The 72089-nt window shown below is 35.3% G+C and overlaps 5 protein-coding genes and 1 long non-coding RNA gene across 6 annotated transcripts; 4 read left to right on the forward strand and 2 right to left on the reverse strand.

Moving 5' to 3' along the window:
* Positions 1–15985: 15985 nt before the first annotated feature.
* LOC105782917 (UDP-glycosyltransferase 73C25) lies at positions 15986–19225 on the reverse strand. The gene has a single exon (XM_012608012.2). The coding sequence runs from the start codon at positions 17644–17646 to the stop codon at positions 16159–16161; it is 1488 nt and encodes a 495-aa protein (XP_012463466.1). The 5' UTR covers positions 17647–19225; the 3' UTR covers positions 15986–16158.
* A 1791-nt stretch (positions 19226–21016) lies between these two features.
* LOC105782918 (NADH dehydrogenase [ubiquinone] iron-sulfur protein 6, mitochondrial) lies at positions 21017–23016 on the forward strand. Its single transcript, XM_012608014.2, has 3 exons — positions 21017–21226; positions 22252–22336; positions 22682–23016. The coding sequence occupies exons 1-3, from the start codon at positions 21110–21112 to the stop codon at positions 22789–22791; spliced, it is 312 nt and encodes a 103-aa protein (XP_012463468.1). The 5' UTR covers positions 21017–21109; the 3' UTR covers positions 22792–23016.
* A 3517-nt stretch (positions 23017–26533) lies between these two features.
* On the reverse strand, positions 26534–27513 carry LOC128035944 (uncharacterized). The gene is made up of 2 exons (XR_008192618.1): positions 27226–27513; positions 26534–27049 (listed from the first exon to the last, which is right to left on the reverse strand). It is a non-coding gene; the product is annotated as an uncharacterized LOC128035944 (long non-coding RNA).
* A 3414-nt stretch (positions 27514–30927) lies between these two features.
* LOC128036208 (uncharacterized) lies at positions 30928–32514 on the forward strand. The gene is made up of 2 exons (XM_052627126.1): positions 30928–31134; positions 31819–32514. The coding sequence occupies exons 1-2, from the start codon at positions 30928–30930 to the stop codon at positions 32512–32514; spliced, it is 903 nt and encodes a 300-aa protein (XP_052483086.1).
* A 168-nt stretch (positions 32515–32682) lies between these two features.
* On the forward strand, positions 32683–33673 carry LOC128036209 (uncharacterized). The gene is made up of 2 exons (XM_052627127.1): positions 32683–32857; positions 33189–33673. The coding sequence occupies exons 1-2, from the start codon at positions 32683–32685 to the stop codon at positions 33671–33673; spliced, it is 660 nt and encodes a 219-aa protein (XP_052483087.1).
* Positions 33674–44877: 11204 nt separating this feature from the next.
* Positions 44878–48591, forward strand: LOC128036210 (uncharacterized). The gene is made up of 4 exons (XM_052627128.1): positions 44878–45294; positions 45797–45866; positions 45962–46209; positions 46582–48591. The coding sequence occupies exons 1-4, from the start codon at positions 44878–44880 to the stop codon at positions 48589–48591; spliced, it is 2745 nt and encodes a 914-aa protein (XP_052483088.1).
* Positions 48592–72089: the final 23498 nt, after the last annotated feature.

Here is a 72089-nt window from a genome sequence, read left to right on the forward strand (position 1 = left end):
AAGAAGAGTCCATGTTCTTCAAGCAATAAAGGCAAGAAGAAATGGAATGAAAGAAAAGACAGACCAAAAAGAGATAGTGAGAAGAAAAAGTATCCACCATGCAGTCATTACAAAAAGACAAGTCCCTCAGAAAATTTTTGTTGGTTTAGACCTGGTGTGCAGTGTAAAAACTGTAAACAATTCGGTCATGTTCAGAAAGTTTGTAAAAATAGAGAGCGACAACAATAGCAGCACACTAATCACACTCAAGCTACTGATGAAAATCAAGCTCAAGAGGAGCTCACATTCACTGCCTCATGCTTCACAACCAACAACCATGTGAAGAAAATTTGGTTGATTGACAGTGATTGTACGAACCACATGGTTTCAGATGAAAGCATGTTCAAAAGAATTGACAAGTCCTTCAGTTCGAGAATCAGAGTTGGAAATAGCCAAATTATTGATGCAGAGGGAAAGGAATATGTTTAGGTTAACACTCCAACAGGTATAAAAGTTATTACTGATGTTCTCTTTGTACCTAATATTGATCAGAACTTGCTCAGTGTAGGTCAGCTTGTTTAGAAAAATTCTTTTGTTTTTTTTTATAGCAGAATGTGTGTTATATCTGATTCAAATGGTCATGAGCTTATGTTAGTAAAAATGAGTGATAGGAGCTTTATTCTAAAATGGAACTTAGTAACCTTGAAATCTTACTCTAGTTCTACAGATGATTTTGACTTGTGGCACAAAAGATTGGGGCATGTCAATTTCAGGTCATATGATCTTTTGTGTAAGCATGGTTTGGTTAAGAACATGTCTGAAGTTGTTGAGTGAACTGCAGTGTATGAAGTATGTCAATTTGGGAAGCAAACAAGACTTCCATTTTCTGTTAACAAGGCATCGCGAGCTACTGAGAAGCTACACCTAGTTCACACTGATGTATTAGACTGATGAAGACTGTTTCACTTAGCAATAGCAAGCACTTCATTTTGTTTATTGAGGACTACACTAGATATTGTTGGGTGTATTTTTTGAGGACCAAGTATAAAGTTGTTAAGGTATTTTGGAAGTTTCAAGCTTCTATTGAGAATCAAGCTTGTTGCAAGGTAGGAATACTTAGGTTAGACAATAGGATTAAGTACACTTCTAAAATGTTTCAAGAGTTTTGTGAAGATGCTGGGATTGAGCATCAATTGCAAACACATACACTCCTAAAAAAATTGGTGTATGTGAAAAAAAAGAATAGAATAGTTATGTATATGTTAAGATGTTTGTTGTTCAAGAAGAAGCTACCAAACAAGCTGCGGGCTGAAGCTACAAAAACCTTTGTTTATCTACTCAACAGATTGACAACAAGAGCTGTGAAAGATAAGACACCGTTAGAAGGATGGTTTGGGTTCAAAACATTAGTGTCACACCTGAAGATCTTTGGTTGCTTGTGTTATGCACTCATTCCTATTGTTCAGAGAATAAGTTGGAAAGAAGAGCACAACTAGGTATCTTTGTTGGTTATAGCAGTTGCAAGAAAGGGTATAGGATTTTTTATCCCTTTACCAGTAAAGTGTTTGAAAGTAGATATGTTAAGTCTAATGAGGAAGCTTTATAGAATTGGTAAGCTACAGAAGCTGATTTGGTTGAACAAAGCCAAATTGAGTTCAATGTGGGAACTGATGAAGTTCAACACCAAGATGGTCATAGTGTTGATGATCTACCAGTCAGAGGCACCAGGCCTATCTATGATATTTATGAAAGGTGTGATGTTGTTGTGCTAGAGCCTGCGAGATATTAAGAGGCAGCAAATGAAAATGGCTGGAAAGAAGCTATGGAAGCTGAGTTAGCCATGATAAAAAAAAAAGAATAAGACTTGGGAGCTAGTTGAAAGACCAGTTTGCAAGAAGGTTATTGGAGTAAAATGGGTTTATAGGACCAAGTTAGATGTTGATGGTTCAGTGAACAAACTTAAAGGCAGGCTGGTCACAAATGGTTATAGTCAACAATATGGGGTAGACTATATTGAAACCTTCACATCATAGCTAGATTGGACACCATCAAGCTGCTACTGACTATGGTAGCTTAGAAAGGGTGGAATATACATCAGCTTTACGTAAAGTCCACATTCCTCAATTATATTTTGAAAGAAAAAGTTTATGTTAAACAGCCACAGGGAATTGTAGTCGATGGCAAAAAGCATATGGTATGCAAGTTTAAGAAGGTTTTGTATGGCCTCAAACAGGCTCCACGATCCTAGTATGAAATAATTTATATGCACCTGGTGAGGTTGGGATTCGATAGGAGCATCAGTGAACCCACCTTATATGTGAAGAAAGAAGGAAAAGAGACCTCGCTGACAGTATCTTTATATGTTGATGACTCGTTGGTAATTGGAGGTTATAAAAGACAATTGATGGAGTTCAAGAATCAGATGTGAGCTGAATTTGAGAAGTCTGATTTAGGAGACATGACTTATTTCCTTGGTTTGGAAGTGTTTCAGTTTGAACGAGGAATCTTTATCAGCCAAAAAAGCTTTGTTTTAAAGATCTTGATCAGGTTTGTATGGAAAACTACAAGCCAGCAAGCACTCTCATTACTCAAGGAGAAAAGCTCGCAAGCCAAGATGACCTTGAAAAAGTTGATGAAGGCACCTATAGAAGTCTTATAGGATGTTTACTCTATTTAACAACGTCAAGGCCAAATATCATTTTCGTTGTTAGCTTGCTTTCAAGATACATCCATTTTTGCAATGTAGTTCACTTGAAAGTTGAGAAGAGGATTCTAAGAAATGTCAAAGGGACCCTAAGTTACAAAGTTGAGTATGTGAAAGAAAAGGAGTTGAAGTTGACTGGGTTCATAGATAGTGATTGGGCTGGTTCTGTTGAAGATATAAAGAGAACTTTGGGATCAAGTGTATTCGTTTAGAGCTCAAGGAAGCAAGAGGCTGTTGTACAACCAACCACTAAAGCTGAATACATTGTTGTAGTAAGCAAAGCATTTTGGCTAAGAAAATTGATGAATGATCTAAATATGAAGGAAGTGGAAGCAACAGAGATATATTGTGACAACCAATCTATTGTTTCAATTGCAAAGAACCTCATCTTTCATGGCAAGACAAAACATTTCAAGATAAAATATCACTTTGTTAGAGAGGTCGAGCAATCAAATGAAGTGAACATGGTTCATTGCAGGTCAGATGTTCAACTTGCTGATATTCTTACAAAACCTCTTAGAAAGATAAGGTTTGAGAAGCTAATACATGATATAGGAGTTCGAAACATTATAGCCAATGAGGAGTGTTGCAAAGTGGCCATTCATGCAGTTGCGAACTTATCTGCGAGCTTTATAGTTGTAAGCTTACCTGAAGCTGCGAGCTCATCCAAAGACGCGAGCTCATCAAAGTTGCGAGCTCGACCTAAGTTGTGAGCACATCAAGTGTGAGCTATTAAATTTTTTGGTGAACCCCCAATTGAAGTGCAAGCAAGGTTCACGTATGCTGACAACAATATTTTGTTTAGTTTGCTTGATTGAGATTAGTTGTTAAAGCAAGCAGAGTTAGTATTGATTGGATGTTTTTAAGTATTGATTTACCTATCCATTTGAGTACAAGTTTTATTTTTACTTTTCCTAGAAATTTTGGTAAGATTAGTTGATTACTTGTAACCACCCCACTTATATATTGTAATCTGTTGGATGAAAATTAAAAAAAAAAGCAACTAGAAATTTTGCTAAGTATTTTTTTTTTGTTATCTTAACTCTAAAAACACCAACAAAAACTAAGTAATTGTTTACTCAACTTCTAAACACTAACTACAAACAGCAACAGTTATTCATCTAATCGTATAACTATTTTCTACACTCCCCCTCAAGTTGAAGGGTGATAAATGTCTTTCACCCCCAACTTGGATACCAAATGTTCATGTTGTTGCACACCTAGACCTTTTGTAAAGATGTCTGCAAGTTGTTTCTTCGTCGAAACATGCCTAGTTTGTACCAAACCTTGCTGGTTTTTCTCTCTAATGAAATGACAATAAATTTCTATATGTTTTGATCTCTCATGGTTTATAAACTACTTGACTGTCACAAAACAATGAAATTGGCTCATTATTTGAATATTTGAGTTCTTTTTAATACTCAAGTAAGCCACACCAACTCTGCAATCATGGAGGCCATGCTTTTATATTCAACCTCTACTGAAGATCTTGATACTATACTCTGCTTTTTGACTTTCAAGAAATTAAGGAACCTCCTAACTTGGCACAAAAACATGTTACTAATCTTCTTGTCATTGGACATGTAGCCTGGTCCAAATCACAATATGCTTCAAGCTATTCTGAACCAACTGCAGCAAAAAACAATCCTCTCCCTGGATTCTTTTTAAGAGATCAAACAATTCTAATGACTACTTCATAATGAAATCTTTTTTATTGTTGCATAAATTGACTCAAATGTTGAACAACAAAAGAGATATTTAGCCTTGTACGAGTTAAATACAAAAGCCTCCCAGTAAGCTATTGATACAAACATCTATCATTGCCTCATCATCATGATGCATCATCATACTCTAGAGAAGTTAGCTTTTGATTTTGTTCTAAAGGTGTGACAGCCACATTTCCTCCTTCTAGCTTCATGTCTACAATCAACTCAAGAGCATATTTATATTGATCCAACACAATACCAGACTTTGATCTCATAATCTTAATACTAAGAAAGTACTTGAGATCTCCTAGATCATTCATCTTAAAATTTATGATGCAAAATGCCCTTAATTTCCTATCTAATGTCATCATATTTCCTAATAATCATCAAATTATCTACATAGATCAACATTACAATCGACTTATCTCCTTGTACCTTGGTAAAAAGAGATTAATCATGTTTTCCTTGAGAATATTCACTTTGTAAAAAAGCCCCAATCAGCTTTAAATTCTACTACCTAGAAGCTTGCTTCAAACCATTAAGAGATTTGAGTAATCGACACACTCTGGTCTCCCCCTGATTGTGAAAACTATTTGGAAGAGTCATATAAACCTCTTCATGTAAACCCCCTTAAAGGAAAGCATTATACACAAAGCCTAAGCAAAATGAGCTAAAGTGCGATAATCATTCAGAGTGTCTTGTTTGGCAATAAGAGAAAAAGTATCAAAGAAGTTAATGCAAGCTTGTTATGTATAACCTTTCCTAACCAGTCGAGTCTTAAACCTCTCAACAGAGCCATTAGAATTATATTTCACCTTATAGACCCACTTATAGCCAATAAGAAATTTTCCAGGACGAAGAAGAACCACTTCCAATGTGACATTAGACTCTAATGCTTAAATTTCTTGCTCAATGGCCTTAATCCATCTTTTATCTTTAATTGTTTCATGGTATGTGTTGGATATTTGATAAAAAATGATTAAGACAAAAAGCAAAAATAGATAAAAATAAAGCAATCAAGTTATGATCTTATGTTTCATTGATTCACTTTAGTTTACATGTAAATCATTCTTCAATAAGCTAAAAATAATATTAAATAATTACAACTTGGCAAGTCTTGGAACTTATACAGTTCAACTTTCCCCTCTATTGATTGATTTTAGTCTAATTAACAACCAAAACATCTTGTCAAAAAATTTATCATTTCAGAGCAAGTTGGCAACTTGTAGAGAAAGGGCTCGCATGTATAAGCTCGCCTAGTAAAGCTTGCATTATAGGTGACTTCGTAGCTTTTTTGAGCTCACACATTTGATGAACTTGCACTTTTGGTGAGCCCGCAAATTTTTTGAGATTGCACTATGTGGATAGCTCACAGGTGAGTTGAGTTCACAATGTGGGTTAATCACTGCATGGTTGGTCATCTCGCAATACTCCTTCTTAGCCTCCATGCTGCGAACCCCAATATCATAACGCAACTTCTCAAACTTCATCATCCTAAGAGATTTTGTTACTAATTGATTTTGCGAACTGTAGTGAACTAGAGTTACTTCCTTAGCTTGTTCCATCTCTCTCACAAAATGATATTTGGTTTTAAAGTGTTTTTTTCTTCCATAGAACACTGGGTTTTTTGCAATTGTAACAGCAAACTAATTATCTCACTTTATCTATATTGCTTCCTCTTGGTATAGATTCAAATCATTCAGCAACTTTCTTAACCAAATGGCTTCGTTTACAATTGTTGCAGTTGCAACATACTCTACTTTGTGGTATTATTTCCTACTTCTTTGAGCTCCAACAAAAAACACTCGATCCTAGAGTGAAAAAATAGCTTGAGGTACTCTTCATATCTTCATTATACCCAGCCTAATCATTGTCTGAATATCCAAGTAACTTGAGTTTCACTCCATGGCTTAGAGTTCCTTTTACATATCGCAGAACTCTTTTAGTTGCTCTATAGTGGTTCGCATTACAACAATTCATGTACCTCGACAACAGACTTACAGTGAACATTATGTCAAGTCTGGATGCAGTAAAAAAAAGCAGGCACCCAACCAAGCATCTATAACTTGTTTCATCAACTCTTTCAACATCTTCATTGCTGGCGAACTTCTCTCCTTGAACAATGGGGGTGTTCGTCAGCTTGCAATTTTCCATACAGTATCTTTGTAAAATCTTAATCACGAACACCTTTATAAAAATTATATCACAAGCTTGAATTACTTCCAGACCGAGGAAGTATGTCATTTATCCCAAGTTTGACATTTTAAACTTCACTTGCATCTGCTCTTTAAAGTCAACAACCAGTTCGCTGTTGGTTCCAATCACAAGTAAATCATCAACATATAATGATATAATAAGAAGTGTTTTATTACCAGCTTTCTTCACATATAGTGTGGGTTCACTGATACTTCTTTCAAAGCTTTAAACTTGAAGAAGATTTCAGCCACTTCGAACATGTTCTTCATGAAGTACACCTAATAAAACCTTGTACAGTCATTAATAAACAACACAAAGTACCTACTTCTATTTAGCGAACTTTTTTTCATGGGTCTGCAAATTTCAATATGTACTAAGTGTATCTTTTCAATGGCACACCATGTTTTTTTCATAGGAAATGGAAGCCTCGTCTGCTTCCCAAGTTGGTACACTTCGCATACATCTTTATGATCAACCATACTTGATAAATTTTCAACCAAACTATTCCTGGACATTTGACTTAAGGATCTATATTCGACATGCCTCATTCTCTTGTGCCATAATTTGGTTTCATCTAGCGAACTGGTATAAGCTACAAAAGTTGCCATGTTCCAATTAACGGTCGTGTGGCCATACACGATTGCATGGCACGACCATGTGGCCTATTAAATTTTGGTGCAGGTTTGTCCACACAGTCACAGTAAGTTGCACGGCTGTGTGACCCTGGAGTACACGATTTAAATTTTATAACATGGTTTGGCATATGGCCATGTTATAGGACCACACGACTGTGTGACCCCTGTTTTCACTTTTTACCTGAATTTTTGTAAAAGTTTCAATTTAATTTAGAATTTTTCTCAGTTTATTTTTAAAGCTTCGTATGCTTGATTGAGTTCTAGATATGATCGAATAACATGGAAACGATTGTAATTTAATTATGATACAAATTATTTGGTTATTTATGACAGAATAGTAAACAATGTTAATGTTTTACAGTTGTAATAACTAATTGCTCGAGTCGGGTGACTGAACCTGGTATAAGGTGTTACACAATCTACAGGGAAAGGGAAAACAACGAGGTAAGCATATACAATTTTTAGTAAGTTCATAGGCATTAAACCAAGTAACTTAGCTCAAGTTATAATTAAACACTACATGCTACTTAGCTTAGTAATTTTTGTCTATCACGGCAAATCAAATATAAAAAAGGTGAGTTCAATATTTTTCATACCATTCACAAACAATCTATTTATGACATTTCAATTCACTTATTCAACATTTCATTACCATTCACAAACAAATAATCATTTAGTCAATTCATTATCTTAATCATATCATACAATCTATTTATTTGCAATACATCCCATTTCAAATTAATGTCAAAATTATTTTCATCTCATAATTTGAATTCTCAATTCATTTCATATTAAACCATATGAACTTCATTCTGATATTATATCAATTCATCTCTATATCAAATATACATCAAATGTCAATTTAGTGTCAATCACTACTTCGTTTCATAATACGAATTCTGAATCATGTTCATCAATTTGTCATGTCTCCATATTGGCCCTATGGGCTTGTATAACTAATTCACAATATGTATATGTATCATCCGATCATCATATCAACTCAATCTGAATACCATTTATTCCATTTACATTATATATGTCCTTATTAACCTGACGCTGACTCGGACTCGGATGGATACACGGATCCAACCAGTCACACTAATTTGGCACTCAGTTCCTATCGAATAAATTTGAAATATTAAGTTGCACCTAGTGCTAGTCGATAAAACCGACAAATGGGTGTGCTCAGTACTCCCTAACACATAGTTGTATAACCTTGAACTCTTCTTATCCTATGTCATGCCAACTATATCCGACTCTGCTTGGGCAGTTGATAGGGTACCAATTTTTCAATTTCATTACATAATTTCATCAACCATTCACCAATTCTTAAATATGGTAGCATATCACATAACAATAATGATTCAATTTCACATTTATAACATTATATCATATTTTTCACTTATATTCAATCCTTATCAATATCCATCAATCTAAATCGAATCAATTCAACTCATTTCATAAAATCATCACTTTATCGCATAACATATTCTATTTAAATCCAATTTAGGGCCAATTCCTTAATTATTTCACAATTCATCATACTCAATTTAATTCTCTATATCACTTTTTTGTACCAAATCATAACAATTAAAATTTCAATTAAACATATTTAATATTATAATTCTAAATGCATAACAATTTAATACAATCATACCGTATGAACTTACCTAGACAAACAGATAACAAACAATTCTCTAAGGACTAATTAGCAATTTTGCCTTTTCTATGATTGCTTCTAGATTGTTCCAATTCCCGATCTATACAATTATTAAATTAAATTATCAACTTTGACCCTATTATTTCACCTTATTATAAAATATATCATCTCAATTTCATTATTCAAATGCCCTAAAGTTTTACATTTTATTCAATTTAGTCCTTAAAACCTAAACTATCATAATTTTCATATTTAAGTCACGATTTTCAATCCGATTTTAATCTTATCCTTATACATCCCTATATAATCAATATTTACAGAAATCTCATGTAATATTTGAAATATTTTCATTTTAGTCCTTAAATTAAAACTAGCAAAATTTCTTTTACAATTTAGCCCTATTTCATTTCTAAGCTTCAAAATCTACCATTAACCTTCAAAAAATTCAATTAACATCAGTGGAAACTTTTGTAAATTTTAAAAGTATTAAAAACGAAGATACGTTTTAGCTAGATTAATTTACAACGATTTTAAAAACATAAAAATTACGAAAAATGAGCTTCAAAAGGACTTACATGCAAGATTCAAAAGCTTGGTTGATTCACTATTTGCCTAACAATGAAGGATTCAGGTGGAGAAGAACAATTAAAAGATATGATGGCTTTCTTTCTTTTATTCATGTTTTAATAGTTATTCAATTGTCATTTTAACATTATTTCTACTTTATAATTTCACTAATTTATCAAGCATTAACCGTCTCATTTATTAAAAATGGTTAAATACTGCATAAAACTTTTCACATTAACTAATTAAGTCTTTTAGCTAATAAAATTAGTAGAGATTAAGTTTATATTTTTACGATTTAGTCCTTTTTCTTTAATTAGTCATCCAAACTCTAAAATTTTCGGACTAAACTTCAATTTACTAATATAATAACTCCATAAATATTCAATAATATAATTCACGGACTCATTTTGTGGAAATAAGGTCTCGATACCTCATTTTTCAAAACTACTGATTTTCTGTACAAACTACTTGTACATTGACTAACTGACCAATTAATAAAATCTATAAAATCAAAATTCACAATATTATATTTAAATCGTAAATATTATTATAATAATAAATAATAATATTTACAGACTCACTCGTTAGAACTATGGTCCCAAAATCATTGTTTTCGACACCATTAAAAAATGGGTTGCTACAACATCAATAGTAAAAAAAACAAGATACAACACTCAGATTTTTAATGGAATCATAAATATTGAACATAGTTACCTCACCATCAAATTTCATAGTCATTGTACCTTTATGCATGTCAATTTTAGTTCTAGATGTTTTCAAAATAGGACTTCCTAATAAAATTTGTGACGGATGAAGGGTAAAATCAATTTTCATATCAAGTACATAAAAATCGGTGGGAAAGACAACCCATTAAATTGCACAAAAATATTTTCTAACACCTCTTCAGGGTAAACCACAGATCTATCAACTAACTGAATTATCACACATGTTCCTTTTAATGGTCAAAAATTTAGAGATGAATAAATAGATGAATGCATGATATTTATTGAAACACCGAGGTCACATATAGCACAATTAATTTTCACCTTACCTATTATGCAATAAATAGTGAACATATCTGGATCTTCATACTTATAAGGTAATTTATTTTGGAGAATGACAGATACATTCTCCCCCCACATTTATTTTCTCGTTACCTCTAAACTTTTTCTTGTTGGTAAACAATTCTTTGAGAAATTTAGCATATTAAGGTATTCATTTAATAACACCAAGTAAATGGATATTTACCAAGACTTTGCGAAACATCTCAAGTATTTCTTCCTCTTCCTTTGCCTTGTTAGTCTTAATTAATCTCTCCAAAAATGGAGGTTGAATCATGCACCACTTAGATTCATCTATGCTCGATTAATCAATTGATTCTTTGGAAGTAACAACCTCTTTTTCAGTTTCTTCATCCATGGCGCGATTAGGTTCAACCTTGCTAGGCTCTTTCAATTTTTTACCAATTCTCAAGATAATTTGCACTAACATTATGGATTGGATTGACAATAGTTTGTGAAGGCAACTTACCTTGGGATTCTAGTCTACTTACTGAGGTTACAAGTTGACTAACTTGTTTCTTAAAGTTTTGAATGCTAAAATTTATCTCTTATTGGAAATGTTGAACATTAGTAGCAAGAGTTTTGACCATATCCTCAAAAGACATACCTAATTAGAAGAACTTGGTTAAGAATTTTAGAAATTTTTTGCTCTTAGTTCAAAGCTAAAATTTGGATTGTCTCTTCATCTAGGATTATAAGAGTTCGAATAGGGATCTTATCTCTTCTGAGGGGGTTCGGGAAACCCTTCAACTATATTACCATCTTCGTTTGTATCCTTAAAAAGTATAAGGCACGAATCGGTTAAGTGGCCATAATTAGCATAAATGTCACATGCTTTGGCTTGTTGGGCCCCTTCTAGTGCCATTTGTTCAACCATAGTAGTTTAGTCTATCAGCTTGTTGTTCAAGAGTAGAAGAATTTACCTCATTCACTCTTCATAGTATATGTAACAACCCATTTTTCAGTAGTGACGAAACAGTGATTCAGGACCACAAATTTTAGTCGAGTCAACTCATAAATATTATTTATATAATATTGATGGAGTCATTAAAGTCATAGTAAAATTTGATTAGGAAATTTTATCGTTTAGATAGCTAATTTAAGAAAAATGACTAAATTATAAAAAGTGCAAAACTTGCTAATTAACGCATTTATGCTATCAAATGACTCAATTAGTAATTGAGGGAGGATCTATGTAGTAATTAAGCCAAAATTAATGTGTGGGACGATAATTAGAATTAAAAATGATAGAATATTACATGTTAACGGCATAATAGTAAAGAAATCAAAATTAAACAAAACAAATTGAAAAGTTAGAAATTTCCTATTCATTTTTCTTCAACCTTGTCAAAACCACCATTTGAGAGAACTTCAAGCTTCAGTTTCTTCATCCTTGTGCGTATCAAGATTCAGTTGATACTTATGAAAAAGGAAAAATTATGGAATAGTCCCTAAACTTCTACAACTACTATAATTCAGTCCAGGTAAGTTCGTACGATTTAAAGTTTAGTATCTATATGAAATGTTGGATGATATGAAATGGTATAGTAGATATATATATTTGATTATAGATAATGTAAGGTTATTTGAGGATTGTTATTAAATTTGAATATTTAGACTAAATTGAATGCGAGGTAGAGTACAATCGAGATATGGTGTGTTATGGGGGATTGAGATTCAGTATTTGTTGCAAACCCTCGTGTTATACTATCTATTATGGTGTGTTTTCAATTGGACTAGCTTTTTGGAGCCATTAATGTGTTTCAAATGTATTAGCTCTTATGAGCATCTAGTTTGTTTCGGATGGATTAGCTCTTACGAGCATCTTGTGTGTTTTGGTTGGATTATCGATGTACTCTTATCCGTAAGTCGTTTATCATATTGTAAATCTTGATAAGGTAACTTGCTTAGTGATTTTGATGGATTTGTCATATATTTGCGTTTTGAATTAAATTTTACGATTCACCGGTTGAGATTGTGGATGATAATGAACACATATTGTTATATTATTATTTGATTTGTTGTATTTATTTCAGTAAGATTTATCGTTTTAATACATCGAACTTACTAAGCTTCAATGAGCTTACTTGTGTTATTCTTTGTTCTGTAGATACTTTGAAGGTTGGACGGTCAAATCGACACTCAAGTCACACTATCCATAAATTTCGGTAGTTTTTGGAATGTTCATTTTGGATTATATGGCATGTAATAGGCTTGTAAGTCATTACTAATGTTTTGAATATGTAAAATGTTAAGTATGATTTTAAGTGTAAAGAGTTAACTTATATGATACATGTGTATGAGGTAAGATGTCTTAATACAGAAAAAAAATATGGTATGTGTTAATGGAATGTTGTGTTTGAGGTGCTTATGATAGGCACATTGATTAGGTGTTAAACTTGTGAATTGATAAGTTGTGATTGATTATTCATTTTGATGTATAATTGTATATTCTTGTGGTATCAATGAGGATACATTGGTTAGGCACTTAAGATGGTTGTTTTAACATGTTTTCAACTTATTTAATGTCACTTTGAATAGGTCTTTTGGTTGGCACATGGATTACTTAGAGTCCAAGTAAGCTTGAATTGGCAAACTTGTTGTTTAATATTCAGTTTGGGTCTACACAACCTGAGACACGAGCGTGTGACTCAGCCGTGTGAGGCACACAGCCGTGTGACCCCTGTTTTGCAAATTTTGTAACTTTTTCTTAAACTTTCCAAATTATTTCAAATTGGTTCGATTTGCTTCTAGGCTATTTTTAAGGCCTCGAAGGCTCAATTTAGGGTCAATATGCATGTGTATGAATGATTTATGATATGATTTAAATTATTGAATGTTTAAATATTTCCTATTGTACGGTAATGTTTCGTAACCCTAATCCAACGACGGAGATAGGTTAAGGGTGTTATAATACATCCTGTCAGAAACCAAATTGTTCCAAATAGTAGCCATGACTGAAATTAGTTCTCAAGCCTCGTAAGGAGTTTTGTTCACTAAAGCACCACCGCTTATAGCTTCCATCCATCATCCATCATCTTTTTCTCCATCGATAGAAGTCCTTCATAGAAATAATGGATAAGCAATTGTTTAGAAATTCCATGTTGTGGGCAACTTACACACAATTGTTTAAATCGCTGATATTCATAAAGGTTTTCCATGTCTTTTTGTTTGATTCTGCAAATCTCTTTCCTGATAGAAGTAGCACGTGAAGCATGAAAAAAATTATATTACCTTCTCTTCCACGTGTAAACAATTCCGGAAGGTAAATAATAGAGTTAATCATTTACTTTATCCGCTAGTGAAAAAGGAAAAATTCCAACTTGATTTGCTCTTTGATTACGCCTTGCGATCTTATAATGGAACAAACCAAATGGAACTCTTTTAAATGCTTATAAGGATCTTCGTTCTGAAAACCATGAAAAGTAGGAATTAAGTAAATTAAATCAGATTTCAGTTCAAAAGGTACCTCAAGTTCAGGATATTGAATGTAGAGTGGTTGTTGATTTGCTATCGATGCAGTTAATTCTCTTAAAGTTCTATTATTCATAACTTCTTGATTTCAATGATACCAGTTTCGTTAGATGGTAAAAATGACTTATTATCAATATCTAATTCAGTAGCAACAAACAATGGGTTTCGCTTAATTCTTGTTTCCCTTCTCATCCTTCTTGGTGTTCTCTCAATCTTTGGATCGTAAACGAGTTTACCTGTACAAAAATCTCGAGACATAAAGAGAAATAAAAACTAAATTGAAGAAAAAGAACTAAAACTAAAACTAAAATAAAGTTAAAGTAAAACGAGAAATAAAAAGGAAATAAAATTATTGACATCGACCCCTAACAACGGCGCCAAAGTTTTTTAGGTTATCAAGACCTACAAAAATAAAACTTATTTGAAAAATATAAATTAGTAGATAGCATCAAGTAGGATTTTATCGCAAAGACCAGTGGTTATTTTATTTCTTTGATAAAAAGAAAATTAAAAGGGGGTTTAAAATTAAAACAAAGTAAAAAAGAGATCATAAAATAAAGGAAAATAAAATCAATGAGAATAAACTCTAACCAAAGGTAAAATCTTCGTTTGATTCGTAGATTTGATCATCGACGCAAGGGTGTCTTAAATGCCTTTAGTAAATTAGTTCTAGTTGTCGACTTAGCACTGAGCAATAAATCTCTCCTTACATGTTTAGTAACCAAGAGGCAGCTCGTTTGAAATTACTTGTCTAATTGATAAATAAGCTTGTAACTCAACACTCAAGATTAACTTACCGGCAACATTAAGAACAAGAGAGACCTAATTCTAACCAACAAACTCACCTCAATGGGGTTAATTAAAGCTAGATCACACATCCACACCGCATAAACGTAAACTACCACATAAACGAGTTATGCAATTTTTCACTAGTATTAAAATGAATTAAACAATTATAGATTTAATTATTCTAATTGACAAAACAACTATTCTACGCTATCAAATATCAGTTGAATATTTATCAAACCTAAGCAATTGTAATTAAAACAGAAGATGCACGAATACCAAAGAACAAAGAAGAACAAAAGCATAAATAAATCTCATGAATTTATGAAATCAAACTTCGATTAACCTTCGACTAAAAAAGAGGCTTTAGAAACTTAGAAAGAAAATAAAATGCAAAAACAAAATAAAACAAAGGTGGCTATGTCTGGTGGCTATGTCCGGTCTCTCTATCTTAACCTAATAATGTTTATTTATAGGGCAAAAATAATATAATGGAAAAAATACAAAAGTCCCATTAATTTAATAAAGCAAATTTTTTTTCAAGATATTTTGGCAATTTTTGCATTAAACTTTCAGGCCGTTTTCATCAATACAATTTCTTATTTCAAGGCGAAATGAAATGCCTAGAAAAAAGGAAAAATCGTGGTCGGGACGGTTAGAGTAGCAAAAGCCATTGGAATTTTTATTTTATACATTGGAAGAATCCGTTTTGTTATTAATAGACTAGAAAAGAATAATTGAAAGAAAGAATTAGTTATTCATCAAAATTTCTTTTACTCAATGACCAGAATTAAACGGGGATATATAGCTCGTAGATGTCAAAAAGACGTCTTCCTGACATTTTTTAGCTTCAATCCATAAAATAACTTTAGCTAGATCTTTCAATTCCCTTCGAATCAAAATATGGACCCAAAATGGAGGTTTGTAGCTCAAATTATAGCCAAAACACTAAAACCGCACTGTGTTGAAAGTCCAAACCGTAAAATCTTCAAAAATAAAATTTAAGCTCTTCTTCTCTAATTATTCCATAAATCAATAACAAATAAAATATAAATAATATAATTACCAATATAAATAGTATAATTCAATGGGAGAAATATTATAAATAAATAGATAAATTATGCACTTATGGGGAAGTTGATATAAGTGATACTATGAAGTTCACATGGTGGTGGTGTTGCTTTTTAAGTTGTCTTATAGGGAGGAAGTTCACATGGTGGATGAAGTTCATACTGTGATTTGTATTCCGTTCAATTTTCTTGAGGTTGGGCCATTTGCATTTTACAATTATATTTCTCAGGTAAAGCATACATAGGGATTCATATAAGTGACCATGACGTAACTCCCCAAGCTCTTTTGGACTATGGAGATATGAGGTTGCCGCTTCATTTCAGGTGCTAAGTTGCTTCCTCTCATTAGCCCTTTGCCTGATATCTTGGATTAACCCTGAAATGTGGAGGTGAGAAGATCCCCCTATCTCAACAGCCTTATTTGCCATCTCTCCAAGTCTCTTAGCTCTTTTTCTTCTCTCTTCTCCTTCCTCTCCTTCATCCATCAGCTTTTCAATAGCCGCTTTAACATCTTCTTTCTTCACTAATACTCCAATTTTCTCTTCTTCTCCCCACCTCATTGGCTCCTCTACTCCCACCCTCACTCCGATTTCAACTATTTGTACAGCCAGTTTCTCATTGGCAAACTGATCTGCAAAAAGCGGCCAAGTTATCAATGGAACACCGGCAGAGATGCCTTCGATTGTTGAGTTCCAACCGCAATGAGTTAAGAACCCTCCGATGGCCTGATGCGACAGTATTAGTACTTGCGGTGCCCAACCCCGGATTACAAGCGCTCTTCCTTTCGTTCTTTCCTCGAAACCATCCTCTGAAATCCAGGTGTCTACATCATTCGATGCATCACTTCCTCTTACAACCCAAATAAACGGCCTATTCGACGCCTCCAGGCCTAAACCGAGTTGTATCAATTGTGAGGGCGTCAAGTTCGATATGCTTCCCAGACAGGCATAGATTACGGTACCTGGTTTTTGAGAATCAAGCCATCCCAAGAGCTGTTGTTCATCAACCGGGGCCTTGTTGCCTCTCTGAGCTTTATCCATGGCATCCTTGTTACATAGAGAAACCGGACCAATGCACCATACTTTGTCCTCCCTTGTCTTCTTGTATTCCTTAACATATTCAGGCTCCATTTCTTCGAAAGAGTTTACGATGACACCGTAAGACTCAAGATCCGCCTTCTTCCGTTCCTCCGAAAATTGTTTGAGGTTTTCAGCCATAACTTGTGTGATCTGGCATTTAGTGAACTCAACTTTGTGGGGCATGTTAGGCACGACGAAGTACTCCGTCTCTGAGAAAACGTGGTCAAGAACGTTGGAGATGCGTAAATTATGGAGACAAACAAGACGAAAGCAACAAACTCCATGGAACACGATCCTTGGAATCTGAAACTGGTTGGCAATGTCAAGGGTGAACGGAAACAACACATCAGAAAGGATACAGGTGGGGCTTGGCGTTAGCTCAGGGAACAGTTTTTTAACTGGCGTTTCAAGCGCGTCGGCAGCTTGGTAGAAATTCAAGGCTAAGCTAAAGGAAGGCAGCATATCGAAGCTCTCGCACCCTTCTGGCAATCCAAATTCAGCACATGGAAACTGTAACTCAAGTAGACGGATGAAGAGCCCCGATTCCACGGCACGATCGAGGGTTGCCTTGAACCTAGCTGCGTTTTGAGGCGTTGTAATGATGGTTACGATCACGCCTCGCTGTGCCAGCAATCTAGCAATGTCAATCATAGGGGTCATATGGCCTTGAGACATGAAGGGAAACACCACAAAGTGAAGCTGCTGCTCCTCTTGAGTAGGAGTCGCCATCGAAACTGTAAAAAACTAAACCATAAATCTGATTTTATATACTGATATAAATTTTGATGTTTAAGATATTTTGATTTATTTATATTGTATGTAAAAAAGAAAAGAAAAAGGCAAGCAAATAAAGGATTGAGCAGGTGACATATGGGCATACATAAGCATTTTTGTCTATTTATGTAGAAAAAGTGAATGAGGCTTTTTCTTAGTTGTAAGTGAACTGCTGGGTGGCTAATTTCGTATGAAAAATAGGGAACGTGGCAGACCAAGACTGGCATATTGATTTGTAAGTAGTCATCAAATGTCCTACACGAAATCAACTTTGATGGAAATTTTAATATTGTGTAATTAATCTTATATAAAACATTATTCAATTTGTGTATTTGTGTAATTGAGTCATGTTTCTTTTTCTCGGTAAATTAATAATATTATTAATAAATTAGAAATTTCAAAGCTACAGAAGATTGCCTAAAAAAAAAACACCATAGAAACACTAAGCTACGAAAATTAAGCAACAAATAATACTGAGAAGCCAAAGCCTCAACTAAGCTAGATATCACCATCACTTCCAAGGCTGATTCTCATTTAAAAAAATCATCAAGTTCCTAATCAATTTCAATACCATCTTCGCCTAAAAATAAGGAAAACAAGCACTTCAAGCATGAATAAACCAATAATAGGATCAGTCCTCGCCTCAAACAGAAAAAGCATCATAGCCAAAATCACCACAGATTCCCAATAAACGCCTCACATAAAAGGTGTAGCAACATTTTGGTGCAATTCTGTCATCACTCTCTCTAAAGCTTCAAAGGCTGACCCTTCCATATACAACTTCATTGGCATAAAAACGTATCAGTCGAGAGGACTTCAACACATAATCGGAGGAGAATATATAATATCTCTGCTAAAAAGACCCTTAATGAGAGTCAACCACTGCAAGTCAATTTCCATTCGTTGGTAAAACCATTAAAACTGTTCGGCTCATCAAATAAGAAGAAGAAGAAAAAAGTCTTCACCCCAAAGCACAACATGATACCAACGCTGACATTCATATTCACAACATAAATCAAATACCTTTTTGCTCCTCAATCTCACAAGGACAAAAATTTGACCAGTACACAATCAAAATTTTGATCGACCCTTCCATTAAAGAACAATGCACGACACCTCTTTCAAACCCGAACCTTCAAGTTCCCCCAACGTCCTACATCAAGGCTGGCCTGTCTGCAATAGCAAAACAACTCTCTCACAACCTCTTCTTCAATTCCCCTTACTTGAAGCCCCAAGAGTTTACCAAAATCCCTTACTCTACAAGTCCCTCGCTTCTTCTAGCCTTATGAATTCTGAAATAACGACCTCATCGCTGCAGCTAGCCCTCAGGCCCAAGATTTTTCCCATTTCCCAAGCTTCCTCAGCTTCTTTACGGATGACTCTCCTTCGATCGATGAAATCTGAGTCGGAGAGGGAGTCGTTCACCACTTTGGATTGTTTTGGCCACTTCCCAGACCCTTTCTTCTTATTCTTAGGCGGTCTCCCTCTTCCTCTCTTTGTAATTATCTTGGCCACACAAATACCCAGTTGTTGACCGAATCTTCCTCACCTTAGTTTCGGTTATGGCTGACAATAGAGCCTCATCCAAGCCATCATGCTCATGACCCACTCAACAGTCATTATCCAGATCCGTAACTCACCAGATGGGCCTTCAAAAAGTTAAGGCCCACATTTACATTGTCCATTCTAGAGTCTCCTTCCATCCCCTTATTGGGCTCAATTGCAATGGCATCTTTGGATTGCAACCCATCTTTGAACTTTTCCCTTGCATTCTCCAAGTTCTTACCAGGAATTAAAATCTTGTCACTTCTGTTAATGTGAGTGTCGGCTAGAGCAGTCAAGTTGTCTTCTCGAAACGAATTTCCCAAGGACTCATGGCCACTGCCTCCTCAGAGATCCCCACTTTTTCTGTATTTTGTAATTTACACAAAATATTAAACACTTCTAATAATTTGCGTAAAAGAGTAATGTTTTATGTGATTGAGTAATAATTTGGGTAAGATTTTTTATCTAAACCCAATTTAAATAACATTAAGTTTTATTTAATTTAATTCAAATAACATTAATTTTTACATTATTAGGTCTCATGAATAGCTTATTTTAAAAATCCCACCTTAAAACTCGTCAATAGTTTATTAATTAAGAAAACTTTTAATAAAAATGAAAAGGAAGAAGATAAAGTTCAAAATCATATCTAAAGACCAAATTTGTAATTATATACATAAATTTTAATTTTTATAATTTTATATATAAAATATTAATTTGATTCAATTTTCATAAATCATAACATCATTATCGATGTAATATCATTTTATGTCTAAATATTGCATGCAAAAATAAATATATTTATCCAATATAAAAATAAATTAATATATATTTTTAAAATACGTATGATTGAATTAAAATCAAAATTCAATTCAGATAATCTTTCCAAACCAAAATTCATACATCAAATTGCATTTTGAATTAAAATTTATGTATAATTTTAATATTTAACCCTAAAACAAATAAAGTGACATGGGGACGCTCCTTTCTATGAAACTTTCAAATTTTATAAGTTAGATAGATATAGTTGCAATAGATTTCAAAGTATTAATCTTATATCAATCAAGTCATTTTGTCAATCTAGTCAACAATTTATATTTAACATGCATACTTGCTATATAAACAACTTGAATATGTAATAAAAATAAAAAATATATAGTCTTCTTACATCAAATACAAATTTACATTTAATTCTTAAATCCTACCTCGAATGGGACACGTGAAAATATGAGAAGCGACTGGAGAAACACCTATGAACGACCCTGAACCTTATATTGTCTGGATGGTCACTCAATGATCGACTACCCACATGCTTTGTATCATCCATGGGAAGGACCATCTGCCCTTAGCCAATTAGTTGGACCCTTTGTTGGGCCACCCGCTACAAATAGGTACACTCTCCTCGATAAGAGACCATATGGGAACCACCAGTTCTATAAATACTCCTAGCATCTCTCAAAACTCTAATATGCTAAGTTATTAACCACCTTCGCCTAGCCTCCTTACTTTTCCAACTCTCGGCCCCAACAAGAGCGAATCGGGCTTCCTTGACACTAACCCCCTCTCCATCTTCGTTGATATCATGCATCAATAAATACATTTACAATGGAGTCGCACACAAGTTGATATAATATCTTTTGAAATATAATTAGGAAATATAAACTGTGCTTTGTTTTCATTTTGCTAATTTGATGTTTAGAATGGGCTTAGCATCCATCCACAAAGACCGAGCCCAACAATCTTCATTTGATGGCCCTTTAACCAATATTTTAGCTCTTTCGAATCTCCAACCCCCCCCCCCTCCGGGAGCTTCGAATTTCATTACCCAGAAAAAAGAAAAGAAGAAAGTTTCTCCTTTTTTTTTAAAAAAAAAATGGCGTATTCGGGTGTTCTGAAAACCCTAATCAGGTCATCGTATTTGGGATCTACTACTCGTAATTTCAGCCTTGTTAGCAGTCAAATCAGTAATCACACTGCGAAATGGATGCAGGTACTTAATCGCAGATTTTCACTCTCTTTTTTTTATCCATTTTCTGCTGAAATTTATGGAAGATTGGGGTTATGCTTTAGGCCTTTATGGGCTTTACTTGAAACTATTATAAAAAAAAAATGAATATAGGAACTTTAATTGATATTTCATTCTGGGTTTTTAACATTCTTGTAGAATCTAAATCTGAATTCCGTTATCAGGTTCTTGACGTAATAATATGTTTGATTTCGTTGATTTTAGCTGACAAGCATAAATTTTAGCTATCGGAAAAGAAAAATAAGTAATTTTACTTTCTTAAAAGAAAGTTTTACTAAAAATTGGAAATTATTGTCTTTGACGGATTATCTAGTTATTTATCCAGCAATTTCCTTGTATTTTTATTGTTTTGGTGCTTAACTCTGTAAATTGAGTACGCTGAAGGCTTGAAGCCCTTTTGAAAACTTTTAATTTTTCGAGTCTACTTGTGGTTGTTTGTTAAGTGTTCTACATCCTGTTGGGTAATTTGAATTATTGAAGATGCTGGCAGATTATAGTTAAATACGTTTTGAAGCACATGAAGTGGCTTTTAAGCGTTGATTAGTTTTTGTTTATGAACAAAGTAGAATATTCTGCAGATGTTTTCTGCTTTTATATATGGAATCTTTGTTTCTCACTAATTTAGTACTTCGATTTTGGAGAAAGCTTTAAAGTGTTAAATAGCCTTGATTATTCTGCTTTTTACATTAATCATATGCGTGAATACCTTGGTTCATAGACATGGATTTGGCGTAAGAATAGGTGTGTCTCAACATGGTTACCTTGTAACTTTCGTTAATTTGTCATGCCTATAAGTGCTTAAGAAAAATGGTTAATGTTAGGGTAAAGTCCAGTCCAATAACTTAGTAAGTTAGTATGTTTCTGATCATGCATAAAATGATCATTAATCGATTGGCCTTTGCCTCCCAAAATACAAGAGGGCAATGAAATGAAGAAATTAAGCTTTCTTATTTATTTTATTTTGTTGTTTTCTTTTACCAAATTTGCAGGATTCAAGCAAGAAATCTCCTATGGAGTTGATCAATGAAGTCCCTCCGATCAAGGTTGAAGGCCGGATTGTAGCTTGTGAAGGAGGTTAGTCCTGACCCCTATTTTCCTTCGTACTCGGGGAACAAGCTTATTAGTAGTTAAATTATGTACAGGCACAATAGGTAACCTAAAGTCATATTTTATAAAAGAGAAAATGGCTAAGATGTGTTACTGAAATGTAGTTTCAAATCAAGTGAAGTCATCCATTTTGTTATTCTCTAAAGATAAATATTTAATTTTAACTCGTCAAAACTTTGCTCACTGACAGGTAAAACTAAGAAAAATCCAAGGCATAAATAAACACATAAGATCATAAACCCTACATAATGTTGCATGAATCTTTTAGCTGATACACAAGTTTTCCTGGTCTTTGTTGGTATTTGGTTTTAGATAATAATCCTGCTTTGGGACACCCAATTGAATTCATATGCCTTGACTTGAAAGAGCCTGCTGTATGCAAGTATTGCGGCCTACGCTACGTTCAAGAGCACCATCACTAGAAACTACTTGTTATGTTCTTCTCAGGCTGTTGGGACAATTGTTATTTCGCTGTACCCATGGGGCACTTTTCTCTGTTTCAGCTTGTTGGTAACAAATTTGATGAACCCATTTTAGTGTGATGTTTTTTTTTTCTTTTTCACATAATAAGTGTTTGAAGTTCTCATTTGAGAAGATATTTCGAAAGTAAATTTGAACACCTATGGTCTAATCCTCCATTTGCATAATTGAGTTAATATCATATATTTCCAAGCTTGATTTATTTTCTTACTTCTTCCTTCTTATCAGTAATCATAGTGAGATCGAGGAGACATGAAAGCCCTTTCACATTTTCATGTGAAGACTATACCTATATTGTTCATCTGACAAGTGCAAGAGAGTGCATGCTTGATATTTTGGGAATTTACTTTCAAGTTATACTGATAAAAGATTTCCTCCCACCCAGGATACTACACCACGCCCCTTTTAAGTTCTTTGGTAGAAACTGATGACTATCGGTGTAGCTCAGAGTTTTGCTAGACTTGGCAATATTTAACACAAGTAAACTCAATTACTTGCACTAGGATTGAATTGTTGGTACAAATTTGTCCTAAGCTTATAAAACAAAGACCCGCTAAGTAGTTAGAATCTAAATCAAGGCGGGCATTGGGTTTCTGAAAGCTCATTTCATGTTGCATTGGAATTGCATTCTGGTAGGGTCAGTTAACCCCATCGACCCCTCAGTTCAGAAACAATTTAAACAAATAATAAACCTACGACCAACTTCAGTACAGAATATGTTAAAGCACAATAGGAAAGTGCTAAGACTCTTCCCTGGTATGCCAATACCGACTTGAAAATAGTGACTATTAATTGGATCACACGATTTGGTCGACAGCAGCCAGTTTTCTTCTCTTTTGATGTTCTGCAACCTTATAATCCACCACTTCACAAAATAGGGTGGGGTCAAGCACACATTTCTCACTCCCATAAACACCTTCAACCCTAACCACAAGTTTGGCTATTTCCCTTCCCCAAAATCCTTTAGTTTTAGATGCGGCTTTTCTTAAGATATCATCACAGTGTGCTACTGCTTTTTGAAAATATTCAGAAGCACGCCAGGTTTTCCCGACGCAGCCTGAGCCCTGAGCTATGTACTTGTCTAGGTACAGCTTTAGCAGTTTGAAGCGTACACCTTCCCCGGGCAAAGGGAATTATCTTTAGGTTCAAATAGTGTATTTTTCTACTTTTCTATAGTATATATATATATATATATATATATAAACACAATTGATTGGTAATGTAAATTCAATCAGACACTTACGATATGTATGGTTCGCTGAAATAAAATAGAGCTGTAGTGGAATTTATTCTGTAGGAATGCAATTTGATTCGCTGGAATAAAATAGAGCTGTAGTGGAATTTGTTCTGTAGGAATGAAATAAAAGTGTTATGGGATGTAATAACTATAACAATAGTTTGCTAAGATGGAATGAAATAAACATGTAATAACATTACTTTGTTTGGTTGAGTAAACTAATATGGCATAATGTCAAATTTAGCTCTTAATGTTTACATCTTTTATCAATTTGACTCTTATTCTTTTATTTAGCTAAATTTGGCCTTCAACTTTTAAAAGAATCAAATTTGACTATCAACATTTTGAAAAGAGTCGAAATGATTTTTTAACAAAATTACTAACTAAAATATTAAATTTTTAAACACAGATCGCACCATTTTTCAAAATTTTTATGAACTTTTATATATTTTAATATTAATTTTATAATTTTGAATTATTTATTGATGTGACATATAAGACAAATGATGTTTTATTAGCATGACGTGTACATGAATTGTCATGCAAGTTGTCCACCAATAACATTAAAATTAATGTTTGTTATAATTTCCGTTAAAAAATACAATTTGACTTTTTTTAAAAGGTTAAGGGTTAAATTTAACTAAAAAAAAAGAATAAGGGTCAAGGCGATAAAAATGTAAACGTTGAGGGTTAAATTTATCATTATGCTTAATAACATTGCGAATAGATAAGGAATATGTTAAAATGGCAATTTTATCCTTAAACTTAAAAAAACAATTTATTTATATTGGGGAGGGATCCATTTACACCAATATAAAACTTGTGGTTTTACACCCTTCCATAATTTTTTTATACTATTAATACTTTAACAATATAACCTTTGAATTTATCAATACATTTGTACTTGTCATGCATATAAATTTTTGAATCAATCTAACATCTCTATCATATTGATCTAAAATATTGTTTATATTAATATATATTTTATGGTCGATTTTTTTACATAAAACTAATAGTTAGAAATATTTAATTTATACCAAACTTGACATGCATAATTTACATGAATGAAGAGTAGAATATGACAATTGGATTGTTAAATTATTAATCATAAAAAAATTACGATGAGTGAAACCAATTAAGTTTTACTCCGATAAGTGAATCCATTAGTTTAAGTAAATATTATTTTATGTTTAAAAAGTAAATAATATTTTAATAATTTTTGAAATTATAATAATTAATAACATTAAAAATAGGGTTTAGTACCAATAAAAGCCCATTTTCGAAGTTTTCATCTTCACCACAATTTCTGAGCTTTCCTACTAAACACAATAATTTCTCTCTTTTCTTTTTTCCCAGTTCAACTGTTACAAGAATGCTTAAGGGTGTGCATTCGGTTAACCGACCCGAAATAGCTATAACCGAATTAACCGACCTTTAAAATTTTTTAACCGTTAACCGAACCGAATTTAAAAAAAAAACATTAACCGAACCGAATTTGTTTCGCTTAAACCGATCGGTTAACCGAATTAACCAAAAATCATATGATTTTTATTTTTGGTTAAAAATTAACCGATTTAACCGAATTGAATCACTACATAATTAAAAAAAATTACATAAGTCTTTGAATCACTACATAATTAAAAACATTACATAAGTCCTTGAATCACTACATAATTAAAAACATTACATAAGTCTTTGAATCACTACCTAATTTAAAAACATTACATAAGTCTTGAAATTAACACATAATTGAAATGTAAGTCTTTAATATTCTCCATTTATATCCATCTCTTCTCTCCAAAAATCTCCATTTGCATTAAACCTACAAAAAAACATGTATAATCTATATAAAACCATCTGAACCCAAACATAAATGTCAAATTTTGTTATTAGTCCCTATACTATGTATAATCTGTAAACTTTTAAATTTTATAATTTAAGTATTATGCGAAAATAACATAGTTTAATTTAATAAATCTAATGGCTGTGATTAAAATTGAAATTTCAATTTTTTTAAAAAGATAATAAAACTAAAATTGATTTAATTAAAGTAAAGGGACTAAATACATAAGTTGTGTATAGTAGAAAGACTTGTAAGAAAATTCAATCAAAAATAAAAGAGAGAAATTACCAGTGCTTAAGATCCTCCTACTTTAATGTTTTGAGTCCATATCAATATATTCTCTAGATGTGAACTGTGATGTCTCTAAGGATCTTTTTCTACATACAAGCATTCTTCCTGTTTTTTCTCAAGAATTTAACATTACACTTTTACCTAAATGCAGATACTCTTTTACCTATTGCTTGAAGGTTGTTTTCCAGATTGTTGCGGGTTAGTATATGCAAATTAGGAGCATGAGCAGCAAGCAAAGCAAGAGTGATGAAGTAATTGAAACAATTATATCTTACTATAATGCCAGTATCTTTGAAAATTGAAATGGAAGCAATTTTCAAAACAAATTCAGTATCTTTCAAATTGAAGGCGATGACAACAGTGCCACTAATACGCGAAAAAGGTAAGTCAATAATGAACCCTAAATGTACATACATACATACGAGAAAATTAGTCTGTTATGGCTTCAGTTTCTTAAGTAATTACTGTAATCACTGAATTTTGTCTGGCTCGATTTCGTGTTTTAAAAAAAAAAATTCAAAAAAAAATACAAAAAATAGAAAATTACATTTTGGCTCCTAAACTTTTTGAAATTTCATTTTGACCCCTAAATTTTCCTAAAATTATATTTTGACCCCTAAACTTTTCCGAAATTACATTTTGACCCATAAACTTTTTTAAATTACATTATGACCCCTAAATTTTCTCGAAATTATGTTTTGGCCTCAGAAGTGTTGCTACGTTTGCAATCTGGTCCTTCTAGCAGCCAAACGCGATTTGCGCACCTACTCCCCGATTTTCCGGCCGCCGGCCTAAGGCATGGCCTCCCTCCTCCCTAGCCACCTGCTCCCTGCAAAAAGAAGAGGAAAAACATCTGTAAAAAGGGGTTTTAACCCCAAAAATCGGGACACCCCCCGACGAAGCAAAAAATTTTCAAGAAAAAAATAAAAAAAGAGAGAGCATTTCAAAAAAAAAAAAGAAAAGAGGGGGAAAGAGAAAGAGAAGGAGAAAAGAGGGAGCTCCGACGGTGGCGGTACGAACGGCGGCAAGTGGCGGCGGTGCAACTAAGGCGTGAAGAGGAAGGAGGAAGAAGAAGAGGAAGAAGAAAGGAAAGAAAAAAAAAAAGATTTTTAACACAATCAGGTCGACCCGACCCGACACGATCCGACCCGCGACTCGCGACCCAAGAAACCCAGCAGCAGCCCCAGCCCCCCAAAAAAATTAAGCAAAAAAAAGAAAGAAAAGAGCAGAAAAAAAAGGAAGAAGCAGGCCCATTTCCAGCAGCCCAACAGCAGGCCCCAGTCCAACAGCCAGCCTGTCCAGCAGCAGCCCAGCAGTGCAGCGGCCCAAACCAGCGCAGCCCAACAGCAGCCCACAGCAGGCAGGCCAGCAGAAAAAAAAAGAAAAAGAAAAGAAAAAAGAGAAAAAAGAAAAAGGAAAAAAAGGAGGAGCTCGAGCCGTGTAGCCCTTTCGATTAAGCTCGTATTTTTGAGCTTTTTGGTAATTTCTTTTTTACTTATTTTTAATTTAATTCGTGTATTTGAATGATATTTTTAATATTGTTGGTAATTTTTTAGGCATTTTTATGTTTTGTATTTATGTTTTTTAATTTTATTTTAAATAATTTTAATAAATAAGGCAACGAATCGATTTGACACTAATTCGTTGATTTCATCGCTATGTTGGGTGAAAATCATCGGTTCGTGTTAAATACGATACACCCTTCTAAAAATGAAAAATAAAAAATTTTCTCGGGTTTTAAAATAAAATATTTATTTTTGTAGTTATTTTAAATTACCAAAATTTTTTATTTTAAAATGTATATAACACGATAACATGTAATTTATCAAAATTTTCGAGTTTCAAAATTTCTCGTGTTTCAAAATTTCTCGTGTTTTCAAAAATTTTCGTGTTTCAATAAATTCACGGTTTTTTTTAAAAAATATCGTGTTTCAATTAGATCACGATTAAATATTAAATTGAACTTGTATTTTTGAAAATTAAGACAACGCGCGTTTAACAAGATACCAATTTTGGGCGACGCGAGGGTGCTAATACCTTCCTCGCGCGTAACTGACTCCCGAACCCTAATTTTCTCTGGAATTTGACGTGGACCTAAAATTGACTTTTTTTTAGAAAATTTGAAAAATAATTTTTCCTTTAAAAAAGAGAATTTATTAGGTGTCTGATCACACCTAGAAAAAAAGATCGGTGGCGACTCCTTTTTAAAATAAAATCGAGATTCTGTTTTCAAATTTGCAACAATTACTCCGACTAGCGCCCGTGCCCAATTTTTAGGTCGCTACAGATGGGACTCCGCTGGGGACTTTTTTTTGAGAGTCGAGTCTGATGTTAAACGCGTGTTGTCAAAAATTTTAAAATTCTTTGTGCAAATTAATTTTTAATCATGATCCTTGAATTTATTTTTGAAAAGCCATGCATCTGCATTCGGTTTTAAATTAATATTTTTCTAACTTGTTTTATTTTTCTGTTTTTTTTTCAGCTCTAAGTTTTACGATTTTTTTTAGTTTGATTTTTTTAGAAAAATAAAAAAAAAAAGGTTTGTGAGTTTCTCCCCACACACCGTGCACTTGCATTCTTGTATAACATGAGCTCTCTACCCGGTCTCCGTCTGTTTAAGTGGAAGTAAACGCTACGCCTTCGTGAGTTAACTCGTCCCTCCTCACAGGCTAGTGAAATACTTCCGGGTTACATATGACTTATGCTTTCGTGAGTAACTCGTCCCTCTGCATAGGCATAAGTAAATGTAATCCCTCGAATTGAGCTCGTGAGCCTGTGATGGGTGGTGACCAAGGCTCCGTACTAACCTTAGTAGGTGACAGTATGGACAATTCGAGTACCTATCTAGAACCGAAACCACATATAGTAAACCGTACGAGCCACCCAATTAGAGCCATGCCGAACCTCCGTCCGTTGAATAATCACCAAAATAAGTACACGGGAGAAGCGCCTCTTACCTTTTATTTCTTTTACATTCACCCTTATCTGTAAATGAATCGGGTATGTTTAATAAATTGGGTCGGATAGAATGTCTGAAGACATGTGGGGTAGGTTTTTGTAAAGCATGTTGAGGCCAAAAAAAATATAAAATCAAATAAAAATAAAAGCGTGTGGGTTTGTTCCACCAAATTGCATGATTGAATAGCTTAATTTGTTAAACTTTCCATAGTTTTTACTTTTCTTTTTTCCTCTGTTTATATCTATTGTAATCACTAACCGAGGTTATCCGTTCTTTATTCTATTTATCATCATGCATCATAGGCATCTCATTAGGAAGGTGTTGATTAGAGATTGGTTGCCAAAAAACGGGTTTCTGATAGAGGAGTCAATTACACAAGTAACCGAGAAGAATGCCGTAGTTAGAGACTGGTTTTTGAAGACCTAGAAAGCAAAAGAGACAGTTTAAAGGAAAGATATATCTCTAATCTTTCCGGGAAGGTGACTTCGAATGCTCGTCAGAATAACCCTGAAGATTTGACTAGGATCTGGAAACAATGAGACTCAGGCACTAGGGGCATCTTTATTGGCAAAATATCTTGTAATGGACTCTTTTGATAAACGACACGCCAAAATATGGGACTATCTTGAAATCAACACCATTTTTTTTCATATTCATGCATGGCTAACATTCATTAGTCATTCATTCATTCATTCATTGCATGTACATATCACCCTTACCATTCACAAAGGCTAAGACCGCATAATCCACAGATGCGACACTACAAGTCTGGAATCACGTCATTCTTATAGAACTCATCTAAGAGGTAGAGCTATGGATGCTGAACTCAACGAGAGTGATGCAATTAAGGATGTTTCAATGATACACCCCTGTCCCCCAAGATATTTTTTGAACAATTGGACTGCTGTGGACCTTCTTGTAGTTTCTAAGTCCTCTCTAGAATAATGCTCAATGTTAATTCTCTATTTTTTGTGTCCCTAAATAGTGAGATTCCTTTTGTAAGAGCTTATGTTTGCTCTTTATCATTTCAATGAACATTAATGAAGATGCATTTTGTTTTATATTGGCATGTTCTTTTCATTTCCATTAACTTCGCAACTACTCCTTCTATTCATATCCTTTTCCGGCATATGTCTCATATCATCCCATATCATTGTGTGTTGATTCCAATACCTCAATGCTCTTCTATAGCTTTTTTCCATTCACCTTTCAGGTGCTCAGATATCAATGGCATGAATAATCCCGTTATGAATCCTGAAATCAATTTTGAGAATGCTGTTTGTTTAGGAAAATTTGAAGCTGACGAAAATGTTGAAGATTGTGTCTCTTCTCCAGACTTACTGAGAATGGTAGAAAAAGAAGAGAAACAGATCCTACCCCATCAAGAATCTGTTGAGGTAGTGAACTTGGGGAATGAAGAAAAGAAACAAGAAGTGAAGATTGAGACTTTCATTTCAGAAAACACCAGGCGGAATTTGATCGCCTTACTCCATGAGTACAAGGATGTGTTTGCCTGGTCTTATCAGGATATGCCAGGGTTGAACACAGATATTGTGGTCCATAAGCTCCCACTGAAACCAGAATGCAAGCCCGTTCAGCAGAAATTAAGAAAGATGAGACCCGAAATGCTGTTAAAGATAAAAGAAGAAGTCAAGAAATAATTTGACGGTGGCTTCCTACAAGTCTCCAAGTATCCAGAATGGGTAGCTAATATAGTCCCAGTGCCGAAGAAAGATGGCAAGGTGCGAATGTGCGTGGATTATCATGATCTGAATCAAGCAAGCCCTAAGGATAACTTTCCTTTACCACACATCGACACTTTGGTGGATAATACGGCAAAGCATTCTCAGTTTTCTTTCATGGATGGCTTCTCAGGTTATAATCAGATAAAGATGGTTCCCGAGGACACGGAGACAACTACATTCATAACAATGTGGGGAAGCTTTTGCTATAAGGTAATGCCGTTGGACTAAAGAATGCTGGGGCAACATATCAGAGAGCTATGGTGACGTTATTCCATGATATGATGCACAAAGAAATAGAAGTTTATGTCGATGATATGATTGCCAAATCTCAAGAAGAAAAAGAGCATGTTGGGAATCTCAAGAAGCTGTTCAAAAGGCTAAGAAAGTTCTAGTTGAAGCTTAACCCGGCCAAATGTACGTTTGGGGCTACATCTGGAAAATTGCTAGGTTTCATTGTCAGTGAGAGAGGTATCGAGGTTGATCCAGACAAGATAAAAGTTATACAAGAACTGCCTCCCCTTTTACGTAAAGAAGTCGAGGATTTTAGGAAGGTTGAATTACATTGCTCGATTCATTGCTCAACTTACCAATCAGTGCGACCCAATTTTTCGACTCCTTAAAAAACATAACCCGGGAGAATGGAACGAGGAGTGCCAAGTGGCCTTCGATAAGATAAAACAGTATCTATCTAATCCTCCGGTACTAGTACCGCCGACCCCTGGAAAACCATTAATATTGTACCTGGCCGTGTTTGAAAACTCAATGGGTTGCGTTTTGGGACAACATGATGAGTCGGGGAAAAGAGAAAAGGCAATTTACTACCTCAGCAAGAAGTTCACAGGGTATGAAGCGAAATACCCTTCAATTGAAAAATTTTGTTGTGCATTAATTTAGACGGTTCGAAGGCTCAGACAATACATGTTGTATCATACGACATGGTTAATTTTGAAACTGGACCCAATAAAGTACATGATGGAGTCACCTGCACTCTCAGGGAGAATGACACGATGGCAGATCCTATTGACTGAGTATGACATTATATATGTGAGCCAAAAGTCGATAAAGGGAAGTGTAATATCTGACTTCTTGGCAATTCGAACAACAGAGGAATACGAGCCTTTGAGATTTGATTTCCCAGATGAATGTTTGATGTGCATTTCAGAAAAAGAGGGCGAGTCATCAAAAGAGAAGTCATGGAAGATGAGCTTTGATGGTGCATCAAATGCATTGGGGCGTGGGATCGGAGCAGTCTTAGTGTCACCTAAAGGGGACCATTACCCGCTTACTGCCAGATTGAATTTCTTCTGTACCAATAATATAGTAGAGTATGAGGCTTGCATCTTGGGACTCCGTGCAGCTATCAGGAGGAAAATTGAAATTTTAGAGGTACACGAGGACTCAGCATTAGTCATTTATCAAATTCGTGGAGATTGGGAAGTGAGAGATCCAAAATTAGTCAGGTTTCACGATCTCATTGCGAAATTGGTCAAAGAATTCAAAGAAGTGACTTTTAACTACTTTCCACGAGAGGAGAACCAATTGGCTGACACGCTGGCCACCTTGGCTTCAATGTTCAAAGCAAACAAATAAACAGAAATAATGCCTCTCCAAATGAGCATATATGAGGTCCCCGTACACTATTTTAGCATTGAGAAAGAGTCAGAGGGACGACCGTGGTTTCATGACATCTTGGAATTCATTAAGAATCAGAGGTATCCTGAGTAAGCAAATGAGAATGACAAGAGAACAATCAGGAGAATGGCGGCTAGGTTTGTTCTTGACGGGGATATCCTATACAAAAGAGGAAAGGATCAAATGCTCCTGAGATGCGTAGACGCTGTTAAAGCTAGAAGAATACTTGAAGATATCCACGAAGAAATTTGTGGAACGCATGCCAATGGGTTTACTATGGCTCGGCAGATTATGAAACTTGGTTATTTTTGGCTGACGATGGAAAGGGATTGCATTAGCTACGCACGAAAATGCCACAAGTGTCAAATTTACAGTGATAAAATTCATGTAGCTCATTCGCCCCTTCATGTCATAACTTCTCCGTGGCCTTTTTCTATGTGGGGCATGGATGTCATAGGGTCGATTTCCCCAAAGGCTTCTAATGGACACCGGTTCATCTTTGTGGTTATAGATTACTTCACAAAATGGGTAGAAGCTAGTTCGTTTGCTAATGTGACGAAGACCACAGTCTGCAGGTTCCTAAAAACAGGAGATCATATGTCGATATGGTTTGCCTAAGAGAATCATTTCAGATAATGCTTTGAATTTGAGCAACAAGATGATGAAAGAAGTATGTGAGCAATTTCAAATAAAGCATCATAATTCTCCGCCCTATCGCCCGAAGATGAACGGAGCAGTAGAAGCGGCTAATAAGAACATTAAGAGGATTCTCAGGAAGATGACTGAGACATATAAGGACTGGCACGAGAAGCTACCATTTACTTTGTACGCATACCGCACCTTTGTGCGAACATCTACGGGGGCAACTCCTTTTTCTCTAATCTACGGAATGGAAGCTGTTCTGCCCATCGAAGTGGAGATCCCATCCCTACGTGTCTTGATGGAATCAAAACTAGAAGAATCAGAGTGGGTTCGAGCTCGATATGATCAACTAAACCTTATTGAAGGGAAACGCTTGAAGGCAATTTGTCATGGACAGATGTACCAGAAGAGAATGATCACGGCCCATGATAAAAGGTGCGGCCAAGAGAATTTCGTGAAGGGGAGCTTGTTTTAAGAAAGATCCTCCCGATACAAAAGGACTTTCGAGGAAAATGGTCACCAAATTGGGAAGGGCCATACGTTGTAAAAAAGGCATTCTCAGGAGGGGCTCTAATTCTCACTAAGATGGACGGGAAAGAATTACCTAATCCAGTGAACTCAGATGCTGTGAAGAAATATTATGCCTAAAAAAAAACAAAACAAAAACAAAAAAACAAAAAATAAAAAAAATAAAATAAAAAGAACAATCAAGATGAAAACCCGAAAAGGGCGTCTTGATAAACAAAAAGGATTAGGATGAAAACCCAAAAGGGAGTCCTAATAAGGTGGGCTCAGGCTTAAAAGAGCAAAGTGACTTGAATGACGAAGTCGCAATATTTGAAGCATTCTCAGAAGTTCGAAATCTTCTACACAAGAAGCCGTGCTCGAAAGGATCCAGGATGAAGAAATGCAGAGAAGTTCATGCATTGGATATCTAAAGCATTTCTGGCCATTGAATTCACTTTCTTTTCTTTATGACGATTCATTTGTTAAACTTTCCTTGTCAACTTTTTGCCTGTTGCTTTTGAAAAAAATGAATGTGAGGTCTTTCTTTCATGCCTACTTTGTCATTTTTCATGCATCTCGTGTTTGATTCATTTAAATGATAAATAGTAAGATGGCATACTCTAAACAAAAGGAATGTTGATCATTACTTGGATGAGAATTTGATAAATACAAGGACCCCGAAGCAAGAAAAAAGTTCAACAATGGGGCAGGAAGGTGGTATACGAAGATGTAGATTACTCACAGAACTTGAGGATGAGTACAAAACTGGAGAGAAAAGTCAAGAATTGAGGAGATGAATGCGGACCCTTACGAAAATCAAAAGTGGGGCATGTGACAAACAGCCCAGGGTGCATGGCATGATCATGTAGACAAGAAAGCATTTAGGACAAACATGTGCATATCATAATAACATCATACATGACATATACATGTATACCAGTAGAGGAAGGAATACTGGGAGAACACTGCACAGAATCAATGAAGAAGAAGGCTTTTAGTTTCACCTGATGTTTTTTGACCTTATTTCTTTTAAGAAATATTTTTCAATTTCTGTTTTTTTTTAAATCAACTCATAATGCGAGAGGTGAGTTGAGCCTCGGGTCATGCTGAGATATTTCTTTTAAATTTTGGTTTTTCAAAAATCAACTCATATTGCGAGAAGTGAGTTGAGCCTCGGTCGCATGCTGAGGTATTTCTTCTATATTTCTGTTTTTCAAAAATCAACTCATATTGCGAGATGTGAGTTGAGCCTCGGACACATGCTGAGGTATTTCTTTTAAATTTTTATTTTTTTAAAATCAACTCATAATACGAGAGGTGAGTTGAGCCTCGGGTCATACTGAGGTATTTCTTTTAAATTTCTGTTTTTCAAAAATCAACTCATATTGCGAGAAGTGAGTTGAGCCTCGGTCACATGCCAAGGTATTTCTTTTATATTTCTATTTTTCAAAAATTAACTCATATTGCGAGAGGTGAGTTGAGCCTCGGGTCATGCCGAGGTATTTATTTTCAATTTCTGTTTTTTAAAAATCAACTCATATTACGAGAGGTGAGTTGAGCCTCGGGTCATGCTGAGGTATTTCTTTTCAATTTCTATTTTTTCAAAAATCAACTCATATTGCGAGAGGTGAGTTGAGCCTCGGACACATGCCGATGCATTTCTTTTAAATTTTTGTTTTTCAAAAATCAACTCATATTGCTAGAGGTGAGTTGAGCCTCGGACACATGCCGAGGTATTTCTTTTAAATTTCTGTTTTTCATAAAAAAAAAATCAAATCATATTGCGAGAGGTGAGTTGAGCCTCGGACACATGCCGAGGTATTTCTTTTAAATTTCTGTTTTTCATAAAAAAAAATCAACTCATATTGCGAGAGGTGAGTTGAGCCTGAGACACATGTCGAGGTATTTCTTTTAAATTTCTGTTTTTTTTAAATCAACTCAGATTGCGAGAGGTGAGTTGAGCCTCGGACACATGCCGAGGTATTTCTTTTAAATTTCTGTTTTTTAAAATCAACTTATAATGCGAGAGGTGAGTTGAGCCTCGGGTCACATACCGAGGTATCTTTTAAATTTATGTTTTTCAAAAATCAAATCATAATGCTAAAGGTGAGTTGAGCCTCGGGCCACACGCCAAGGTATTTTCAATTTTTGTTTTTCAAATAAAAAGAAAATTTTTGAATAGTCAAACAAAATTAAGTGCTTTTAAGTCTTTGCTCTATCCCTGTTTCGCAACGATGAGCAAAGAGAAGCAGCTGTAATCACTAAATTTTGTCCGGCTCGATTTCGTGTTTTTTTAAAAAAATTCAAAAAATACAAAAAATAAAAAATTACATTTTGGCCCCTAAACTTTTTGAAATTACATTTTGACCCTTAAATTTTCCTAAAATTATATTTTGACCCCTAAACTTTTTTGAAATTACATTTTGACCCATAAACTTTTTAAAATTACATTATGACCCCTAAATTTTCTCGAAATTATGTTTTGGCCTCAGAAGTGTTGAGCCTCGGGTCATGCCGAGGTATTTCTTTTCAATTTCTGTTTTTTCAAAAATCAACTCATATTGCGAGAGGTGAGTTGAGCCTCGGACACATGCTGAGGTATTTCTTTTAAATTTTTGTTTTTCAAAAATCAACTCATATTGCTAGAGGTGAGTTGAGCCTCAGACACATGCCGAGATATTTCTTTTAAATTTCTGTTTTTCATAAAAAAAATCAACTCATATTGCGAGAGGTGAGTTGAGCCTCGGACACATGCCGATGTATTTCTTTTAAATTTATGTTTTTCATAAAAAAAATCAACTCATATTGCGAGAGGTGAGTTGAGCCTCGGACACATGTCGAGGTATTTCTTTTAAATTTCTGTTTTTTTTCAAATCAACTCATATTGCGAGAGGTGAGTTAAGCCTCGGACACATGCTGAGGTATTTCTTTTAAATTTCTGTTTTTTAAAATCAACTTATAATGCAAGAGGTGAGTTGAGCCTCGGGTCACATACCGAGGTATCTTTTAAATTTATGTTTTTCAAAAATCAACTCATAATGCTAAAGGTGAGTTAAACCTCGGGTCACACGCCAAGGTATTTTCAATTTCTGTTTTTCAAATAAAAAGAAAATTTTTGAATAGTCGAACAAAATTCAGTGCTTTTAAGTCTTTGCTCTATCTCTGTTTCGCAGCGATGAGCAAATAGGGGCAGTTGTAATCACTGAATTTTGTCCGGCTCGATTTCGTGTTTTTTTTAAAAAAATACAAAAAAATACAAAAAATATAAAATTACATTTTGGCCCCTAAACTTTTTGAAATTACATTTTGACCCTTAAATTTTCCTAAAATTATATTTTGACCCCTAAACTTTTTTGAAATTACATTTTGACCCATAAACTTTTTGAAATTACATTATGACCCCTAAATTTTCTCGAAATTATGTTTTGGCCTCAGAAGTGTTGCTACGTTTGCAATCTGGTCCTTCTAGCGACCAAACGCGATTCTTGACCTACTCCCGATTTTAGGCCACGGCCTAGGGCATGGCCTTCCTCCTCCCTAGCCACCTGCTCCCTGCAAAAAGAAGAGGAAAAACATCTATAAAAAGGGGTTTTAACCCCAAAAATCGGAACACCCCCCGACGAAGCAAAAAATTTCCAAGAAAAAAAATCAAAAAAGAGAGAGCATTTCAAAAAAAAAAGAAAAGAGGGGGAAAGAGAATGAGAATGAGAAAAGAGGGAGTTCCGACGGTGGCGGTACGAACGGCGACAAGTGGCGGCGATGCAACTAAGGCGTGAAGAGGAAGGAGGAGGAAAAAGAAGAGGAAGAAGGAAGGAAAGAAAAAGAAAAAAAAGATTTTTAACACAATCAGGTCGACCCGACCGACACGGTCGACCATGACCCAAGAAACCCAAAGAAGAAATTTCCCAAAAAAATTAAGCAAAAAAAAAAAAAAAGCGGAAAAAAAGGAAGAAGCGGGCCCATCTCCAAGAAATTTCAACAAGAAGCCCCAAACCAACAACCACTGTCAAAGAAGATGACCAAAGAAGGTGTATTCAAACCAGTAACCCAACAATTTCAACAATGATGACAAAGAAAAAAAAGAAAAGAAAAAAAGAAAAAAGAGAAAAAAAGAAAGAGAAAAAAGAAAAAGGAAAAAAAGGAGGAGCTCGAGTCGTGTAGCCCTTTCGATCAAGCTCGTATTTTTGAGCTTTTTGGTAATTTCTTTTTTACTTATTTTTAATTTAATTCGTGTATTTGAATGATATTTTTAATATTGTTGGTATGTTTTTTTTAGGCATTTTAATGTTTTGTATTTATGTTTTTAATTTTATTTTAAATAATTTTAATAAATAAGGCAACTAATCGATTTGACACTAATTCATTGATTTCATCACTATGTTGGGTGAAAATCATCGGTTCGTGTTAAATACGATACACCCTTCTAAAATGAAAAATAAAAAAATTCTCGGTTTTAAAATAAAATATTTATTTTTGTAGTTATTTTAAATTACCAAATTTTTTTATTTTAAAATGTATATAACACGATAACATGTAATTTATCAAAATTTTCGTGTTTCAAAATTTCTCGTGTTTTCAAAAATTTTCGTGTTTCAATAAATTCACGGTTTTTTAAAAAAAAATATCGTGTTTCAATTAGATCATGATTAAATATTAAATTGAACTTGTATTTTTGAAAATTAAGACAACGCGCGTTTAACAAGATACCAATTTTGGGCGTCGCGAGGGTGCTAATACCTTCCTCACGCGTAACGGACTCCCGAACCCTAATTTTCTCTGGAATTTGACGTGGACCTAAAATTGACTTTTTTTTTTAGAAAATTTGAAAAATAAATTTTCCTTTAAAAAAGAGAATTTATTAGGTGTCCGATCACACCTAGAAAAAAAAGATCAATGGCGACTCCTTTTTAAAATAAAATCGAGATTCTGTTTTCAAATTTGCAACAATTACTCCGACTAGCGCCCGTGCCCAATTTTTAGGTCGCTACAATTACTGTATCACTCTCCATGATACACCATTGATTAGAATTTTTTGCTAAAAACTCAAAAACCATTGCCTCTTTCGATGGTAAAACCGTATAAAATCGAACTTCATACGTAGTTACCAGCATGTTTTGGTCATTACTACTTGAATTTTTAGGGAGGGATAAAGGGAGTTGTCGGCAAGGTAGACGAACTAAACAAAACAAAACCCTAAAATTAAAAATATATCTGCCATTGAAGAAATTGGAAAAAAAAAAGGGAAATTAGAAGAAAGCAAACCTGGCCTCTGGGTATTGGTGTACTGGAAGAGAAATGGTCAACAAAAATGGTGGATTTTCCCGATTCGACTGAAAATCTGAGATTGAGATTGAGAAATGAGAACCCGATGGCCGATTTGTGACTTTGTGTTGCTATTACTAGTACCTGCTCAGTGCTCTTAAAAAGGTTTGGTTCTTGGGCTTGGAGCCTGGAGGAGAGAAAATAAATTGGGCTGGCCGGCTGGGTTTAATTTAAGGCCCATTAACCTGCAAAATTCGGTTAAATCGAAAAAATTCGGTTAACCGACCGGTTTCGAACCAATTTAACCGTTAACTGAAAATTTAAAAAATTCTTAACTGACCCCCGACCGAAAAAATTCGGTTAACCGACCGATTAACCGAATTCGGTTCACCAAAATTTTTCAGTTTTACCCGAATTTTGCACACCCATAAGAATGCTAACAAGATCCATATATGTATTACCACCAATGTGGTTATGTCAAAGAGAATGATTCCACCAAAATAAAAAAAATATTTTTATGGCGGTCACACCAATCTCAATGGCATCGTCATATTTTTTTAATTTTTATTATTAAAAAAATATTTAAAAGGAAATTGTGAAAAAAATTTGTAGAAGGTGGTGGCGTTATTCCCTATGGTATCACCTGATAAAATAATAATTTCACTTTTACACTAAAAATAATAAAAAAAATTTCTGACACTAGTGTCGCCATTCTATATGGCTCCACTAAATAAAATATCAAATTTAAATTTAAATTTAAATTTAAAAAAATCATTTAAAAAAAGTTGACATATTACACTAGTGGCACCATTTTTTTATAACTCCACTAAATAAAATATCATTTTTTATTTTTAAATAAAAAACAAAAAAAAGCCCTACCACATTAAAGTGGTGGTGCCATTCTCTATGACTCCACCACCATTATTTATTTTTTAGCCCCCCCCCAATTATTGAGAAATATCAATATTTCCCTAATGTTTATATAGGTGGCGTCGTTCTCTATGACTTCATCAAAATAATTGATTTTTTTATTGTAATAGCTAATGTGGCATGTTGGTGGCACCAATTTCTTTGACTCCACTAACTTTCATTATTTAATTTAGGTCATTTACGTACATAATAAAAAAGTAGATAATTTTGTAATTAATCAAAATTTTAGGTTTTTTTATAAAAAAAACCTTATTTAATGTATTGTTATGAAAAAAATATGAGAAATAATATATTTGGAGGAAAAAAAAGGAAATATGTTTTATTTCCTTATTAAAAGAGAAGTTCGTTATAAATTTTAAAAAGGCCATTTTGGAACTCAAATGAAAAATGCGGTTCAAGGGGTGGGTGAGTGAATGATGAGTGCACAATTCAAGAAAGAAAATGAAACAGTGGACCCCATGAATAGCATATAAATTCAAGTAACCACAAAACAAATGTTGTTAGCTTCTTTCTTGGTCTACTATTTCCACTGCATGTACAAATCATATATTTATAAATAATATAATAAAGTCTATTTGTTTTTTATATTCATAATTTTTTATTTTTTAAATAAAAGACTAAAATATATCATAATTGTAATAAGGCCCAATTGGCCCAGACCATTTACAAAACAAAAATGGGCCGTTCAAGCCCAATACACCAAAAATGTTGAAAGCTGAAACCCTAGAGCCTCTCTTGTTGCCAGAAGCCTCAAGAAGCCCATGCCCAGTGCAATGACCTCCTGCAGCCTCTGACGTTTGGCCTCCACTCTCCACTTTTGCAAACACGGATTCAGAGAGTCCATTAGCGAAAATATAGTGTAAAACAAATAGGTTTTCAGGCTATAAAAGGCCGACTTTTATCTGTAAAAAGGACGGATTTTTTGGACGGAGAGAGTCGGGAATAAAAGCAGAAAAAAACTTGTTTTGTTTTAAAGGTGATTTCTTTTTTTTGTTAAAAGTGTTTATCGTTTTTACATTTTTTTTCTTTATTTTCATTTTATTTCATTTGAAATAACAAAAAGGGAGGAAAACATACCTAAAAACGCCGTGCCACCGCCATCTCTGTCGTGATCGGAGTTTGGTGAGGGGGCCGATTGAGTGGCGGTGCAAGGACGCTAGGATTGAACCTAGCGAGCGTCAAGTTTTTTTTTTTTTCCATTCGATTTCAAATGGATTTTTGGAAGGAAAATTTTCGTTTTAAACAACATTCAAAACGGCGTCGTTTTGGTCAAGTGTGACCCGCGCGGTGACCCGACCCGGAGGGGAGGATCCGCGCGTTCTGACGTCATATGGGTTATTTGTGCATTTGACCCCTCCCTCTTACAACGCGTTTCAATTAAGTCCTTTTTCATTGTTTTAAAAATTGGGCTGCATATTTTACTTTTGTTTCGATTGGGTCCCCTGTTGCGCTGCGTTTTGGAAGGACGGGATAATTTCCCTTTTGGTCCTCCGTTGTCACGCGCGCATTCAATTAGGTCCTTTCTTTTTACATTTATTCTAAATCTGCCCCATTTTTCGTTTTTAATTCAACTTAATCCATTTTGGTTTTTTTTCTATCATAGTTATGCTATACCATTATTTTATTTTATTTTTGTGTCATTGTTATTATTATTAACATTATTAATATTATTATTTCATTCATACATACGCATATTTAGGTATAATCTACGTGCATATTTTATATATTTTGAGCCTTTATGCATGTATGCATATATTTCGTTTGTACATTTTAAAATTTCTTTTTATAGTTTTTATTTTTCCTTCACATGCTTATATTTTATACATACTTGCATTTTTTTAAAAATATATATATATATGGAATTTTATGTTTTTTGATTCACATGTACATATTTTATTTTCACGATTTTCAAATGCATACATACATTTTATCATATTTTGATCAATATATTCATTTCACCTTTTATGTGTATCTTTATACGTATGCATTAAATATATGTGTACACATATTTGTAAATTTATTTGTATATTATACCTACTTGTCTATATTTTTTAAATAATCATTCATATATGTTTGAAATTAGAGTACTCGTTTCATGTTATACCTTAACCCTTTTTTAGCACCCTTTAAAAATATCTTTTTTGATTTTCTCAAAGTATTTAATCATCCTATTTTTTTAAAAAAATTCCAAAATGTTTGGCATTCATGATTCTCGTGAAAGATCGTGTCCTAACTTACTGGATCGCGGTTATTTTTCGATGAGTTTAGAAAGCCAAATATTTGTTTTGCAATAAATTGATTTTAAATAAAACTTATTCTCGAATTCAAAATGTTGGGTCCTAACTTCTGGTCATGACATTTTCTTCTCGAAATAAGAATTTTCAAAAGCAAAAGGCAATATTCGGGTATTTTGAAGATTTAAAACATTGTGCCCTAACTCTTTGGGTGTGGTGTTTTATTTCTTTGGAATCTGAATGTCTTTTATTTTAATCCATTCATGAAATAAAAGTTTCCTTTTAAAATCTTTTCAAATTTTCGACACCAAGGCATTAAAAAATCAATTTGGTACCAATTTTGGGCGTTCTGAGGTGCTAATCCTTCCTCGTATGTGAATCGACTCCGAACCTGTTTTCTCAAATTTCGCAGACTAAAATTATTTTTAAGGTGGGCCGATCACACCTTAATAAAGGATCGGTGGCGACTCCAGTTTTTGTTTTTTAAGTCGACAACCAAAGTTTTTGTTTTCAAAAAGCGGTTTCGACAGTTTGGCGACTCCACTGGGGACATAGAGAGTCGAGCCATAAACTGATCATATTTGTTTTTGTGTCGAAAATCAAAAAGTTTTTAAAAATTTTCCCTTTGCACTCATTGATATTTTATCATGGAACTTTGGCAACTTTGCATTTGCATTTTGCATTTTACCCTTAAGTGGAAGTGAGAAACTAGTCCTTCGTGAGGTTTTCACCTCCGTGCAGGATAGTGGACCGCTTCCGGGATACATCCGTACCTATGTCTTCGTGAGATTTTCATCTCCGTGCAGCCATAGGGAAATGTGTCCCCCTGAACTGAACTCGATCTGTATGAGCCTATAATGGGTGAGGATCGAGGAATCTGCTGGTTCGGGTACCCTTACTCTAGAAACTAAACCTCATATAGTGAGCTTTAGGAACTTGCCCTAGGTAGAACTATACCGAACCCTAGTAGATTCCTAAATAAGTGTTCTTGTTATTTTATATTGGATTATATTTTTATATGTGATACTGACTTGGGTTTCTTTTGTTTTGATTGCATGACATCATAATTGCATGACATTTCATTATAAAGGCGTTGGTTCATATTCGGTTGCCATATAGAAAGTTTATCATGGGAAATGGGTTTCTTGATAGAGTGGAAGATAATGCGGCTGTCCGGACTTGGTCTGAGAAGATACAACATGAAAAAGGTGATAGTTTGGCCGTGAGATACGTATCAGAGTTATGGGACTTCACTCGTGTTAGCGTAGCTCAGAACAACTTGTAGGAGTTGAAGGAGATTTGGGATCAATGGGATAATGAGGTTAGTCAGCTATTCTATTCAATTTATGGGGATTTACCTTTTTTCTTGACATGAAGGTAGACAAGTGTCCGTTTCGAACTCTTGCCCAGTTTTGGAATCCGGCCTACAGTTGCTTCACATTCGGAAAGGTTGACCTGGTGCCTACAATAGAGGAGTACACGGCTTTACTTCGGTGTTCGAAGGTTCAGGTGGATAGAATTTATTCGAAAGCGGTGAATGTACCAACCTTCTTGAGGAAGTTGATGAGTATAACAGGGATAAGTGAGCAGTGGGTTACAGCTCGGATTAAGCAAAAAGGGGATAGTAGGTGTATTCCTTGGAAAAGCTTGAAGGACCTCATTTTAGCACACCCAGATGCGAGGAAGAAAGTAGACGTCTTTGCTCTAAGTATATATGGTCTAATCTTGTTTCCTAAGATTTTGAGACATGTTGACGAGGCGGTCACTGATTTATTCGATCGGCTTGACAAGGGAGTTGTGCCAGTTCCGGTGATTTTGGCAGAAACCTTTAGGTCATTAAATGCATGCCGAAGAACGAGAGAGGGCAGATTTATTGGCTGTGCGCATCTATTACTTGGGTGGTTCCATAGCCACTTTTGGAAGGTTGATAAGGTTTCATATCAGGTTTTCTCTGAAAGTTATTCACCGTTGAAAGAGATAGTGGCTACATCAAGGAGAGATGATATTACAGAGGAGAAATGGATGGCAATCTTTCAGAATCTGCAAGAAGAAGATATTGAGTGGAGAGCTCGTGGTTGCTTCGGATGAGATCCTATATAGGTGTGGCGATTTATTTGGGTTCCGTTGCTTGGGATTTGGGGAGCTGTTGGTTATGCCCCATTGCTAGTGTTAAGACAGTACAGGTCAAGACAGTTTGTGCCTGCCACTCAAGGACTAGCTGAGTGTGAATTCTCATATAAGGATGATGGCTACAAAAGGAAGGCTCGTGAGATGGCCAATGCGTGGAATCAGACTCGCTGAATGAAGAGATTAGCCGTGGGTCCAATGACAACTTCTGAATATAACGAATGGCGTGTTAGGAGGATTAATGACAATATTCCCGGGCTAAGTTCAGAAAATAGTCAGTCGATAGAGGAGCATTTGCGCGTCGTCCCTTCTGAGCTGGAAATCATAAAGCAAGACCTCGAAAGAAGGAATGCAGAATTAGAGAAGAAAATAGAGAAAATGGAGGAGAAAAAGGTGAATTTAAAGTTGGACATAGATGTTCAAATGCAGGAAACCGAAGGCCTGAGAAAAGGGAAGCGCAAAGTCGAGGAAGATTTGAGCGACTTGAAGGCGGATTATAAGAGACTACGTCATCGATGAAGCTATTTGGTTGGGAAAAACCTCAGAGCAGTGGCGTCAAGAGGTTCAAGAAGAAAAAGTCAAGGCTGGCAGATGGGAAGAAAGATTCCAAGAAGCCCAGATGCAAAATAGATCGCTTGAGAAGAGTTTGTTAGAAAATCAAGATGAAAGGGATAAACTAAGGGCTAGAGTGGCCAAACTTGAGAAGATTGTTCATCAATACCGAAATCGTAATTCAGTGGTGGAACTGCAAGCAAGTTTAAGTAGAATCGAGCAAATGAAGAAAACTATAGAAGAGCTAGAGGTGGCATTGCAGAACTGTGAAGCCAGGATTGAGTATTTGGAGGCAAACAAAGATTATCAAAGCGAACAGCTTCACTATCTCCAGAATCAGGTCAGAAGCAGGGATCGTGTTATGGGACAAGCCTTGGTTCAGATTCGAGAAGTAGCTGATCACTTACAAACTCTGGCAGTACAAGCTGACACGTTAAGCGTAAAGTATGAATTGGAGTCAGACCAGGGACGGGAGTTAGCCTCGGTGCTTCAAAAAATCAAGGTCTTAAGTATTAGGGCGAAGTCGTAGTTGTAGTCTATTCTATGTAAAGAGATTTTTTTTTCTAATAAAGTTTTCCAAGTGGAATTGAATCATAATTAACGCCTTTATTGCATTCATCTCATGCATCGCATCATATGCATTCAAAACTTTGAATTGATCCTAATTAATTAAAATTATTGCTCAGTTAACCTGGAAACCAACCAACCAATCCAACACCGATACGGCACTCGAGCAAAGATAAGAGATATGGATCAGAGATTAGAAAAGCTTGAACAGTACTAGAAGGAGATGCAAGACCGGCTTCAGCTACAAATGCAAGAGCGGTTAGACAAGATGAAGCAAGAAATGTCTGAGAAGATGCGGGAATCTCAAGAGGATATAGTGGCAAAGCTAACCCGACTGATAACTAAGGGAGGTGACAAAGGAAAGGGCCCCATGGCAGATGTCGATGAGGGAAATGATGATGAACTTTTCTATCCTCCAGGTTTCACCCCTCCACATTAGCGAACTCAAGCTGAATACCCGCGCAAATCTATTGTCACCATCATGCCTCAGTAATTTCGAGCTGGTGTTTCGAACCTCCAAACTGGGCCTGGTTTTAATCCCGAAAGTAATCCTATTAACCTTGCCATTCCTGACTTTGATGAAGTGGTTGAGAAGGAAAGAGTGAAAGAGGAGTTACCGAGACAGTTGGAAGAGAGATGCAAGTGGCTTGAGGAGAAGTTCAAGGCGATGGAAGTTACTGAAAGCTATCGAGGCATTGACGCAAAAGAGCTGAGTTTAGTGCCAGATCTTGTTCTCCCTCATAAGTTTAAGATGCCTGAATTCGAGAAGTACAATGGGACGACTTGCCCAGAGGCTCATATCACCATGTTCTGCAGGCGAATGGCTGGATATGTTAGTAATGACCAGCTATTAATACATTGCTTCCAAGACAGCCTTGCAGGGGCAGCATCCAAGTGGTACAATCAGTTGAGTCGAGCTACGATTGGTTCATGGAGGGACTTGGCGCAAGCATTCATGAAACAATATAGTCATGTGACAGACATGGCTCCTGATAGGATCACCCTTCAAAACATGGAGAAGAAGCCGAGCGAAAGCTTTAGGCAGTACGCACAGAGATGGAAGGAGGTCGCGGTCCAAGTTCAACCACCGCTCTTGGAAAAGGAAATGACCATGTTGTTCATTAACACCCTGAAGGCACCGTTCATTACACATATGTTAGGAAGTGCCACAAAAAGCTTTCCTGACATAGTCATGAATGGCGAGATGATTGAGAACGCCATCAGGAGTGGGAAGATCGATGCTGGAGAGAGTAACAGAAGATCAACTTCGAAAAGGAAGGAAAATGAGGAGAACAACGCGGGCATGTACAACAAGGGTTACTCGAAGTCAGTAACAGTGAGTCAGCCAGGAAAAGCGGCTGCCAATCAACAAAGCTCGTCGAGACAGGAGGTCCGTACAAGGCGAAATACGGAGAGGCCCCAATTCACGCCAATTCTCATGTCGTACAGGGAATTATACCGAAACTTATTCGACGCACATGTAGGTTCCCCTTTCTATCTGAAGCCCTTACAGCCCCCGTACCCTAAATGGTACGACGCAAATGCACAGTACGACTATCATGTGGGAATCACGGGGCACTCCATAGAAAACTGTACGACCTTCAAGAAGTTGGTTGAAAGGCTCATTGGTATTGGTGTCGTTAAATTTGATGAAGCCACCAAGGCAGAGAACCCATTACCAAATCACACTGATGGTGGGGTAAATATGATGGACGAAGACAGGAGAATTAAGGTAGACATTGCGGACGTGAAGACTCCTTTGAGATGGGTCTGGAAAGAGATGGTGAAAAGGGGGCTAATTGCTTCAGAAGAAGGCTGTGAGAAGAGGAGGAACTATTGTGAGTTCCACTGTGAAATGGGGCATGAAATCCAGGAGTGTACGGAGTTCAGAGCCGTGGTACAGGGTATGATAGATAATAAGGAGATGGAATTTTGTGAAGGAATTCAGAAAGAAAGTCATGTATGTACGTCAGATTTGGCATTGGGAGTTCCAAAGGTTAACATCTCACAACCTAAGAATAGAGAGGCTAGAGCGCGAGTAGCACCAAGGGTTATCATTCAAAAACCGACCGTGTTTACTTACAAGGATAACAGGAGGGTTCCTTGGAATTACAATTGTAATGTGACAATCCCAAGGAAGGAGGACCATGATGAAGGAGGGTATGACGAACAGATGAAGGCTCGAGTAGAGCCAATAAGAGAAGATACTCCGATTGGAAAGAAGAAGAAGGCGGTTGAACCTGAATCGGTGGTCAATGAACCAATCAAGGAGGAGGAAGCTAGGGAGTTCTTGAAATTCATAAAACATAGCGAGTATAGCGTTGTGGAACAGCTGCACAAACAACCAGCTCGCATATCTGTGCTAGCTTTACTCCTGAACTCAGAGGGACATCGGAATGCACTACTGAAGGTGCTAAATGAAACTTATGTGGCCGACGATATCTCTATTAACAAGTTGGATCGACTGGTCGGTAATATAAGCGTTGATAACTTCATCTCTTTCAGCGATGACAAAATACCACCTGGGGGTATGGGATCTACTAGAGCTTTACACATCACTGCAAGGTGTAAAGGATGTATATTACCGGGGGTTCTGGTAGACAATGGATCGGCATTAAATGTATTGCCCCTATCTACGCTCAACAGGCTACCTATGAATAGTTCGCATATAAAGTCGTGTCAGAACGTGGTTCGAGCATTCGATGGTACTGAGAGGGGGGTCATAGGAAGAATTAACATTCCCCTGCTAATTGGCCTAACTATTTATGAGGTGGACTTCTTAGTTATGGACATCAAGCCTTCTTACAGTTGCCTATTAGGAAGGCCATGGATTCATTCAGCAGGTGCGGTACCGTCATCGTTACATCAAAAACTAAAGCTGGTGTCAGAAGGCAGGGTTGTGACGATAGACGCTGAAGAAGATATCATTGCATCTGTGACCAACGATGCGCCTTATCTAGAAACGAGCGATGATGCAATCGAATGCTCTTTCTGTTCCTTGGAGTTTGTAAATGCAACATTCATCCATGAGGGAAACAAGATCCCGATGCCGAGAATATCCAGGACCACAGAGATGGGTCTGCAGTTGACTGTTGGAAAGGGAGCTTTGCCGAGAAAAGGATTGGGGAGATATCTTCAAGGCCGAGTTGAGGCTCCAGTGTTGAAAGAAAAGCAGGACCGTTTTGGCTTAGGATACAAGCCAGATGCTAGGTAGAAGAGGATAGAGTAGGAAAAGAAGCGAGTGAGGAGAAGGGCTCGCTTGACAGGTGATGAAGTCAAATGGGAACCTATGACTTTTCCTCACCTATCCAAGACTTTTGTATCGGGAGGATTCACCTATCAAGGAATGCTAGGGGTCAGAAGTATTAACATGGAGCTAGGGAGTATTCATGCCGTGTATGAAGAGGCGACGCGAGGAAGAGCTTTGCCAGATATTCGTCCTTACGAGTCGGAAAGGGAGCTAAACAACTGGACTGCAGAAGAAATACCTGTAGTTTTTAGGATTTCCTCAGAGTAATGTCCAGAACACCCTTATTGCTTTTTAGCCTAGAAGTGATAAGGATTTCTTTGTGAAATAGGCTCATGTCCAGAAAATCGTTATTTTAATAAAGTTCATGTTTGCAATCATTTTTGGAGCAAATCTTTCTTTCCATAAGAGCAGTTATTTTAAGTTTCTCTTAAACTACACTTGCATTTCATTCATGACCATATTGCACCAAACAAATTCCTGAATCCATATTATTTTTCATACTTATAACAGGTCCCATGATATCAATGATGCGAATGTCATTCTTACAAATTTAGAGTATCCTTTTGAACGAAACATGTGTTTAGAGGGATCGCATGATTTTGAAGACAACGAAAACTGTGGTTTGTCTCCTGACTTGTCAAAGATGGTAGAAAGGGCTGAGAAACAAATCCTACCTCACAGGGAATAAATAGAAGTCGTGAGCTTAGAGGAGGGTAAAGAGGTGAAGATCGGATCGATTATCTCTGCAAGGACGAGGCAGGACCTCATTGAATTACTCCGAGAGTTCAAGGACGTGTTTGCATGGTCATACCAGGATATGCCGGGGTTGAGTACCGACATGGTAGTCCATCGTCTCCCTATAAGAGAAGATTGCAAGCCAGTGCAGCAAAAACTCAGAAGGATGAGGCCTGATATCGTGTTGAAGATAAATGAGGAGGTCCAAAAGCAGTTTGATGCCGGGTTTCTGCAAGAAGTCAGGTATTCTGAGTGGGTGGCCAACATCGTACCAGTTCTAAAGAAAGATGGAAAAGTACGAATGTGTGTGGATTATCGGGATTTGAACAAGGCTAGTCCAAAGGATAATTTCCCATTGCCTCACATTGACACATTGGTAGACAATACTGCGGGCTTTTCACTGTTTTCCTTCATGGATGGTTTTTCTGGGTACAATCAGATAAAGATGCATCCTGAAGACATGAGGAAGACTACGTTCATTACGTTATGGGGGACGTTTTGTTACAAAGTGATGCCGTTTGGATTGAAGAATGCAAGAGCGACATACCAAAGAGCCATGGTAGCCTTGTTCCATGACATGATGCACAGGGAAATCGAGGTTTATGTTGATGATATGATCGCAAAATCTAGAACAGAGGGCGAACATGTGCGGGTCTTGAGAAAGTTATTCTTAAGATTGAGAAAGTTCCAACTCAAGCTTAATCCAGCGAAGTGCACTTTTGAGGCCAGGTCAGGAAAGTTGCTAGGCTTTGTAGTCAGTGAAAAGGGAATCGAGATTGACCCAGACAAAGTCAAGGCAATACGAGATTTACCTCCACCTAGCACTCAGAAAGAAGTTCGAGGTTTCCTAGGAAGACTGAATTACATCGCTAGGTTCATTTCACAACTGACTGAGAAATGTAACCCTATATTTCGTCTTCTGAAGAAACATAATCCTGGTACTTGGGATGAGGAATGCGAGGAAGCTTTCAACAATGTGAAGCAGTATTTGTCTAATACTCCAATGCTGTCACCACCTAACCCGGATAGGCCTCTGATATTGTATCTAACGGTATTTGACAATTCCATGGGGTGTGTGTTAGGTCAACATGATGAAACGGGGAGGAAAGAAAGAGCGATATATTATCTCAGCAAGAATTCACTGACCGTGAAATGAGATATTCGCCTATTGAGAAATTATGCTGTGCCTTGATTTGGACAACCCGAAGATTAAGGCAGTACATGTTATACCATACGACTTGCTGATCTCAAAGTTAGACCCGTTAAAGTATATGATGGAGTCATTGCTTTGAATGGGAGAATGGCCGATGGCGATTTTATTGTCGAATTTGATGTTGTCTATGTGAACCAAAAGGTGTGAAAGGAGTGCAATTCTTGACTTTCTAGCTAGTAGAGCTCTGGAGGACTACTGACAGTTGAGTTTTGATTTCCCAAATGAGGACCTGATGTGTGTAGCCGCTACTGAAGAAAGTCCCCAAGAAGGTCACAGTTGGAAGCTAAACTTTGATGAAGCCTCGAACGCTGTAGGCAATAGAATTGGGGCAGTCCTGGTATCCCCAAATGGTGATCATTATCCTTTCACTTGCAAATTGGATTTTGATTGTACAAATAACATGGCAGAATATGAAGCATGCGTCATGGGTATTCGTGCAGCTATAGAGCGAGGAATCAAAGTGCTAGAGGTCAATGGAGATTCAGCATTGGTGATATATCAGCTCAGGGGTGAATGGGAAACGAGAGATCCCAAATTAATCAGTTATCGAAAGTTGGTCCTCGAATTGATTAAGGAGTTTGAGGACATCACTTTTTGTTATCTCCCATGAGATGAGAACCAGATGGCTGATGCACTAGCTACCTTAGCTTCCATGATCAAACTGAACAGACATGGGGATATGAAACCAATCCAAATGAGTATCTATGAAGACCCGGCTCATTGTTACAATATTGAAGAAGGGGAATCAATGATAGTCCTTGGTATCAAGATATACTACGGTATGTAAAAAATCGTGAGTATCCTGGCTAGGCAACGAAGAATGAAAAGAAAACTCTGAGAAGACTAGCCATTGATTACGTCTTAGATGGGGAGATCTTGTACAAGAGGGGAAAAGATCAGGTACTGCTAAGATGTGTGGACGCCGTAGAAGCAAAGAAAATTCTAGAAGAAGTCCATGAGGGCATCTGCGGAACGCATGCCAGCGGGTTCACAATGGCTAGGCAGATTATGAGATTCGGGTACTACTGGTCTACCATGGAAGGGGATTGCATCAATTATTCCAAGAAGTGCCATAAATGTCAAATCTATGGTAATAAAATGCATGCACCTCATTCACCTCTTCATGTCATGACTTCTCCATGGCCTTTCTCCATGTGGGGTATGGATGTTATCGAGCCAATATCGCCGAAGGCTTCAAATGGGCATCGTTTCATATTCGTGGTTATTGACTACTTCACCAAATGGGTAGAAGCTGCTTCGTATGCTAATGTTACAAAGTCATCAGTCAGTAAGTTCTTGAAGAGAGAGATCATATGTCAGTATGGAATGCCTGAAAGAATCATATCCGACAATGCGTTGAATTTGAACAACAGCTCAATAGCAGAGGTCTGCAGTCAATTCAAGATCAGACATCACAATTTGTCACCGTATCGCCCGAAAATGAATGGTGCAGTAAAAGCGGCCAATAAAAATATAAAGAAGATTGTAGGGAAGATGACTGAGACTTACAGGGACTGGCACGAGAAATTACCGTTTGCCTTCCTTGCTTATCGAACGTCAACTCGGACCTCCACTGGGGCAACGCCTTTCTCCTTAGTTTATGGCATAGAGGCAGTCTTGCCCATCGAAGTTGAAATCCCTTCACTCCGGGTTTTGTCTGAGCTACAATTGGATGAAGCGGAATGGGTTCAATCTCGATACGATCAGTTGAACTTGATAGAGGGAAAGAGGCTAAAGGCTATTCAGCACGGTCAAATGTATCAGAAAAGAATGATGCGAGCCTACAACAAGAAAGTCCGACCCAAAGAATTTCACGAGGGGGACCTAGTGTTGAGAAAAATTCTTCCTCTACAAAAGGATTTTAGGGGGAAATGGATGCCGAATTGGGAGGGTCCTTATGTTGTAAAAAAGGCATTTTCTGGAGGAGCCCTGATCCTGGCTGAAATGGACGGGAAAAACTTGCCTAATCCGGTAAATTCAGATTCGGTGAAGATGTACTTTACTTGAAGAAGGGAAGGAACCAAGGTGAAAACCCGCAAAGGGCGCTTTGATTCCAAAAAAAAAGAAGAAGAAGAAGAAAAGAAAAGGAGAGGCTAAGGTGAAAACCCGCAAAGGGCACCTTAAGACCAAAGGGGATTTTAGTTGAAAACCCGAAAAGGGCGGCTCAAATTTTGATTGTCACGTGGTAGTCTTGCTGTACCCAAATCGGCAGAAAGGAATAGACGACATCTTGGGGCATCAACAAAATACTGTGAATTTCCTAAACATGTGTTGAATTCAAAAGGGTCTTCGAAAGCTGTATAGAGAAATTCAAGTAGAGATATCTGGGGCACATGTTCATAGCATTTGTATTGAATTTGTTGTTAAATTATGTCATTTTTTTCAATATAAATGTCCCCAGACAATTCCTCTATCATTGACAATCCATTGCGAGCTATCCTCCCAGACTAATTTTGTTTATGTTATCGTTATGATCTTTTCGCAAGCATGTTGCATTAGAATGACGATTAATGGACTAGTAAAACTTTCACAAGGGAAGTTTTTCATATTACTCTAGAAATCTTTAAATAACTCAGGAACCTGAAACATGACTATTGTTTAGACCTTTACCGGGTTAAAAGGTCGGAGATATCTAGGAGCCAAGAGCCGAGATTTTAAATTTTTTAAGTTTTGACGAAGCGTTGTTGCCACGAAGGAAGCCTTAATGAGCAATAATGACTTTAAACATTCAATATTCTTTTTTCATGACATAACATTCAAATGTCATTTATACACGCCTAGTTAGGAACATTTGATTCATTCTGATCATGACATCCTAATCATTAGGTATAATTAGGCTCATAAAGTGAGTCATACAAGTCATGTTCCACAGAGAGCAGATCGGTGAAATCATAAAGCCTTGTCTCCCTGAGTAACAATGAAGCGGGTTGAAAAGTAAAAAGATTGAAGCCACAACGGCGGATTTTACTTCCTTAGCAGTGCAGCAGAACAGATTGAGGCTACGACGGCGGATCTAGTTTCCCTGATATTGCAATTAAAAAGATTGAAGCCACAACGGCGGATCTTACTTCCTCAGAAATGCAGTGGAACAGATTGAAGCTACGACGGCGGATCTGGTTTCCCTGATATTGCAATTAAAAAGATTGAAGCCACAACGGCGGATCTTACTTTCTTAGCAGTGCAGTGGAACAGATTGAAGCTACGACGGCGGATCTGGTTTCCCTGATATTGCAATTAAAAAGATTGAAGCCACAACGGCGGATCTTACTTCCTTAGCAGTGCAGTGGAACAGATTGAAGCTACGGCGGCAGATCTGGTTTCCCTGATATTGCAATTAAAAAGATTAAAGCCACAACGGCAGATCTTACTTCTCTAACGGTGCGGTGGAACAGATTGAAGCCACGACGGCGGATCTAGTTTCCCCGACATTGCAGTTGAGCAAATTGAAGATTACAGATCTTATCTCTCTAAGCAGTAGTAGGGCAGATCGAAGATGGCGGATTTTACCTCCCTAAGGTTGCAGCGGAGTATATTGAAGCCAGTAATTCTACCTCCCCGGTCGGCAATGGAATCGATTGAAAAAGCAGATCTTGTCCTCATGTATTGGCGTGAAGTAGATCGAAAAAAGCAGATCTTGTCTTCCCATACTGGTGGTGAAGTAGATCGAATATACAAGTCTTATCTCCCTGAAGTTGCAGTGGAGCAGACTGAAGTAACCAATCCAATCTCCTTGAAGTTGCAACGGAGTGGATTAAAACCACAGATCTCATCTCTCTGAAGTTGCAGTAGAGCAGATCACATCAGGTTTACCCTTAAATTGTAACAGAACAAGTTGAAGCTATAAGACTTATCTCCCTGAAGTTGCAGTGGAGCAGATTAAAGATAGCAGATTTTGAGAAGCTACAAAGTACGAATCTTATTTCCCTAACATTGTAGTGGGGTTGATTGAAACGCTAGTTCCTGTACCTCTGAAGATGTAGTAGGAAGGAATGAAGCTACCTGAAGAAGAAAAGCACTGAAGAAATCAAAGCTTAGTAAGACCGGGTACAATTGGGGCTCTTCAGTCTTTGCTCTGTTCTCGTTGCACGACAATGAGCAAAGAGGGGCAACTGTAATACGGCCCAATTGGCCCAGACCATTTACAAAACAAAAATGGGCCGTTCAAGCCCAATACACCAAAAACGTTGAAAGCTGAAACCCTAGAGCCTCTCTGCTTCAGCGCCGCAAGCCTCAGCAGCCCATGCCCAGCGCCGCAACAGCCTCCTGCAGCCTCCGCACGTTTCGGCCTCCACTCTCCACGCACCTGCAAACACGGATTCAGAGAGTCCATTAGCAAAAATATAGTGTAAAACAAATAGGTTTTCAGGCTATAAAAGGCCGACTTTTATCTGTAAAAAAGACGGATTTTTTGGACGGAGAGAGTCGGGAATAAAAGCAGAAAAAAACTTGTTTTGTTTTAAAGGTGATTTCTTTTTTTTGTTAAAAGTGTTTATCGTTTTTACATTTTTTTCTTTATTTTCATTTTATTTCATTTGAAATAACAAAAAGAGAGGAAAACATACCTAAAAACGCCATGCCACCGCCATCTCTGTCGTGATCGGAGTTTGGTGAGGGGGCCGATTGAGTGGCGGCGCAAGGACGCTAGGGATTGAACCCTAGCAGAGCGTCGGAGTTTCTTTTTTTTTTCCATTCGATTTCAAATGGATTTTTGGAAGGAAAATTTTCGTTTTAAACAACATTCAAAATGGCGTCATTTTGGTCAAGTGTGACCCGCGCGGTGACTCGACCCGGAGGGGAGGATCCGCGCGTTCTGACGTCATATGGGTTATTTGTGCATTTGACCCCTCCCTCTTACAACGCGTTTCAATTAAGTCCTTTTTCATTGTTTTAAAAATTGGGCTGCATATTTTACTTTTGTTTCGATTGGGTCCCCTGTTGCGCTGCGTTTTGGAAGGACGGGATAATTTCCCTTTTGGTCCTCCGTTGTCACGCGCGCATTCAATTGGGTCCTTTCTTTTTACATTTATTCTAAATCTGCCCCATTTTCGTTTTTAATTCAACTTAATCCATTTTGGTTTTTTTTTCTATCATAGTTATGCTATACCATTATTATTATTTTTTTGTGTCATTGTTATTATTATTAACATTATTAATATTATTATTTCATTCATACATACGCATATTTAGGTATAATCTACGTGCATATTTTATATATTTTGAGCCTTTATGCATGTATGCATATATTTCGTTTGTACATTTTAAAATTTCTTTTTATAGTTTTTATTTTTCCTTCACATGCTTATATTTTATACATACTTGCATTTTTAAAAAAATATATATACGGAATTTTATGTTTTTTGATTCACATGTACATATTTTATTTTGACGATTTTCAAATGCATACATACATTTTATCATATTTTGATCAATATATTCATTTCACCTTTTATGTGTATCTTTATACGTATGCATTAAATATATGTGTACACATATTTGTAAATTTATTTGTATATTATACCTACTTGTCTATATTTTTGTAAATAATCATTCATATATGTTTGAAATTAGAGTACTCGTTTCATGTTATACCTTAACCCCTTTTTTAGCACCCCTTTAAAAAATATCTTTTTTGATTTTCTCAAAGTATTTAATCATCCTATTTTTTAAAAAAATTCCAAAATGTTTGGCATTCATGATTCTCGTGAAAGATCGTGTCCTAACTTACTGGATCGCGGTTATTTTTCGATGAGTTTAGAAAGCCAAATATTTGTTTTGCAATAAATTCAGATTTTAAATAAAAACTTATTCTCGGGAATTCAAAATGTTGGGTCCTAACTTACTGTTCATGACATTTTCTTCTCGAAATAAGAATTTTCAAAAGCAAAAGGCAATATTTGGGTATTTTGAAGATTTAAAAACATTGTGCCCTAACTCACTGGGTGTGGTGTTTTATTTCTTTGGAATACGAATGTCTTTTATTTTAATCCATTCATGAAATAAAAGTTTCATTTTAAAATCTTTTCAAATTTTCGACACCAAGGCATTAAAAAAAATCAATTTGGTACCAATTTTGGGCGTTACGAGGGTGCTAATCCTTCCTCGTGCGTAACTGACTCCCGAACCTGTTTTCTCAAATTTCGCAGACCAATTTTATTTTTAAGGTGGGCCAATCACACCTTAATAAAGGATCGGTGGCGACTCCAGTTTTTGTTTTTTAAGTCGACAACCAAAGTTTTTGTTTTCAAAAAGCGGTTTCGACAATAATAATATAACTTATTTAAGGGAATAAGTTATATTACGATATCCTAAAAAGTATAGTTTTTAGGCGTCAATAAAATAGTACCACATCATTAAATTTTAAAGATAACAAAGTATTATTATACACTCATCTATATCTATTATCTTCTCCAACTTAATTTAACTTTAATTAAATTACTTAAAATAATTAATTTTTTAAATTATAAACAAACATTTTTTCTTCGTTTACAAATCTTAATCATTTTTTTCTTTTTTTTCATAAGTTAACTTTTTATTTTTACGCAACCAATTTTAAAAAATTAATAATTTTTGTGCAATTTTTCTATGTCATTAACATATAATTTTAATAATTATTTTACTCTGAACCCCGAACTCTGAAGCCCAAATCTCGAACTCAAACCCTGAACTTCAAACCTTAAACCTTAAGGTTTAGGATTTAGGATTTAAGGTTTATGATTTAGGGTTATGGGCTCGAGTTTAAGGCTTTGGTGTTACGAGTTATGGGTTTGGGTTTAGGGTTCTAGATTTTGGATCTAGGGTTTGAGATTTTATATTTAGGGTTTAGAGTAAAAATTATCAAAATTATGTGCCAATGGCATGAAAAAAATTGTTGAAATGTGATTAAATAATTAAAAAGGACCATAAATAATGTTGTGAGAAGGGTCTATAAAATAATTTTTCTATGAATGAGTGTATAATAATAATTTCATATATTTAAAATTTGATGATGTTGTAAATTTTATTGATGCTAAAAACTTAATTTTAAGATCATTTTATGTAAGTTATTCCCTTATTTAAAAATTTATTTATATTTTTATTTATTATTTGGAATTAACCTGACCTGGCCCCACGAAAGAATTGATGAGTCACTACTGCAAATAACATATATCTATAATCTATATAAAATAATAAGTTTGGAGAAATTTTTGGAGAAATTTTGAACCAACAATGATATTTTTTATCATATTATTAAGTTGATATTTTAAAACTTATTATAGTATTTTTACTGTAATAATTATAATATTTAATTAGATGTAATTATATCTTCTTTATTTAATTTTAGGTTGTAATATGGTATTGTTAGTTATATATATTTGTGAAATAAAATGATAAATTTAATTATATGAATTTAATAACAAATTTAGTAGTGTTTTTTAGAGTCATACTTTTGGATAAAATGAAAATAAAATTTTAATTAATTATTATTGACTAGTAATAAATATTTTGAAAAATAAAAACATTAATGTATTATATTAGAACTCTCCTTATTACTATATTTATTAATTATTAATTTATTTTATGTACTTCCACCCACCAAGTTGACGTCCTACTTGACTATATTTATTAATTATTAATTAGTTTTATGTGCTTCCACCCATCAACCTACCTCTTAGTTGGCTATATTTATTAATTATTAATTTCTTTTATGTACTTCCAACTACCAACCTGACGTCTTAATTTGCTATATAGTTCCATGTTTTACGTATGTTTTAATTTGTGACGTCATAAATTTAATAATTATATATTTAAAATAATATATAAAAAATAAAAATATATGGTTTAAAATTAATAATAACAACAACACATATATAATGAAATGAAATACGAAATATATTTGTGAAATAATATTAAAATTGAAATGTACAAAATATTAAAATAAAATTTTGATTGAAGTGGTAAAGAAAACATTTTATTTGTTTTATACATTTATAATTTTATAGATGCGGTGATATGGGTTCAAATATTAATATCTATAAATTCTTTAGTTGTCCTTTTAAATATAAAAGACTAAAATATCATTATAATAATATAATTTATTTAAAATATGAAAAATTATTTTAATAATTTTCCTTGGTTGATTTGGTATCAAGTTGACTTGTGAAATTAACTCAATCTGTAATATCCTATTTTTCAATGATGTTGGAAACAGTGGTTTCAAGACCACAATTCCGATACGTGAGCTCATGTTTTACTATTTAATTAATGTTTATGGAGTTATGTTAGAGTCGTATTAAATTTTGGTGAAGAAATTTTAATGTTTAGTTAGTTAATTAAATAAAAAGAACTAAATTGTGAAAGACACAAAACTTGATAATCATTGATGTAATACCCAATTTTAGCCTGGGCTCACATATGGTATGCAATCCAAGATATGATATGTGCAATCTTAGATATGATATGCAATCTTAGATATGATATATAATCTTAGATATGATATGCAATCTTAGAATATATGATTTTGTAATATTAGAGATTTAATTTGTAGATACCCTTTAATCTCAGCCGTTGATGTAACTGATTTGTACCGTTGGATTTGAGGAGGCTCAGCTATAAATAGAGGCCTCTCCCTTCATTGAAAAAAAAAAGAAAAAGAAAAAAAAAGGAGGAAAGGGAGGAATAAAAAAAGAGAACGATTGGCAGTTTTTTAAAGGTGGCTTACTATTTTTTTCGTTCGATTATTTTTTACTTATTTACGATTTTAAAAAAAAGGAGAAGGTGTACCACTGCGAATTTTATTTATTTATTTTTTATTTAGCCCCTTCGCCTTTTAATGTTTTTGTAATTAAGTTTTTTTTAATTTACCCTTTTATTTATTTTAAATTCCAATTTGATCCATTTGAACGGCACCGTTTTAGAGGAGAAGGGAAAATTTCCCTTCCAGCCCCTCTATGTAATTCGCGCGTTCAAATTAGTCCTTTTACTTTTATTTATTTGCGGATTTACCCCAGATTTTTTAATTGCAGTTCAATTTAGTTTTTTTTATGTTCTTTTTATTTATTTTATTAATTAATAGTGTAATTATTATTTTTATTTTCATTTTTTAAATCTATATATGTATATTTTATGAACATACTTATTTTTTCAGCTAATATTTTTCTCATATTTATATATATGTATATATCGTATATTTATTTTTAAAATTTAATTTTGATAATGTACTCATTATTTAATTTTTTATCTATGTATATTCCTTTTATATGTACATGTATATTTTTTAACGACTATTTTCCTATATTTTTTAAAGAATATTTTCATATTTATATGTATAATATTTACGTTTTTTAAATGATTAAATAATCACTTTTCTTTTTTAAAATATACCTATTTTTATTATTTTATATATGTACGTATAATTATATTTTTTCTTTATTTGCATAAGTATATTATGTATTGTATTTATATATAAATTCTATAACCCAAAATTTTATTTGTAAATTATATATTTTAATCTTCATAATTTTCATGTGTATATTATATGTCTTTGATCTTTATTTGTTTTGTTTGTTTTCCCATTCGTTGTATAATTGTGTTTACATTTAATATTTTGCATGTCATGGATTACTGTTTTTTATTTCGTTTATTCATTTGTTTACATTATTTTTATGTCATTAATGTATTTATTATTGTTGTTGTTATTATTATAGCATTTGTATGTATAAAATCACATTACATCATTTTTACTCAAATTTAAAGATAGAAATTTTTTAAAATTGAGATAATGTTCGTATTTAGGATTTTCAAGGAATTGAGCCCTAACGTATTGGGTTCCGATTTTCTTCGTTAAATCCGACAATCGAGCATTCTCTTCAATCAAAAATAAAACTCATTATTGGGAATTCAACACGTTGTGTCCTAACGTATTGGATGTGACGCATTGATTTCTCGAAATGAAGATTTTTTAAAAATAATAAAGGAAATATTCCGAGTTTGGGATTTTAAAGGAATTGTGCCCTAACGTATTGGGTGTGATTTCTTAAATCTTGGATAAGTGGATGTTCTTTTAAAGTAAAGGAAATATTCGAGTTTGGGATTCTAGAGGAATCGTGCCCTAACGTATTGGGTGTGATTTCTTAAATCTTGGATAAGTGGATGTTCTTTTAAAGTTTTATTGTACAAGTATTTTGGCCCAATTCATTTTGGGGAAAATTAGAATGCTGTGCCCTAACGCATTGGGTGTGGTATCTTCTTTCTCTGAAATAATAAGGGTATTAATACGTAACCTTTTAAGTTTTGCTAAGGATTACGTTTTTTTTCAAATTCTCGACCTTAAGACACTAATTAATTAACTAGGCACCAATTTTGGGCGTTACGAGGGTGCTAATCCTTCCTTGTACGTAACTGACTCCCGGATCCGTTTTTCTAAAACTCGTAGACCAAAGCCGTTTTTTAGGTGATCCAATCACACCTCAATAAAAGATTGGTGGCGACTCCCAAATTTTCATTTTTTTAGAGTCGACAACCTAAAATTTTATTTTTCAAAAAGATGGTTTCGACAGCTTGGCGACTCCACTGGGGAATTTTTTTAAAAAAAGAAGAGGGTCGAGCCACAAAGTTAATTAATTTTTGTCTTACGGTCGAGAAAAATATTTTTTTTAAAAAAAATCATAACATCCTTTCGCATTCATTATCTTATTCCTTAAATATTGTTTGCATTATACATTTCATGAGTTGAACATTTTTACCCTTTTAAGTGGGAGTGAGAAGCTATGCCTTCGTGAGGTTTTCACCTCCGTGTAGGGTAGTGGATTGCTTCCGGATACATCCGTACCTATGTCTTCGTGAGATTTTCATCTCCGTGCACCATAGGGAAATGTATTCCCCGAAGGCGAACTCGATCCATATGAGCCTATAATGGGTGAGGATGGAGGAATCTGCTGGTTCGGGTACCTTTACCCTAGAAGCCAAACTTCATATAATGAACCTTAGGAATCCACCCTAGGTAGAACTATACTGAACCCTAGTAGATATCCGATTAGGTATTTTACTGTTTCTTGATTATATTTTATATTATTATATGACACTGACCTTTTGTGTTTTATTTTGTTTGCATGACATGGCATTTCATTTCATCATAAAAGGCGTCAGTTCAGATTCGGTTGCTAGATAGAAAGCTTGACATGGAAAAAGGGTTTCTTGATAAAGTGGAGGACAATGCGGCTATCCGAACTTGGTCTGAAACAACGCAGCAAGAAAAGGGTGATAGCATGGCCGATGGGTATGTATCGGAATTATGGGATTTTACTCGCATCAGTGTAACTCAAAACAATTTGCAGGAGTTGAAAGAAATTTGGAATCAATGGAATAATGAGGCTAGGCAGTTATTTTACGACAATTATGGGGACTTGCCTTATTTGCTTGATGTGAAGGTAGACAAACATTTGTTTCGAGCCCTAGTCCAGTTTTGGAATCCTGCTTACAGTTGCTTCACGTTTGGGAATGTCGATAGAAAAATATGTGGCTTTACTCCGATGTTCAAAGTTTCAAGTGGATAGAGTTTACTCGAGAGCGGTAAATGTGCCAACCTTTTCAAAGAAGCTGATAGGTATAACAGGGATGAGTGAGTAGTGGGTCATTTGCGAGCTAAGCAAAATAGGGATGACAAGTGCATTCCTTGGAAGAGCTAGAAAGCGGTCTTTGCAAAATTGTGAGATCCAGATCAAGCACTTGAGCATAACGAAAGTAGTAATAATGAACAGCTCCACCACTTTCGAGTCAAGTTAGGAGCAGAGATCATCTTATGAAGGAAGATGTGGTCTAGATTAGAAGTAGCTAATTACGTCTGATTTTAGCGAGACAGTGACATCTTTGAGTATGAAGTATGAATTAGAATCGGATCGGGGGCAAGAATTAGTTTTGTTACTTAGGAAGATCAGAGTTCTGGGTACTAGGGCAAAGTCTTATTTGTAATTCGCTTTATGTAAAGAAATTTGCTTTCTAGTAAGGTTTTCTTATATGGAATTGAATCAAAATTGACGTCTTTTTGCATTCATGCATTGCATTACTTCATATGCATTTAAAAACATTAAAAGATTCTAATTAATTTACATCATTCCTCAGTTAATCTGGAAACCAACCAATCAACCAAACACCGTTATAGTACCCAAGCAAAGTCAGGAGGCATGGACCAAAGATTGGAGAGAATAGAGCAAATGCAAATACAGATGCAAGAGCAATTGACTGAATTTCAACAAGAAATAAGGAATCAGATGCTAGAATTCTAAATAAATATGAGCCAGCTAACCCAGTTATTGGGTAAAGGGAAAAGCCCAGCGGCTCACTTTGGGGATGATAATGAGGACCCTATATATTCTCCAGATTTTACCTTGATAAGTGTCTAGGCCCAACCAGACGCATGTCCACAAGAGGCACTATTTACTATCAGATCCCGACAATATCTGACTGGTACATCGACACCAGTATATCGCCTGACAAACTCAAAATCCAATCCTGTTGCTCTTGACAATTCATCAGAAATAAAATAGGTGAAGGTAGAGCACCCAGATACTATAAAAGCCTCAAGGCAGAAAGGGAATAAGGGGAAAAATAAAGGCAGAAATAACAAGGGCCACTCAAGACCAATCTCTGTGGGCCATCTAAAGACAGAAACCACTAGCTATCAAGTTTCTTTAAAGCAAGAATCACATGTGAAGCTAGGTACTGAAAAGCTCCAGTTCATACCAATTCCAATGTCGTACAAGGAGCTGTATCAAAGCTTATTCAATGCGCATGTTGTTGCTCCTTTACATATGAAATCTCCACAGCCCCCGTATCCCAAATGGTACGACACAGGTGCACAATACGATTATCATGCGGGAATTACGGGGCACTCAATAGAGAATTGCATTACCTTCAAAAAGCAAGTTAAAAAATTCATCAACATGGGTATTGTCAAGTTGGATGACTCATCTAATGCAGGAAATTCGCTACCCAATCATGATTGATAATGGTATGAACGCAATATATGAAGAGGTGTTGAGAAGTGTTCACATACGGAGACACAATTGAAAAGGGACCTTGTTAGATGTCTGCCCTTATAAAATTTGAGAGTGTTCTAAGTAATTAGATTGTGGAAGAAATCTCTGTAGTCTTTAGATCTTGTTTAGAGTAATGTTCAGAACATTCTTGTTGCTTTTAGCCTAAAAATGATAGGAATTCCTTTGTGAAATAGGCTCATGTCTGAACATCATTATTCTAATAACATACATCTTTGCATTTGAGCCTATATTTTTTCATTCTTTGCGAGTAATTATTCTTTCATTCTTTTGAATTTTCTTCCACATCATTCTTTCATTCATAATTATATTGTATAAATAATCATTCGTAAATTCACACATTTTTTTGTATATTATTTTGCAATTACTATGGGTCCTCAGATATCAATGACATGAGTGACGCTGCTACTGACTCAGAATCTCCTTCTGAGCGAGACATGTGTTTAGAGGGATCTCATAACTTTGAATATGTCATAGATCGTAGCCTATTTCTGGACCTGTTAAAGATGGTAGAACAAGTCGAAAAATGGATCTCACCCTACAAAGAATTATCAGGGTACATGACTTCTCCTTATGTGGGGCATGGAGGTCATTTGGTTGATCTCGCCAAAAGAGTCTGACGGTCAACAATTCATCTTTGTGATCGTTAATTACTTTACTAAATGTATGGAAGCTGCTTCGTATGTCAATTCTTGAAGAATCATATAGAACGCCAAAAGGATCATATCTGACAATATACTAAATTTGAACAACAGTACAATATCAAAAGTTTACATTCTGTTCACGATTAATGCCATATTGCCCAAAGAAGAAAAAAAACTACTCTGCTGGGGCAATGACTTTCTCTTGGGCCTATCGTGGTTTTGCCTATTGAAGATAAGATTCTTTCACTTTGAGTTTTTAGATCAAATTGAAGAGGAATGTTCAAAGTTATCCATCATGGTCAAATGCGCCAAAAGAAAATGATGCGAGCTCACAAAAAAAGGTCCACCCTAGAGAACTCCTTAAGAGGGACTTGATATTGAAGGGGATCTTTCCCATACAAATAGAATTTTATTCAAGATGGGAAGGCCTTATGTTGAAGGCCTTATCTGGAAAAGTGTTGATTTTGATTAGAAGGGATAACAAGGACATGCCTAATCCTATGAGTTCAGATTCAATCAAAATTATTTCGAAAAAAAAAGAAAAAGAAAAGAAGAAAGAAAATGGAGAGGCCAAGGTGAAAACCCGCAAAGGGCGCCTTGAGACCAAAGGGGATTTGAGTTGAAAACCCGAAAAGGGCGGCTCAAATATTGATTAGAATTGGGCAAGAGGTGATCAGAGCAGTTCAAATTTTGACCAGATGGGGGCATGTGGTAATCTAGTTATACTCGAACTAACGGGAAAGAGTAGACAACATCTTGAGGCATCGACAGAGTACTGTAGATCTCTCAAACACATGTCAAACTCAGAAGGGTCTTCAGAAAGTTTGTACAAAGAAGTTCAAGCTGCGATATCTGGGGCACCCAATTTCCATACTACTTATATTGAATTTGTTATTCTTGGAATACCTCATTCTTTTCCAAGATACACATTCTCAATCAATTTCTTTGTTATCCTTATTTTTGATAATCTATTCCTTTCAAGCTATGATTAGAACCAATTGTATTCTCATCCATTGTTATACCCTTTTTGCAAGCATATTGCATTGGAATAATGATTAATAGACTAATAAAACTTTCACAATGGAAGTTCTGCATATTACTCTAGAAGTTTCTAAATAATACAGGAACCTGAAACAGGACTGTTGTTTAGAACGTACCATGTTTAAAGGTTGGAAATTTGAAAAGGAAGAGTCTAAATTAGGACTTTCTCTTTGGATCTTATTATCAAAAACATTGATGATAATATGTCGTGTTGACAACAAGGCTTAAATAAACAAGCAAGCAATGATTACAGACAATAGAAAGAGGTTTTCTCGGAGAAGAAAGCCTTCATTTGTGCGTGAGCCTTTGGTACGACACCCTGGGAATGGTGTAAAGGACCAAGGAGTTCCACATTTTGTATCATTGAATTACAATAGGAAAGGATTGAGAGAAAGCCAGATTTTTCTACCCTTGGATCACAATGAGAGAAGGATGGTCTAAATTTTGTGTCCTAGAGTATTGAACTTCGAACTTCATAATAGGGGCAATTTGATTAAGTGTTTCATTGGAGATTCCAGCCAAGAAGGAAGGTGTTGAAGACAAGACCTTAATAAACTTCGAGCAATGATAACCTAAGTGATAAAAAAAGGATCATTCTAAAAAAAAACATTCTACACTCACGCAAACACCATACATGTCTAGGTGGGAGCATTTGATTCATTTTGATCATGCCATCAGCATTTGATTCATTTTGATCATGCCATCCTAATCATTAGGCATAATTAGGTTCATTATACAGGTTATGTTCCCCAGAGAGCAGATCAGTAAAAATAGCAGATTTTGCCTTCCTACACCGACAGCGAAGCAGATCAAAGACGGCGAATCTTATCTTTCCAAGATAGTGGGAAGCAGATTTAAGCCACCAAGCCTTGTCTCCCTGAGCAGCAGCGGAGAAGGTTGAAGATTATAGATCTTATCTCCCTAAGTAGTAGTGGAGCAGATCGAAGACGGCGACTTATCTTTCCAAGATAGTGGGAAGCAGATTTGAGCCACTAAGCCTTGTCTCCCTGAGTAGCAGTGGAGAAGGTTGAAGATTGTAGATCTTATCTCCCTAAGCAGTAGTGGAGCAGATCAAAGACGGCGAATCTTATCTTTTCAAGATAGTGGGAAGCAGATTTAAGCCACCAAGCCTTGTCTCCCTGAGCAGCAGCGGAGAAGGTTGAAAATTGTAGATCTTATCTCCCTAAGCAGTAGTGGAGCAGATCGAAGACGGCGAATCTTATCTTTCCAAGATAGTGGAAAGCAGATTTAAGCCACCAAGCCTTGTCTCCCTGAGCAGCAGCGGAGAAAGTTGAAAATTGTAGATCTTATCTCCCTAAGCAGTAGTGGAGCAGATCGAAGACGGCGAATCTTATCTTTTCAAGATAGTGGGAAGCGATTTAAGCCACCAAGCCTTGTCTCCTGAAAGTGACGGAGAAGGTTGAAAATTGTAGATCTTATCTCCTAGCGGTAGTGGAGCAGATCGAAGGCGGCGAATCTTATCTTTCCAAGATAGTGGAAAGCAGATTTAAGCCACCAAGCCTTGTCTCCCTAAGTAGCAGCGGAGAAGGTTGAAGATTGTAGATCTTATCTCCCTAAGCAGTAGTGGAGCAGATCGAAGTCGGCGAATCTTATCTTTCCAAGATAGTGGGAAACAGATTTAAGCCACCAAGCCTTGTCTCCCTGAGCAACAGTGGAGAAGGTTGAAGATTGTAGATCTTATCTCCCTAAGCAGTAGTGGAACAGATCGAAGACGGCGAATCTTATCTTCCCAAGATAGTGGGAAGCAATTTAAGCCACCAAGCCTTGTTTCCCTGAGCAGCAGTGGAGAAGGTTGAAGATGGCAAATCTTATCTCCCTGAATTTGCAGTGGAGCAGATTAGAGCCGATAATCCTATCTTCCTGAAGTTGCAGTGGAGTGGATTAAAATCACAGATCTTATCTCTCTGAAGTTGCAGTGAGCAGATCGCATCTAGTCTTATCTCCCTGAAGTTGCAGTGGAGCAGACTAAGTAAGCAAGTCTTATCCTCCTGAAGTTGCAGTGAGGCAGACTGAAGATGGCAAATCTTATCTCTCCGAAGTTGCAGTGGAGCAGATTAAAGCCGATAATCCTATCTCCCTGAAATTGCAGTGGAGCAGGTTAAAAATAGCAGATCTTGTCTTCATGTATTGGCGTGAAGTAGATCGAAGATAGCAGGTCCTGTCTTCCTATATTAGTAGGGAGTGGATCGAAGATGCAGATCTTGTCTTCCCATACTGGTGGCGAAGTAGATCGAAGAAAGTAGATCTTGTCTTCATGTATTAGCGTGAAGTAGATCGAAGATAGCAGGTCCTGTCTTCTATATTAGTAGGGAGTGGATCGAAGATGCAGATCTTGTCTTCCCATACTGGTGGCGAAGTAGATCGAAGAAAGCAGATCTTGTCTTCATGTATTGGCGTGAAGTAGATCGAAGATAGCAGGTCCTGTCTTCCTATATTAGTAGGGAGTGGATCGAAGATGCAGATCTTGTCTTCCCATACTGGTGGCGAAGTAGATCGAAAAAAGCAGATCTTGTCTTCATGTATTGGCGTGAAGTAGATCGAAGATAGCAGGTCCTGTCTTCCTATATTAGTAGGGAGTGGATCGAAGATGTAGATCTTGTCTTCCCATACTGGTGGCAAAGTAGATCGAAGAAAGCAGATGTTGTCTTCATGTATTCGCGTGAAGTAGATCGAAGATAGCAGATCCTGTCTTCCTATGTTGGTAGGAAGTGGATCGAAGATGCAGATCTTGTCTCCCATACTGGTGGCGAAGTAGATCGAAGAAAGCAGATCTTGTCTTCATGTATTGGCGTGAAGTAGATCGAAGATAGCAGATCCTGTCTTCCTATATTGGTAGCGAAGTGGATCGAAGATGTAGATCTTGTCTTCCCATACTGGTGGCGAAGTTGATCGAAGAAAGCAGATCTTGTCTTCATGTATTGGCGTGAAGAAGATCGAAAATAGCAAATTTTGTTCTTTTGAGGAGCTATAATGTACAAGTTCTATGTCCCCAACATTGCAATGGAGTGGATCGAAGCACCAAATTCCTATACTTCTGAAGATGCAATAGGAGAGAATGAGGCTACTTGAAGAATAAGAGCACAAGATCCAGCGTGACCGGGCAAAAATTGTCTATTTCTAAAGTCTTTGCTCCGTTCTTGTTACACGACAACGAGCAAAGAGGGGCAGCTGTAATACCCAATTTTAGCCCGGGCTCACATATGGAAACATAATTTTTGAGGATATGCAATCTTAGATATGATATGCAATCCAAGATATGATATATGCAATCTTAGATAAGATATGCAATCTTAGATATGATATATAATCTTAGATATGATATGCAATATTAGAATATATGATTTTGTAATATTAGAGATTTAATTTGTAGATACCCTTTAATCTCAGCCGTTGATGTAACTGATTTGTACCGTTGGATTTGAGGAGGCTCAGCTATAAATAGAGGCCTCTCCCTTCATTGAAAAAAAAAAGAAAAAGAAAAAAAAAGGAGGAAAGGGAGGAATAAAAAAAGAGAACGATTGGCAGTTTTTTAAAGGTGGCTTAGTATTTTTTTCGTTCGATTATTTTTTACTTATTTACGATTTTAAAAAAAAAAGGAGAAGGTGATACCACTGCGAATTTTATTTATTTATTTTTTATTTAGCCCCTTCGCCTTTTAATGTTTTTGTAATTAAGTTTTTTTTAATTTACCCTTTTATTTATTTTAAATTCCAATTTGATCCATTTGAACGGCGCCGTTTTAGAGGAGAAGGGAAAATTTCCCTTCCAGCCCCTCTATGTAATTCAGCGTTCAAATTAGTCCTTTACTTTTATTTATTTGCAGATTTATTTTGATTTTTTAATTGCAATTCAATTTAGTTTTTTATGTTCTTTTATTTATTTTATTAATTAATAGTGTAATTATTATTTTTATTTTCATTTTTTAAATCTATATATGTATATTTTTATGAACATACTTATTTTTTCAGCTAATATTTTTCTTATATTTATATATATGTATATATCGTATATTTATTTTTAAAAATTAATTTTGATAATGTACTCATTATTTAATTTTTTATCTATGTATATTCCTTTTATATGTACATGTATATTTTTTAACGAATATTTTCCTATATTTTTTAAAGAATATTTTCATATTTATATGTATATCTTTACGTTTTTTAAATGATTAAATACTCACTTTTTCTTTTTAAAATATACCTATTTTTATTATTTTATATATGTACGTATAATTATATTTTTTTCTTTATTTGCATAAGTATATTATGTATTGTATTTATATATATTTTAATCTTCATAATTTTCATGTGTATATTATATGTCTTCCGATCTTTATTTGTTTTGTTTGCTTTCCCATTCGTTGTATAATTGTGTTTACATTTAATATTTTGCATGTCATGGATTACTGTTTTTTATTTCGTTTATTCATTTGTTTACATTATTTTTATGTCATTAATGTATTTATTATTGTTGTTGTTGTTATTATAGCATTTGTATGTATAAAATCACATTACATCATTTTTACTCAAATTTAAAGATAGAAATTTTTTAAAATTGAGATAATGTTCGTATTTAGGATTTTCAAGGAATTGAGCCCTAACGTATTGGGTTCCGATTTTCTTCGTTAAATCCGACAATCGAGCATTCTCTTCAATCAAAAATAAAACTCATTATTGGGAATTCAACACGTTGTGTCCTAACGTATTGGATGTGACGCATTGATTTCTCGAAATGAAGATTTTTTTTAAAAATAATAAATGAAATATTCCGAGTTTGGGATTTTAAAGGAATTGTGCCCTAACGTATTGGGTGTGATTTCTTAAATCTTGGATAAGTGGATGTTCTTTTAAAGTAAAGGAAATATTCCGAGTTTGGGATTCTAGAGGAATCGTGCCCTAACATATTGGGTGTGATTTCTTAAATCTTGGATAAGTGGATGTTCTTTTAAAGTTTTATTGTACAAGTATTTTGGCCCAATTCATTTTGGGGAAAATTAGAATGCTGTGCCCTAACGCATTGGGTGTGGTATCTTCTTTCTCTGAAATAATAAGGGTCTTAATACGTAACCTTTTAAGTTTTGCTAAGGATTACGTTTTTTTCCAAATTCTCGACCTTAAGACACTAATTAATTAACTAGGTACCAATTTTGGGCGTTACGAGGGTGCTAATCCTTCCTAAATACGTAATCGACTCCGGATCCGTTTTTCTAAAACTCGTAGACCAAAGCCGTGTTTTAGGTGATCCAATCACACCTCAATAAAAGATTGGTGGCGACTCCCAAATTTTCATTTTTTTAGAGTCGACAACCTAAAATTTTATTTTTCAAAAAGATGGTTTCGACAATTGAATTGTATTGACTTGATAGCTTAATTATCAAATGAAAGAGGATTTGAGAAGCAATTAGTCCATAAGGTATATAGATGGACGGTTTAGGGTCTTTTAATTGTTAAATTTTAAGTTTATAACAAGGTAATTTTGTAATTAAATAGAATTAAACAAAGATTAATAAAAAAAATTTGTATCATCTTCTCAAATGGTTCTCCACGGAAAATTGAAGGTAAAATCTCCATGGTTGGAGCTTTAGGTTCGGCTACATCAATTCCTTGCATGTAGCTCGTTTTAAATTCGTTTGTTATAATTTTTATATTTTTGAGATCATTGCAACTAGGTGCAGCTAATCCGTGGCTTTGTTTTTGAAACTGTCAAAAATTTTAGATGTTTCCCTTGATGAATCCTTGTTATTTTGGATGTGAAATGATGAAATGGAAGTTTTAGTTGTTGATTAAAATTAGTTTATTAAGTGATTTTTGTTAGTTTTTAGTTAAAGGATTAAATCGAATATTAGAATTGATAGAGAATTTTTGAGAATTTAGAATAAATGTGGACTACATGTGGAAAGGTAAAAATGCTATTACCAGATGGTTTTAATAGGCAATTCAAAGGGTGGGTAGTTGAATGGGATTCAAGCAACTCAAGAAATAGCCTTAAGTTTTGTTTGGATGGATGTTGTGTTTACCTCTGATGAGGTTAAAAATAAAGGTGTTGGTGAGATTAGTTAGTGTGGAAATATGTTTTTCATTTCGACTGATTTCACAATGAGGGAAGACTTTTTGTCCCAACAAGTAGTCGATGTCATGACAAGAGGAAGACTTTTGTCCCAACGACCAAACATCATGCCACGATGTGGCGACGTATTTCTTAAGTTTTTCTATTTTCTTTTCTCAGTTAAACTTTTGATTGAATTTCTCACTTAAACTCTGATTAATCTAGGGATATCTTAGTCATAAAAACTACGAATTTAACCTATAAAAAGGTTTTAGCTACTCTAGGTTTACGACATATAGAAAATATATAGATTGAAAGAATTTTGTGTTTTGAGTTAGAAAGGTTTTTTCTTTCGAGGTTTTGGGTTTTCTTTTGATTCTCTCCATCTTTGAACTTATTTTATATATTAGTAAAATCTCCTTTTGCTCGTGGTTTTTTATTCTCTTTTGAGGAGTTTTTCCATATAAAATTTGTGTATATGATCTTTTCAATTTCTTTGTTTATTTTAATTGTTTATTGCTTACACGAATTTATCCTCGACAGTCACTATAACGATAAAATTTGATACTGTAACAATGAGATTAGAAACAACGGTGGGGTGTGTTTGGATTTAAACGCAACTGTAGCGATGAAGTGAGAATAAAAAATGACTATTAAGGACATTAGATTAGAAATCTATTCATTGTTGGACTTGAATAAGAATAATGTTATAGTGGGAAAGTAGCTTTC

Source organism: Gossypium raimondii, chromosome 13 (assembly GCF_025698545.1).
Source record: "Gossypium raimondii isolate GPD5lz chromosome 13, ASM2569854v1, whole genome shotgun sequence".
NCBI lineage: Eukaryota > Viridiplantae > Streptophyta > Magnoliopsida > Malvales > Malvaceae > Gossypium > Gossypium raimondii.

What these genes read in the sequence shown, in the direction of transcription:
- LOC105782917 (XM_012608012.2), bottom strand. Translation starts at nt 17,646, where the DNA reads ATGGCGACTCCTACTCAAGAGGAGCAGCAGCTTCACTTTGTGGTGTTT.
- LOC105782918 (XM_012608014.2), top strand. Translation starts at nt 21,110, where the DNA reads ATGGCGTATTCGGGTGTTCTGAAAACCCTAATCAGGTCATCGTATTTG. An exon ending in ACACTGCGAAATGGATGCAG is followed by an intron (nt 21,227 to 22,251) that starts GTACTTAATCGC and finishes CCAAATTTGCAG; the next exon opens with GATTCAAGCAAGAAATCTCC. An exon ending in GATTGTAGCTTGTGAAGGAG is followed by an intron (nt 22,337 to 22,681) that starts GTTAGTCCTGAC and finishes ATTTGGTTTTAG; the next exon opens with ATAATAATCCTGCTTTGGGA.
- LOC128036208 (XM_052627126.1), top strand. Translation starts at nt 30,928, where the DNA reads ATGTGCGTGGATTATCATGATCTGAATCAAGCAAGCCCTAAGGATAAC. An exon ending in GGGGAAGCTTTTGCTATAAG is followed by an intron (nt 31,135 to 31,818) that starts GTAATGCCGTTG and finishes GCATTAATTTAG; the next exon opens with ACGGTTCGAAGGCTCAGACA.
- LOC128036209 (XM_052627127.1), top strand. Translation starts at nt 32,683, where the DNA reads ATGGCGGCTAGGTTTGTTCTTGACGGGGATATCCTATACAAAAGAGGA. An exon ending in TCGGCAGATTATGAAACTTG is followed by an intron (nt 32,858 to 33,188) that starts GTTATTTTTGGC and finishes GAATCATTTCAG; the next exon opens with ATAATGCTTTGAATTTGAGC.
- LOC128036210 (XM_052627128.1), top strand. Translation starts at nt 44,878, where the DNA reads ATGCAAAATAGATCGCTTGAGAAGAGTTTGTTAGAAAATCAAGATGAA. An exon ending in AGGGACGGGAGTTAGCCTCG is followed by an intron (nt 45,295 to 45,796) that starts GTGCTTCAAAAA and finishes TCTATCCTCCAG; the next exon opens with GTTTCACCCCTCCACATTAG. An exon ending in GCAGGCGAATGGCTGGATAT is followed by an intron (nt 46,210 to 46,581) that starts GTTAGTAATGAC and finishes ATGAATGGCGAG; the next exon opens with ATGATTGAGAACGCCATCAG.